Source organism: Panthera tigris, chromosome C2, assembly GCF_018350195.1.
Source record: "Panthera tigris isolate Pti1 chromosome C2, P.tigris_Pti1_mat1.1, whole genome shotgun sequence".
NCBI classification, from domain to species: Eukaryota; Metazoa; Chordata; class Mammalia; order Carnivora; family Felidae; genus Panthera; species Panthera tigris.
In genome coordinates this window covers 80,083,406-80,154,459 of record NC_056668.1, presented here as the reverse complement: position 1 = coordinate 80,154,459, position 71,054 = coordinate 80,083,406, and the positions used below count along the sequence as shown (strand labels likewise).

Here is a 71,054-nt window from a genome sequence, read left to right as displayed (position 1 = left end):
TGTTGCCAAACAGCAAAACATTTGCTCAATACTGAAACACACAAAATAGTTTCAGGAACTGCTACATCCATTCCGTTAAGGAAAACCAAACCTACTAAGTAAAGTTCAAGATTTGTCTGTGTTTCTTTTTTCTTTACACTAATGATATGTAATTAAAGAATTGTGTTCAAAAGTTACTTGGATTTCTCCACTTTTCCCCTTTCACTGTGTCTGGTATTCATTCGAAACACAGGCAGGGGCGCCTGGGTGGCGCAGTCGGCTAAGCATCTGACTTCAGCCAGGTCACGATCTCGCGGTCCGTGAGTTCGAGCCCCGCGTCAGGCTCTGGGCTGATGGCTCAGAGCCTGGAGCCTGTTTCCGATTCTGTGTCTCCCTCTCTCTCTGCCCCTCCCCCGTTCATGCTCTGTCTCTCTCTGTGCCAAAAATAAATAAAAAACGTTGAAAAAAAAATTAAAAAAAAAAAAAAAAAAAAGAAACACAGGCACATGTGTTTCAATTTGTACTCGTTTTTCGATTTTCGTTTTCTGCCCCCAGCTTTATTGAATTAATTTTATTGTTTGGAATAATTAAAACATTAGCATGATTCAAAAAGTCAAACTCTACAAAAAGGAATATTTAGAAAACGGTACTGGCAATTTTGAGTAATTTATTTTTTGCCTCATTATATTTAAAATTCTCTTTTAATTATTACCAGATATGTCTCTCTTCAATAGGATTTGGTGAACACCCTGGAACACCCCTCCTTCTTGTTCCACTCAACTTTAGCCACCCTATATCCCTTTTCTTTCCAACTTCATCGAGATATAATTGACATATAACCTTATAGTAACGTAAGGTATACAATCTGATGACTTGGTATTTGTGTATATTTAGAAATGATCACCACAATAAGGTTAGTTAGCACATCCATTGCCTCACATACTTACCTGTGGGTTTTTTTGTTTTTTCCTTTTGGTGGGCAGCATTGGGTTGGTGAGAACATTCAAGATCTACTCTCTTGGGGCGCCTGGGTGGCTCAGACAGTTAAGCGGCCAACTTCGGCTCAGGTCATGATCTCTCGGTCCGTGAGTTCGAGCCCTGTGTCAGGCTCTGTGCTGACAGCTCAGAGCCTGGAGCCTGTTTCAGATTCTGTGTCTCCCTCTCTCTGACCCTCCCCTGTTCATGCTCTGTCTCTCCCTGTCTCAAAAATAAATAAAACGTTAAAAAAAATTAAAAAAAAAAGATCTACTCTCTTAACTTTAAGCACATAATACGGTATCGTTGACTAGAGTCACCATGCTATACATTAGATCCTCAGAATTTATTCATCTTATAACTGGAAGTTCATACCCTTCGATCACCTTTGCTCGTTTTCGCCACCCTCAAACCCATATCCTTTTATTTCTTCATCAGAATCTCCTTAACCTCAACCATTCAAGCCAAATCCAGAAAACAAACAACTGAATCATAGCTGAGCTTCCACTGAAAGAAAATGTGCCAGAGCGGCCACCCCTCCATGAGAATGTGTCCTGTGGTCAAGTTCTGGTTCTGTTAATCTGGCAGGTGTTACCACACATGGGATATCGGAAAGGGCACATGATTTGGGGTGATACAGTCATCAGATAGGGATAGAAAGATCTTCCAACAGAGTCTGAGGATGGAGTGTAAGACCTGCCCCTCAACAGTGCTGGCATGAACCAAGCACTCAGCAGTATCAATGCCCCTTCCCTTCTTTGGTGAGAGTGTGAGTGGTCCTGGTCAGGGTGGAGTCTGCAATCAAGCCATCCATGGGGAGTGAGACCCATGAGAACCAGCACTTCTGGGTAAAGGAAGCCATCTGCAGAGTGGCCGCACCCTCCAAGCTGGCTTGTAAAGGTGTTGGTGAGGTAATTTGGGAAGTCCCAGGTCCGAGCAAGGTGCTGGGCAGCTCCTCAGAGAGAAACTGTGCCTAATTAAAGATGAGCCTTCTGCCCCCAGCTCTAATTCTGGAACCAGGGTGTGTGCTTGGCAGTGGAAGCCAGCTAATGAAGGCTGCGGCTCAGCCAAGTGTATGGTTGCCTAGCATTCTGAAGTGACAATGAAGTCTGTTCGCAGGATACAAAAGGGTGATCAGAGGGGAGAAACTTGTCAGTGTTGGTCCAGCCTGCTGGGGAGATGCTGGAAAGGCATCCCTCTCCAGTGTAAATTAACCAGTGGGCTTCTGATTTTTACATAAGCTGCTTGTGCGTAGGGTCAGTGTGGGTCAGCCCCTAGATCTCAGTGACTCTGGATCCTTAGGAAAGCCTGAATGTGTGATCTGCTCTGTTGACATGTGCTTGACATCTCTTCATAAACCAGCACTGCTCCCTCCAACCTCATTCACAACCGTGAGTAGGAGATGCGGGTTTGGAGATCCTACCTGTGTTTCCTGAGGGTGCCTTCTTACCTTTTAGAATCTCCTTGGTGAAGAGCGCCTGGGTGGCTCAGTTGGTTAAGCATCTGACTCTTAATTTCAGCTCAGATCGTGATCTCACACTTCATGAGATGGAACGCCAAGTTGGGCTCTGCAGTGTCAGTACAGAGCCTGCTTGGGACTCTCTCTCTCTTCCTCTCTCTCTGCCCACCCCCGGTCTCTCTAAATACATAAATAAATAAACTTAAAAAAAAATCTCTTTGTGAGGTGTTGAAGGAAAACTGTATGCCAGGCACTTTATTTGTGTGTTGGAACCCACCTGACCCTCTACATCCCTCCTGTGGATTAACTGTGTCCTCAATTTATCAGTGAGGAGGTTGAGATTCAGAGAGGGGGAGGAACCCCTCTTTGGCCACACATCTGATGAATGGTAGAGCTGGGATTCCAACCCAGGCTTGTTTGGGCCCAGATGTCCTCTTGGCTACAACACCATAGGGGTTCTTAGAAGACATCTCACTCATGACACTGTAAGGCAGATTTGCCCTAAGAATATTTTTGATACTGGGAAACGTACCCCAAACATTCTGAATTTTTTTCAAACATTACCTAAATATGATTGATAAAAGTAAGGGAGAGGAAGATGCTCCCGATGTAGGGTTCTTTGGGAGCTGGACTGCTAAAAGGTAGCTCGAGGCTATTGGGTGGGGTGGTGGGGCAAATACCATTCAGTCTATGGAGGAGACGGCTGAAAAGACAAGGAAGACAAACTATGTAACTCACATTTTATTTTTATTTATTTTTTCAATATATGAAGTTTATTGTCAAATTGGTTTCCATACAACACCCAGTGCTCGTCCCAAAAGGTGCCCTCCTCAGTACCCATCACCCACCCTCCCCTCCCTCCCACCCCCCATCAACCCTCAGTTTGTTCTCAGTTTTTAAGAGTCTCTTATGCTTTGGCTGTCTTCCACTCTAACCTCTTTTTTTTTTTTTTTCCCTTCCCCTCCCCCATGGGTGTCTGTTAAGTTTCTCAGGATCCACATAAGTGTGAAACCATATGGTATCTGTCTTTCTCTGTATGGCTTATTGTGGTTTATATACACAATGGAGTACTACGTGGCAATGTAACTCACATTTTAAAATTTTTACTGATTCCTGCTCCCACTTCCTGGGGCTCCCTTCATGCCTTGTCTATCAGGAGTACTTTTCTTCATTCTTCCCGCCCCAGACAGAATGTTACCTCCTCCGGGAAGCCTTTCTTGACTTCCCCAGCAGAGCTAGTCTCTCCCCCTGTTGCTTTCCTAGTATCCACTCAAGAGGGCTTTCCTTTCTGAAGCCATATTGGCTAGATGCAAACCCTAACCGCAAGGCTTTGGGCAACCCACTACATCTCTCTCTTCCTCAGTTTTCCTTGTCTGAATAATGAGAATAATAGTAGCACCTACCGCCCTGGGTTGGTCGTGGACTTTAAGTGACAGAAGGAATGCACACTGTTTAGCACAGGGCTGGGCACATACCGAGAACTCATTAGTGTCGTCTGTTATTTATAATGCTGGGCGTTGGCAGGATACGGAATATGCTGGAAGGATATTCCAGGCCCTCTCAAGCCAAGACTTGGTACCTGTCTAACTCCCCAGAGACCCAATCCCATGCACCACGCCTCTCCCAGCTCTGCAGCAAATAATGTCCTGCCTGTCTGACTGCTTCCTGCTCCAGAACAACAATCCTGAATCACACCTGTGTTGGGAGGCGGGCGGATGAGGAGGAGTCCTGGTACCGGCCCCTCCTGGCTCAAGGCAAAGCAGCCCTGTTTCCTCTAACCCGACTCACCTGTTTCTCCTACCCTAGCCTACTTGCTGGTGACTCTGTTCAGGTGGATCTGGAAAAGGCGGCCAGCAGAGTCGAGTGGGATCCGCACTGAATGAGACAAGGTGGGGACACAAGGAACTTCATGGCACTGCGAGCAGACGTTGTCCCCTGGCGCCCTATGTGCCAGTGCTTGACAGACACCTTGCTCACACTTCCCTGTCCCTTCCCAGTCCCGTCCTGAGGACAGCCTCAGGAGGTGGATGATCCAGCCGCCTTCCTTTGACAGGGAAGAGCCTGTATGGCCTCATCACGTGGCCACATCGGACCACTGGGCACCTTAAATGAGGTATGCTGCAGTGTGGAACCAAGAGGGAAATTTATCTCCTTGCTCACCGTTGTATTCATTTCAGATTCAAATGATAACGTCTGGACCACATTGGGTGAAGCAAAATATTAACATTAATTTTATCGGTTTCTTTTTACTTTTTAAACATGGCCATTAGAAAATTTAAACTGCCATGTGTGAGTGGGGTTGTGTCTGCGGAGAAGCACTGGATTAGGCGATTGCCCTAAACCAGAGCCGAGATGCAGAGCCAGGCCGAAGGTATGCTCAGCCTTGCCTTTCACTCTTAAGCTGCAACCAAACTTCTCCGCTGACACTAAACTCGTCCCCACACGCGATGGGGACCAAACACAAATATACCTGGGCGGGGGGGGAGGGGTGCTCCTGGGGACACCAAACACGTTCCCTTCTTTCTCCAAGTGGGTGCAACGTTGTGTGCGCGTGCGCACGTGTGCACTGGGCGTGGGGCTGTTTCGCGGAGAAAGGAACTAAATGCTACGCACACGCAGTGTCTGCGTGTCCCGGGCCCTCCACCGTGCAAAAGGCAGAGGTGGAACTGAAGCCCAGGTCTGTCTGACTCCAAAGACTGGCCTCTTCCCCGCTGTAAAATCCTAATCTGAAAGCCTCCCTCCAGTCTTGTTTTTTTTTTTCTCTTGCAACAAAGTACCTCTGATATGTGTATGGGTTTTTCTTAACAGAAAGTTTAAGATGATATTTATGTTTTGCAGTTTCGATCAGTAGTAACTTCCTGAACGCCAAGCAGAAGCTGAAAGAAACAAAGCAAGAGTGCTGACCAGGGTATTACTGACTTTCCAGCCCACCTCCCAATCATTAGCTGTGTTTTCTTTATTGTTTTATGCATGTGCACATAAGTTTATTCTTTTAATTCTTTTAAGTTTTTATTTTAATTCCAGTTAAAATACAGTGTAATATTAGTTTCAGGTGTACAATGTAGTAATTCAACACTTCCATACGTCACCTGTGCTGTCCTTAATCCCCATCACCTATTTCACCTCCCCCATTCTGTCTGGTAACCATCTCTGTAATTAACAGTCTGTTTCTCAGTTTGTCTCTATTTTTTTCTCTTTGCATGTTTGTTTCTTAAATTCCATATGTGAGTGTAATCATATGGCATTTGTCTTTCTCTGACTTATTTTGCTTAGCATTATATGCTTTAGCTGTATCCATGTTGTTGCAAATGGCAAGATTCCGTGCTTTTTTAAGGCTAATATTTCACATATATGTATCTGTGTGTGTGTGTGTGTGTGTGTGCCCCACAACTTTTTTATACATTCATCAGTTGATGGACACTTGGGCTATTGTATCTTGGCTATTGTAAATAATGCTACTATATACATAGGTAGGGGTACATGTATTCCTTTGAATTAGTGTTCCCGTATTCTTTGGGTAAATACCCAGTAGTGTGATTGCTGAATCACAAGGTAGTTCTATTATTAACTTTTTGAGGAACCTCCATACTGTTTTCCACAGTGGCTGTACCAGTTTGCATTCCCAACAACAGTGCATGAGGGTTCCTTTTTCTCCACATCCTTGCCAACACCTGTTGATTCTTGTGTTGTTGATTTTAGCCATTCTGACAGGTTTGAGGTGATTTTGATTTGCATTACCCTGATGATGGGTGATGTTGAGCATCTTGTCATGTGTCTTGTGGCCACCTGTATATTTTCTTTGGAGAAACGTCTATTCATGTCTTCTGCCCATTTTTTAATTGGATTATTTGTTTTGGGAGTGTTGAGTTTTTTTAAGTTCTTTGTATATTTTGGATACTAGGCCTTTATTGGATATGTCATTTGCAAATATATTCCCCCATTCTGTAAGTTGCCTTTTAGTTTTGTTGATTGTTTCCTTTGCTGTGCAGAAGCTTTTTATTTTGATGAAGTTTCAATAGTTTGTTTTTGCTTTTGTTTCCCTTGCCTCAGGAGACATATCTAAAAAGGAGCTGCTACAGCCGATGTCAAAGAGGTTACTGCCTGTGTTCTCTTCTAGGATTTTTATGGTTTCAAGTCTCACATTTAGTTCTTTAATCCACTTTGAATTTATTTTTGTGTATTGTATAAGACAGTGGCCCAGTTTCATTCTTTTGCACGTAGCTGTCCAGTTTTCCCAACACCATTTGTTGAAGAGACTGTCCTTTCCCCATTGGTTATTCTTTCCTGCTTTGTTGAAGATTAATTGACCATATAATTGTGAGTTTATTTCTGGGTTTTCCATTCTGTTCCATTGATCTCTGTATATTTTATGCCAGTACCATACTATTTCGATTACTACAGTTTTGTACTATAACTTGAAGTCCAGAATTGTGTTGCCTCCAGCTTTGCTTTTCTTTTTCAAGGTTGTTTTGGCTATGTAGGGTCTTTTGTGGTTCCATATGAATTTTAGGATTCTTTGTTATAGCTCTGTGAAGAATGCTTTTGGTATTTTCATTGGAATTGCATGAAATGTGTAGATTGCTTTGGGTGCTATAGCCATTTTAACAATATTTGTTCTTCCAACCCCCTGAGCATGAAATGTCTTTCCATTTTTCTGCGTCTTCTTCAGTTTCTTTCATCAATGCTTATAGTTTTCAGAGTATAGGTCTTTCAGCTCTTTGGTTAGGTTTATTCCTAGGTATCTTATTATTTTTGGTGCAACTGTAAATAAAATTGTTTTCTTAATTTCTCTTTCTACTGCTTCATTATTGGTATAGAAATGCAGCAGATTTCTGTACATTGATTTTGTATCCTGCAACTGTACTGAATTTAACAGTTCTAGCAGTTTTTTGGTCTTTTGGGGTTTTCTACATAGAGTATCATGTCATCTGCAAATAGTGAAAGTTTTACCTCTTCCTTACTGATTTGGATTCCTTTTATTTCTTTTTGTTGTCTGATTGCTGTGGCTGGGACTTCCAGTATTATGTTGAATAAAAGTGGTGAGAGTAGACATCCTTGTCTTGTTCCTGACCTTAGGGAAAGAGTTCTTAGTTTTCCCCATTGAGGATGATGTTAGCTGTGGGTTTTGTTGAAGTATGTTCCCTCGAAACTTACTTTCTTAAGGGTTTTTTTTTTTTTTTTTTTTTTTTTTTTATCATGAATGGATGTTGTACTTTGTCAAATGCTTTTTCTGGATCTATTGAAATGATCATATGGTTCTTCTCCTTTCCCTTATTAATGTGATGTATCATGTTGATTCATTTGGGAATACTGAACCACTTTTGCAACTTGGGGGAAAAAAATCCCATTTTATTGTGATGAATGATTTTTTAAAAATATATTGTTGAATTTAGTTTGCTAACATTTTGTTGAGGATTTTTGCAACTATGTTCATCAGGGATATTGGTTGTAGTTCTCTTTTTTTGTAGTGTCTTTATCTGGTTTTTGGCATCAGGGTAATACTGGCCTCATAGAATGAATTTGGAAGATTTCCTTCCTTTTCTATTTTTTGGAATAGTTTGGGAATGGATTTTAACTCTTCCTTAAATATGTGGTAGAATTTGCCTGTGAAGTTGTCTGGTCCTAGACTTCTGTTTGCTGAGTTTTGGTTGTTGATTCAATTTCTTTGCTACTAATCAGTCTGTTCAAATTTTCTATTTCTTCCTATTTCACTTTTTGTAGATTATATGTTTCTAGGAACTTATCTATTTCTTCAAGGTTGTCAAATTTGTTGGCATACAATTCTTCATAAAATTCTCTTATAATTGTTTGCATTTCTCTGATGTTGGTTGTTTCTTCTCACTCTCATCTGTGATTTTATTTCTTTGGGTCCTTTCTCTTTTCTTTTTTATAAGCCTGGCTGGAGGTTTATCAATTTTATTAATTTCTTTCAAAGAACCAGCTCCCAGTTTCATTGATCTCTTCTATTGTTTTCTGTGGTTTTTTTTTAATATTTATTTTTAAAAAATTTTTAAATGTTTATTTTTAAGAGAGAGAGAGAGAGGAGGAGGACAGAGGATCTGAAGTGGGCTCTGTATTGACAGTAGAGAGCCTGATGTGGGGCTCAAACTCACAAACCATGAGATTAGGACCTGAGATGAAGTCTGATACTTAACCGACTGAGCCACCCAGGCGCCCCGAACTGTTCTATTGTTTTTTTCGTTTCCACATCATTTATTTCTGCCCTAATTCTTTATTATATATTCCCTTCCTTCTGCTGTCTTTAGGCTTTATTTGCTGTTCCTTTTCTACATCGTTTAGGTGTAAGTTCAGGTTTTTTATTTGAGATTTTTCTTGCTTCTTGATGTAAGCCTGTATTGCTGTATGCTTCCCTTTTAGGACCACTTTTGCTGCATCACAGAGGTTTTGGACCATTGTTGTTTCATTTGTTTCCATCTACTTTTTATTTCTTCTTTTATTTCCTGGTTGACCCACTCATTGTTTAGCAGCATGTTCTTTAACCTCCATGTATTTGTGGTCTTTCCAGATTTTTTCTTGTGGTCGAATTGAAGTTTTATAGTGTTGTGGTCAGAAAATCCTTCTTGATTGTCTCCTTCTGTTTAGATGATCTGTCCATTGATGTAAGTGGGGTATTAAAGTCTTCTGCTATTATTGCATTGTTATTGATTAGTTACTTTCTATTTGTTGTTAACTGTTTTATATATTTGGGTGCTCCCATGTTACATGCATAAATATTTACAATTATTATATTTTCTTGTTGGGTTATCCCCTTTATTATTATATAGTGTCCTTCTTTGTCTCTTTGTTTTAAAGTCTTTGTTTTAAAGTCTATTTTGTCTGATGTAAGTATTGCCACTCTGGCCTCCTTTTGACACCCATCTGCATGATAGATGTTTCTCCATCCCCTCACTTCGAATCTGCAGGTGTCTTTAGGCCTAAAATAAGTTTCTTGTAGGCAGCTTACAGATGGGTCTGTTTTGTTTTGTTTTTTTTTATATCCATTCTGTCACCCCATGTCTTTTGATTGGAGCATTTAATCCATTTATGCTCAAAGTTATTATTGATAGATATGTATTTGTTGCCATTTTATTACTTGTTCGGTGGTTGTTTCTCTGATCCTTTCTTGTCTTTTTCTCGTGTCTTGCTGATTTTCTCTAGTAATATATTTGGATTTCATTCTCTTTATTCTTTGCATGTTTATTAGTGGTTTTTGGTATACGGTTACCATTATTTTGTACATAACCTCTTCTGCAAATAGCAGTCTATATTCAATTGCTAGTCATTCAAGTTTGAACCCCTTCTCTCCTCCTCACGTCTTAGGCATATGTTGTTATAGTTTATATCCTTTTTCTTGTGTGAGTCTCTTGACTGTTTTTTTTTTTTTTTGCAGGAATGTTCATTTTTACTGCTTCCATGTTTCCTATGTTTATACTGTCATTTTTGGTTTCTCCTTTTTACTCAAAGAGTCCCCTTTAATATTTCTTGCAGGGATGGTTTAATGGTCATGAACTCCTTTAGTTTTAGTTTGGGAAATTCTTTATCTCTCCTTCTATTCTGAATGATTACCTATCTCTTCTTAACCACAGTGTGTAACGAGTTTGCTTCCATACAGATCCATATCCAGAGAGGTGGGCTTGAAATATGATGCAAGAACTATTGATGTACCATTCACTTCTTTTTTTTTTCTTTGCTTAAATGCAGTATTTGTTTTAGAAAACTTAAATAAGGTTAAATAGAACACTTTCTAGCCACATCCCAAATTGCTTTAGGAATGTCACTGGTGCTTCATGTAGGTGATGTGATCTAACAAGAATGGTGAATATGGGAGGTCACGAAGGAAATCTGAACTCACTGAGTACCATTGAGATCAAACCCCGGGTTCCATACCGGGGATAACTATTAGTGTAGCCCAGAACATCAGCTGGAGGGCAGGTGCTAGGGGAGAAGGGGGAAGATGACAGTCCACATATTCTGATTCAGGTGGACCCTGGACACAAACCAGAATTCATTCATGACGTCCTACAAGCCTTGACCCAAGTATTTATTATGGCTTCTTAGGAAAAGGTTAGGAAACAAGTTTGTTTACATGACCCATGACTGTGAGGTTGCTCAGGAGTCCAAGGTTAGAAACATTGGTAAATCCCAGGCAAAGTACTGACTCAGGGAAGTCCACACTTAGAATTCAAGGAGATAAAATGGGACACTGTGTTTCAAATCTGATTACCGGTTCAAAGTGTGGTTACAAAGAGAGCACTATAAACAGCCCCGTCCCTGTAGCTCTACCCATACTGGGCCTTGTTCCCCACAGAATGGGTCTGCTCTTACCGGTGGTGCTCTGTGCACTGGCTGCATGCTGCGGGGCTAGATCTCCACCCCTGCCGCCCCTCAGATTCTGGCCTCCCATCGCCCGCAGCTGCAATGATTCAGGTATTCTGGAATTGGCAGGCTTTGCCCTGCAGGACATCAACAGGGACCGAAAGGATGGCTACGTGCTGAGCCTCAACCGAGTGAGCGACGTCCGAGAACACAGACAGGCAAGTGACAGTCCCCTGTCCAGGGCATGTGCTTGCACAAGCTGAGGAGAACAACCAGGGAGGGGGGACCCAGGGACACATATTGCCAGGTACTTTCCGAATTGGAAGCCCTGCTAAGAACGCTCCCCTCTCCTCTGCCAGGGTATGCTCCACACCCCTATTGTTATTGTGCTAATAGTTATCGTACTCTGACCCTTCTCTACTGTCCCATGGGTTGTCAAAAATCTTCACAAACATCACAGACTTTGGCTGTACCATAACAGAGACTCTTTGGCCAGTCTTTAGGGGTTTCTGCTTCACGTGGGACACAATGCATTTCTCAACCCCCTCCAACAGGTTAACAGCCTGGGATCTCTGTTCTATTTCACACTGGACGTGTTAGAGACTGACTGCCATGTACTCAGCAGGAAGGCATGGAAGGACTGTGGGGTGAGGACCCTTCATGAATCGGTAAGTGCTCGTGTCCAGGAGCTCTGGAGAAGCTAGGTGTCCTCTGAGCTGAATGAAGATTGCTCGCTATGTGCCACTCTTTAATGTTCTTCATTATAATCTCTTGGGCACAATGCCCATGTCATTATTCCCGCGCTGTAGATCAAAGAGCATCTAATTGAAGCAGTTTCTGTGAGTCCCAGTGGGAGCCATAGCCCCAGAATTGATGTTGCCATCAAATTGTTTCCTACCTCCAAGACCCTCCTGTAGTCTCTGAGCTAGTGTTCAAATTGTGAGAAAAAAGATCAGAGATACAGTGCTGTGGACGTGGATCTAAGGAAGACTGTAAAAACAATGGAGGGAGAGCTTCTTTGTTGGTTTTATTTTGCTTTTGTTTCAGTGAACACTGATATGAGACATGGGGCTGGGGAGAGGGAGGGTTTACAGTATGAGAGCTCCCAGAGGTGCCATGGAAGGATTTCCTGGATTCCTAGAACCTAAAGGGCCTCAGAATCCATCCTTTCAAAGGAGACTGTTGAAGAGGCTTGAAAATAACATAGCTTTCTTTTGATTCTCAATTATCCTGAGGTTATTTCCATTAACCGATATGAAACTATATTTTGAGGGCAGGACTGTGTTTGGAAGTAAAGTACTTTTCTAATCATTTAACCAAATTTGTCAAATTGCACCTATCTGATTTTGATGAGCAAAGTGTGTGTTTACCCTGTTATGAATTATATTTGTTAAGGTGACACTAGCTGCTGTAATACATGCCCTAAAATGGGTTACCTGGGTGGCTCAGTCGGTTAAACACCTGACTTCAGCTCAGGTTACAATCTCGCAGTTTGTGGGTTCGAGCCCTGCATTCGGGCTCTGTGCTGACCGCTCAGAGCCTGGAGCCTGCTTCTGATTCTGTGTCTCCCTCTCTCTCTGCCCCTCTCCCACTCATGCTCTGTCTCTCTCTCAAAAAAATGAATAAACGTTAAAAAAACTTTTTATAATACATACCCTAAAAAGTATATACCGATTCCAACGTGATAGCGGTTTATTTCTCACTCATGTAAAGTTCAAAATAGAAATTCCTGATGAAGAGAACACCCAAGTTCCTTCCACATTGTGGCTCCAGACTCTGCCACCTTCAACTTGTGGTTTCTGTGACTGCCATGGTCATCTGGATAAGGCTATGGAAAGAGAGCATGGTGGGCAGGCCACGCATGGCAGAGCTTCATGGGCCATGTGGAAATTGTTACAGCCACTTCTCACCTTCCTGTGGTTGCAACTCAATTATACACAGTCACACCTAATCTGGAAGGAGGCTGGGAGATGGGGTCCAGCTGCATCTCAGAAGAAGGTTAAACTGTTTGTTGATTTGCTGGTGATTTCTCATACTCAAAACTGCCAAAATTGATCTTTGTTTTTCATTATTGAGAAATAAAGCATCCAGTCTAATTTGGGGGCTATGTTTTTATTATTATTTATTTATATATATTTTATTTTACTTTTATCTTCAACTTAGTTAACACACAGTGTGGTCTTGACTTCAGGAGTAGAACCCAGTGATTCATCTCTTACATATCACACGCAGTGGTCATCCCAAAAAGTGCCCTCCTTAATGTCTGTCACCCATTTAAGCCACCCTCCCCACACACCGCCTCCAGCAACCCTCAGTTTGTTCTCTGTGTTTAAGAGTCTCTTACTGTTTGCCTTCCTCTCTGTTTTGATCTTATTTTTCCTTCCCTTCTGGGAAATATTTTTAAAAGTCAGTTTTTTCTACGACGTCATAAAATGTGTTTGTCTGTTGCAGGTTTATGGTCAATGCAAAGCATTATTTTACGTTAACAGGCCAGGAAGAGTTCTCTATGTACTTGCTTACAACTGTACTCTTCGCCCAGGTAAGAGAGCCCTCTGAATTTGTTCATTTTAATAAAATATGGAAAAAGAGCATGAAATAGGGCTATGCCTAGAGTATACAGGGTTCTCCCACCCTTACTTCCTATTCATACAAAGGCCACATTCTTCTATCCAGTATTTGCCTCTCCCGTGAAGTCCAACTTGCACTGCTCCTCTTCCCACGATGAATCTTCTTAAATCACCTGCAATCACTTATTAGTGAGGACTGCATTAAACCCTGAATTTTCAGTCTGATGTAAACGGCATAATCTCTGTGCAGGTCCCCAGGCTCCCTCTCTAGCTCTCTCTGCTATTATTTCCCTGACCACAACCACTCTGCACTTCTTGTAGCTGGATCCTTCACTATTTTCTGAACACACATTGCACTCTCCAATCTCCACATCTGCCTGTCCCTCCTCCTCCGCAGAGGATGCCCTTGCCTGATACCTTCTGCCCTTAGAACTTACACCCATTCTTTGCGGACCCCTGCCAATGCCACTTATTCTACCATGTTCTCTATTCAAGAAAAGAAAGCTTCTCTCCTGTTCTCATTCCTATAAAACTTGAGCCTAAGCGCTCCTGGAACACAACATACTGCCTTGATTTGAGTCTCCTATCTTACATCACATAGAACAGGTAATCCTTCTTCCTTCCTGCCAAAGCCCTCCCTGGGTTCCTATCAGGTGTAAGGAGTCCATAGTATTGTTGAATAAATGAACTGAGAATGGGGCTGAAACTAATGACATTTCAAATACGCATATGCATTTATTCTGGATCCTTCTTTGGAAAGCAAGCATCCAAGGTATGGGAAAATAGGATATGGCTACTTGTCAAACCACTATGCGCCTGTGACTCCCCGGGTGGGTCTTGTTCAAATGCAGATTCAGATTCTATAGATCTGGGGTATGACCTGAAAGTCTGCATTTCTAACAAGCTCTAGGAGATAACAATGTTGCTGGTTCCTTTGGGAGATAAGACAACAGAGCAAATAGTTTCTTAGCCATGGTTTAAGCTTCCTGGTTGTGAAGATGAGTCTTACGTAAATAAGAGAACAGCTAACAAGGCAGATGGGAACTGAAAATGGAAGTCATAGGTGCCAGAGGTATGGGAGGTCAGGAAGTGACACATGGGGGTGGTGCCAGGAGCAACAAACTGAGGAAACTGCCTCACAATATGCCCAGATGCATGCAAATGAACACGCAATTGATCAAAACAATGCGTTTGCTCTACAAAAATAACTCCCAGAAAAGTTCTCTTACCTGACATTCATATGAGTTTTGCCACCTCCAGGTCCTCCCAATCAGAAATTCTGGCTACACCTTTAGCCTGATTATTCTATCCAGTCCACAGTGATTTGACCAATATTTGTTTCTCGCTCATTTGTATTTTTTAAAAATTTTTTAATGTTCTTATTTATTTTTGAGAGAGACAGACAGAGCATGAGTGGGGAAAGGGCAGAGAGAGAGAGAGAGAGAGAGGGAGACACAGAATCCAAAGCAGATCCCAGGCTCTGAGCTGTTAGCACAGACCCCGACATGGGGCTTGAACTCACAGACTGTGAGACCATGACCTGAGCTGAAGCCGGACGCTTAACTGACTGAGCCACCCAGACTCCCCATCACTTGTATTTTCTCATCTGGGAGGGTGTGCTTCTACCTTCCATATGTCATTCACTCATCCGTTCATTCAACAAGCATTTGGTAATAAGCACTTACAATGCAATAGACCTTGTGTTAGGTGTTGGGGACTTAAAGGTGGATTAGACGTGACAGTGATGAAATCCTAACATTTTAAGACACTCAGTCTGCCTGACAGAGGCAACGATGGTGGAAGATACTAAACTAACTGGGAAAAAGGTTTTACATCAAAATAAACACATATATTATGTATTTTTGAACAAAATTCCTAGGGTAAAAACCTTTGAGGTGAAAAAAAATCTTGCTTTAATTTTTGTGAATAATGAAAGTAATACACACTCATGGCAGAAAACCCACAGTTGACAGCTTTCTTTCCAGATAATGCCTTTTCTAGTCTATCCTTGTCAAAACGATTATCTTTTTGTTTTTTTTTTTTTTTCAATCTCTGTCTCTTGCGGTCGTACGATTTGTGGGATTAAAACTCACTAAGAAATTTTATTTTTCAACTTCTCTCTTTGGCGTCAACAGTTTCTCGAAGAAGTATTCATATGATGTGCCCTGACTGCCCCAGCCCCTTTAAGTTGTCAAATCCCAAGGTTCTGGAAACTGCTGCCGAGTCCCTTGCAAAATACAACAAAGAGAGCGCGTCAAAGCAATACTCTCTCTTCCAAGTCACGCGGGCTTCTGGCCAGGTGAGGTTGAAGAGCTGTTATGCCAGCAATGTGTCTCATAGCACTTGCTGTCCATGCTTAAGCTGAGACGTGGATATCAAGGCACTCCTTTTAGTTCGCACTGGAAAGCCTTTTCTTCATTCTCTACCTCAGTAGGCCTGATGCACAATTCAATCATGTGTCAGTTTCTGAAACTGCCATGGGATTTCCACCAGAGTCGTGGGACTGCATGTCACCTCATTCGCCTTAAGGCTAGAAGGGAAATGGATTCCTAGTCTCCTTGGCAATTCTACGTAGGCTCACTATTGGCTGCTACGTGCGCATATTTGATTGACTGCTACGTGCGCGTATTTGATTGACCACGGACCGTTTAGCAAGTCAGTTTGTGCTGCATCTTAAGGCCCGGAGTGGATTATGAGCTCCACAGAGTAGGGAAAATGGCGGCTCATTTGTATTTGGATCATGTTGAATGAATTATATAGACAAAAAACTAAAAACAAATCTCCAGTGAGGAAAAATAAGCTCACCTAAGGGAAGGTTTTTAGAGCCCTTTCAAATCCTTAAGAAGGGAAGAAAGTATGTTATGTTCTTTAAGGAACAAAATCGCAGTACTTGCTTTGATCTTGATGGGGATACAGGGTCAACAGGAGGCCTGTGTTGACAATGGCGCTGAGGATGTACAGTTCCCATAAATAAAATGCTGCCAAACCCAAACCATTTCTCCATGTGGTAAGATTTGATTTTTATTTCCCAACTCTTGTCTCATACCAGTGGGTGTTTGGCTTTGCCTTCTTTGTGGAGTACTTAATCAAAGAGTCACCGTGTACCAAACAGGAGGCCAGCAGCTGTGCACTTCAGCCCCCTGACTCTGTGGTAAGTATTCCTGAACATCTTCAGAAATGATTTAGGATTTGCATTCACAAGTCATCTCTATATGTACTTATTGAGCATAAATTATTGCATGAGGTGTTACAATGCATAAGATGCTTTTCTTCCCCTCAAGGAACAATTGATAATGCTGTTTAATTCTTCTTATATGTTGCTGAATTCAGTTTACCAGTGTTTCTTACAGGATTATCCTTTTATAATCATAAGAGACATTAATTTATAGTTTTCTTGTATTGTCTCTGCCTGATTTCCTAAGAGTTTAATATTGGCTTCATAGAATGAGTTGGGCAATTTTCCCTCCTCTTTGATTTTATTTTGGAACAGTTTGTGAAGGATTGGTGTTCATTCTTCTTTAAACGTTCATTAGAATTCACCAGTGAAGCCATCTGGGCCTGAGCTTTTCTCTGTGAGAACTTCTTGTTTTTGTTTGATTAATAACTCAGTCTCTTTACTTGTTATAGGTCTATTCAGATTTTCTGTTTCTTCTTGAGTAAGTTTTGGTAGTCTGTGTCTTCCTAGGAATTTGTACATTTCCTCTATGTTACTTCCTTTCTCAGCATACAGGATGATGTTCATAGTATTCGCTTCTTATTTCTGAAATATTAGATTTAATATCCCCTATTTAATCCCAATTTTAGTAATTTGAGTCATTTTTTTTTCTTGGTCAGTCTAGCTAAAGTTTTGTCAATTTTGTTTATCTTTTCAAAGAATCAACTTTCAGTTTCAGTTTTTGGTTTTTTTTAATCATCTAGTTCATTTATTTCCTTCCTGCTCTTTATTATGGCCTTCTTATTGCTTACTTTGGGATTAGTTCTTTTTTTTTTCTAGTTTCTTAAGATGGAAAGTTATGTAAATGATTTGCTATCAATTTTTTTCTTTAAAAAATTTTTTTTCATGTTTATTCATTTTTGAGAGAGAGAGAAAGAGAGAGAGAGAGAGAGAGAGAGAGAGAGAACGAACATGAACAGGGGAGGGGCAGAGAGAGAAGGAGACATAGAATTGGAAGCGGGTTCCAGACCCTGAGCTGTTGGCACAGTCCGACATGGGGCTTGAATCCACAAACCATGAGATCATGACCTAAGCAGAAGTCGGATGCATAACTGAACCAACCAGGTGCCCCTCATTTTTTTCTTTTTTAAAAATAACATTTACATCTGCAAATTTTCTTCTACGCAATGTTTTAGCTGCATCTAAGTTGCGTATGTTTTGTTTTGGTTTCCATTCATCTTAAACTATTTTCTAATTTTCTTTGTGATCTCTTCTTTGACCAATTGGTTATATAGGATTATGTTGTCTAATATTTGCAAAACTCCTCAGTTTTTTCTGTTATCTACTTCTAATTTTATTCCATTGTATTTTGAGAATATACTTGATTTGATTTCAATTCTTTTAAGCTTATCGAAGTTTGTTTTATAATTTAACATAAGGTATATCCTGGAAAATGTTCCTTGCACACTTGAAGAGAGTGTATACTTTGTGCTTGTTATTAGGTGGAGCATTCTGTAATGGTTGGTTTATAGTGTTTTTCAAGTCTTCTATTTCCTCGTTGATGGTCTGCATAGTTGTTCTATCCATTATTGAAAGTGAGGTTTCCAGCCATTATTGTTGACTTGTCTTTATCTCCCTCAAATTCTGTCAGTTTTTGCTTATGTTCTTTGGGGCTTTGTTGTTAGGTACATAAATATTTATAGTTGTGTCTTCCTAATAAATTGAACTTTTTACCATTATAAAGTGTTTTTCCTTGTCTCTAACAATTTTTGTCTTAAAATCAATTTTGTCTGATATTTGTATAGCCATCCCAGCTCTCTTTTGGTTATTGTTTGCATTATTTTTATTTTTTTCTATCTTTTAACTTTCAACCTATGTGTGTCTTTGAATCTAAAGTGTATGTCTCAAAAGCCTCGTGTAATCAGCCAGGTGAATTTTCTCAAGGAATAATTGGGAAAACATCTTCATCCTATTCTGTAGGGTCTGTCTTTCTCACTTGTCAATAACATCTGGGGCAGATCGCATAATTTTCTGTTCATTTTCTGTAATAAGAACACTTTCACTTAGGTAATTGAGATTCACTCTGGGGTATGAATAAAATCTGTTCAATCAGTTCTGAACTAAAACTTCTATCTTCTACCCAATGCAAAGCTTTTTTTTCTCTCTCTGTAGCTTCAGCCTGACTTAGAGCTTAGGACCTGATGTGAGAAAGGGGTCAGGTCTATTCTCTCAACTTTTCTTCCCCTTTCATAATCTTTTGTTTAATTCTGGCTCATCCAACTTCCAAGAAGAATGAGAGACAATAAGAGAAAAAAGTACAAAGTCTTTTTTATATAGCTGAAGTTGTAGTTTTCTCTTGATCTCCATAAAGCAAGTTCCAGACCTGCTTCTCTCAGGCGATACAGGTGTGGGTTTGTACAGAGGTCCTTTCTTGGCAGGATGATGTATTCTCTAGCTGACCCCTTGGAACCACCCCTTCTCAGATTCAGCCCCCACAGGTTTTTACTATTAAATGCCCCTTCTCTGGAAGATTGTCCCTTGAGTAGGTACTTTCAAAAGAGCCCTACCTATGACATTTGCTTAGCCCATGGAACCCTCACACATTTTTACTGTTCCAAACAGTGTGAACATCCTTCTCTTTTCTCTCTGTCTCCTTACCCTACCATAGTAGGATCTTGCTTTAGCCAAGATCCTGCCTTCAGAATGCTCTGAGAGAGAAGCAGATACCAATATTCATAGCCCATATGTCCCCAAACTCTAGGGTTCACAGGTTAAGCATGCCCACAAACTCCCTCTTAGTGGTCCACTCTAGTTAGAGCACCAGGTAGGACTATGAATTAGAGTAACTCAGCAAATCTTAGAGTGGGAGTGACCAGGCTCTGCTTGGTACAGGTAACTGCAGTTTCTCCAGAAGGTTCTCATAGAGCCCATCCCCTATATGGTTTGGTGATGAATTGGAGAAGGAAGAAGCTGAAGTACCATTCTCCAAGGACTTCCTACATTAATAAATTTTTCCATCTTAAGGAATTTCAAATCTTCTCTTTGCGTATTCTGGAAATGAGTGATAGAGTAATATTCAGGCAAGCCATTTAGACACATTTTAGTAAATTCCATGTGAATATTCTTAAAAGTTCTTTAGAAATCGAGGCAACATTTTATTAAAATATTCTATTTGTGCTCGAATATATGTACACTGTATGACTCTAAAATTCCTCTTCTAGGAATTTACCCAAAGGGAGTAACTAAGAATTTGTTAAGTAATGCAGAGGAATATTAGGTAGCGATTATAAAGAAAATCACAGAAGACTATTCAGTGCCATGAAAGGATTTTCACAATATATTATTAAATGACAAAAGAGAGTTATAAAATAAAATATGTAACATAATTCTGTTTATCTAGAAGAAAATATGTATGCAAAGGAAAAAAGGTCAGAAGAAACCAAATCATTGTAGGAAACAGTTAACTTCCATGCAGTCACAGGTCCTTTAATTTTCTTTTTGTTTATCCATATTCTAAATAACTATTATTACATTTATATTAAGGAAATGAAATTATTTTATTTCTAAATTTTAAAAAAGTCAAAGGAACTAAGAGGAAGTTTGTGTGAGAAGAGAAAACTCGGGTGGAACATACATAAAAGGCTACCATTACGTGAGAGATGAAAACAGGTTTTCAAAATGACTCAAGGGTAGAAGTAAGGCCAAGAGGTAGATGTTCTATAGACACAGATTTCTGCTCAATACAAAGAATTTTCTAATTGGGTTTGTTCCTCAAGAAATCCTTAGTTTCACATCACTGGAGGCGATTTAGCCTAGTTTGGGTGATTATTTGGTAAAAATGATCTAGTGAGAACTGGCTCAGAGTCTGCCCATAACATGATAAGAACATAAAACTGTTGATTGCCTGTGTGTCTACACAAGCAGAAAGCTAATGGATTTCCATTTATAGTCATTGATAATCATAATACTCACAGGACATTGTGTTTTCTCTGTCTTTAGCCTGTTGGTCTTTGCAAAGGTACACTGACTGAAAGAGAATTACAAAAGTTTGTCTCCGTGACTTGTGACTTCTTTGAACCACAGGTATTTTTCAGTCTAATTGTTTGTCTTCCTGTGAAGAGAGCAGATCATCTAAATCCTATGGGCCCCTACCCCACCCTCTCCTTTTCATTTCCTAAAATCTGTGATCACCACTGTATTCAGGCTGCCCCAAGGCCACACCCTGAGGGTGGCTAAAGACCTATCACACTATTTTTTTTAGTCACAAAGAGGTCCTATACAATAAGTAAGACTCCTTCAGAAACAGGAACATCCCAGCTCAGATGGCTCAGGCTTCTGAACACTGAAATCCAGTGGATTTCTGACACTGAAATCCAGTGTCCTGAAGAGCCTTACCCTGAACTGCAGGTAGAAGTTGTTTCACTGGAAATATCCAGTCCCTTTCCAAAAGTATTTATTGAGTGTTTACTATAAGGCAGCCAGCTGTAGTTGAGAGGATGATGGACACAGGACACCTGGTCCCTGTCCTTTCTGCCACCTGCGAGCTGTGTGACCCTGGGCAAGTTCTTACCTGTCTGAGTCTTGGTTGCTTTGTGTGTAGAATGGGGTTGCAACACCCACCTCATTCAGATCCCTATGGGAAACCCTAAGAGGAATTGGAGGAACGGCCCTGTACATGGCCTGGCAATGAATAAGCAATCAATAAGATGGCTGGGGCTGTACTTACTACTGAGAGCAGAGTGGTGGCTCACCAGGGACTTGGAAGAGACCATTTAACCTCCCTGAACCACTGTTCAGCTCTGAATTTGTGAGGCTTGCAGTCAAGCTTCTGTTATCTGGTTTTGCTTTTTAATCCTGAAGTTCATCCCTCTAGCTGGTCTCCCTTTGTTTTTGTTTTTCTTAATTTTTTATTTTATTTTAGAGAGCTGTGGGGAGTAGGTGAGGGAGGGGCCAAGGGAGAGAGAGAGACAGATGCAGAGAAAGAGAATTTCAAGCAGGCTCCACTCTCAGCACTGAGCCCAATGCAGGGCTGATTCCATGACCCTGGGATCATGACCTGAGCCGAAATCAAGAGTTTGACACTCAACCAACTGAGCCACCCAGTACCCCTAGCCAGTATCTCTTTGAAACGTTCCATCAGAAAGTCCCAGAACAGCTTAGTTCCGTACCAGGTATGGCAGGAGGTTTTCCAGGGAATGTTCCCTTATTTGAAAATGTTCTTATTTCAGGTTCCCGCCCCTGGAGGAGAAAACCCTGCAGCTAACCAGGGACCTGCGGACCTCCCCACAGTGGAAGAGTCCCAGCAGAAAATCATAGCCCCTACTAACTCGCCCTCCAAAGCCGTGCCTAAAGGATCTGTCCAGTACCTCCCTGACTTGGATGATGAGAAGAAGCCTGAGGATACTCAGGAAAACAGCCCTGTTGAGGCCTTCCCTGTGCAGTTGGAGCTCACCACAGATCCCCTGGGAGAAAGTCTGGATGTTTCCTTCCTCTTCTTGGGCCCTGAGGAGAAGAAGGTGGTTGTCCTGCCATTCCCCAAGAAGGAACAACGCTCTGCTGAGTGCCCAGGACCAGCCCAGCAGGCCAACCCTCTTGTTCTCCCACCTTGAGAACCACGTAGAGTTCTCATGCCTCAGGTGAAGGCATGGTCCCCTGTAGGAGAAGTCAGATGTACAGAGTGACTCATAAAGTATATCTTTTTGACTCTTCTCGGTTTCATAATGTTATCTGGAAGTGGGAATTATGAGGCTACACTCTACTTGTACACTGGGCTGCATCCCTTCTGAACCATCCAAGGCCTCATATCATGTTCAGATGCCACTGTGCCTCTCATGTCTTCAGCCTCTCCTTCTGCAATCTTACTGACTTTTACCTAAATCTCTGATACAGGGCCTGCTATACTTAGGTATGCCCTCTTCCATCTGGGCAAGAGCACACTGATTCTTTTGATCAAAATGAGATAAAAATTGAAGGGTATCAAGAAACTGGGATTCATCAGAGTTTCATTCTCCCTTTATTCCATAATTATTTCAGCAGCAAGTATTGGTCAGATATTGTCTGCATAGCCTTCGGCCTGAGGGTGGAATCTTGTTTCTTTCTTACCTGTTTGAATAGTCTCCACTCCCCAGAACTTGATAGACTCACTTACCTTCACTGTTGGAATACAGAGTCTGTGGCCTATGGCTGAGCCTGGAGGGAAGCAAACACTGCTCCAAAGATGGGAAGCTTTCTGATTCCATTAATAGTTTTGCTCAGAGTGGAAATCAAGGGCCCAACAACATTCATTCTCAATTTTTTCACTTAAAAAATAATACATGTAGGGTAGGGGTGCCTGGGTGGTTCAGTCGGTTAAGCGTCCAACTTTTGACTTCAGCTCAGGTCATGATCTCACAGTTGATGAGATCAAGTCTTGCATCAGTTTCTGCACCGACAGCACCAAGCCTGCTTGGGATTCTCTCTCTCCCTCTCTGTCTGCCCCTCCCCAGCTCATTCTCTCTCTCTCAAAATAAATAAACTTAAAAATATGTATATAAAATATACACATATATGTATATTATGTGTGTATATACGTTTACACAAATATATGTAACACCTGCATATACATATACACACATATCTTTTGAAGTTTGACAGGCGTTAATGGGTTGAATTGTTTCCCCAGTATTCACATACTGAAGTCCTAACCCCCAGTACCTCAGAACGTGATTATATTTGGATATAGATCTTTAAAAAGGTAACTTTGTTAAAATGAAATCATTAGGGCGGGCCCCAGTCCAACATGACAGGTATCCTTGTAGGAAGAGATCAGGACACAGATGAGCATACAAGCAAAACCATGTGGGGACACAGAGAAAATGTGACCAAGGAGAGCTAGGCCTCAGAAGAGACTAACCTTGACCTTGGACTTCTAGGCTCCAGGATTGTGAGAAGATCAATTTCTGTCATTTAAACCACTCAGTTTATGGTACTTTTTAATGGAAGCCCTAGCAAAGCTAACACAACAAAGAATTTGCAGAGTAACAGTTGTCTTCCATCCTGGCAGGTGTTTCTTGGAGAGTTACCTCTGTGCCTTGACAGCATTTGTTTAAGAGCAGTAGACAATATTCACATGCTGTTACTCTTAGCTGCATCCTTTAGGAAGGAAAAACGATTAAGTAGAGGCATCATTTGGAGTCTTAGACCCTGTCTCAATCAGGGTCTAGCAAGAAATACAATGTATCACCAGCATTGGATAACTCTTTAAAGTTCAGTGAAGGTGGGGGGAAAGGATGTCCGCTGCTTTCGTGAGCATGCCTTAATCTCAGCAAAACTACTGTAGGAAAAGCTTATCCTCATTGTGGGGGCCTTTCCACGTCCTGCCTTTCCCTCCACCAGCATTTAGCTCCCTGAGGGCACTCCATACTGGGGGTGGCCAGTACAGCAAGAATAGAAGCCTTAATGAAGGAGCTCGGCTCATTGAAACATACGTTTTTGTGTTCATCGATAGACTTCCCCCAGCCCCACCATAGGTTAGAGCCCCTTAGTAACACGTTGGCCAGATTCCAGACTATTTCTGTCATTCTACATTTCATTGAAGAGGTCCTGTTTCGGTATTCAAAAGCTAGGGTCGCTAACATTAAAAGTTCAATGTCAAGCATAACTCACAACGGGTTTTTGGTATCTTGCTGAACCAACCTGGGACTCTGGGAAGTGAGGCCTTGCTTTTCACATACCCTCTCCCTTCCCTCTCTCTCTCTTTCAACTCTTTCTCTCTATTCAGAATCTGTTTAGAGCCCAGTGGTTCTCAACCGTGAATGCACATTGGAATCACCTGGAAGTTTTCAAAGCACCAGTACCTGGGTCCGTTCCAAGAGATCCTGATTTAATTGCTCCGGGGAGAGGCCTGAACACAAGGATTTTTAAAAGCCCCTCAGGTGATTCAAGTATGAGAACTATTACTATGGCCTTTATGGACATTCCCTGCAGAGGGAGCAGAGTGTGGGGAGCTTCTGTTTAAGGGACTAGTCTCAGGAGGGAACCTCAGCTAAGTCCCTCTGGTCCTTTCTGAAGTTGGTCAGCTGCTGGTAAGAAGAGTGCATACAGCTACATTGTTTCTCTGGAGGGATGGGGGCGCGATATCAGTTTAAGGCCATTCTGAGTCCCTCCCAGGTACAGCCCACCCAACCCCTTCTCAGAGATGGGCATCCAATTGCTTGACTACTACCCTCACGACCATTCTCTTCCACATGAACCAGTTCTCTTTAGCACGCTTAGGGGGCCACTGAGAACCGTGAATGACAAGTTGGGGCGTCCCCAACTTCTTCTCAGACACACCAGTGGTAATAATAACAAGACTACGTAGCATCATGCATTCAGTACCTGAATCTGTGCCAAGACGTGTCGTGGTTCCTTTATCTGTGTTTTCTATTTAAGTATCACACGATCCAGCCAAAAGGGATGAATCCCCATTTTGTAAATGAGAAAATTAAGAATCAGAGAGATTTTATAGCTTACCCAGCATCACACACTAAGAGTAACAGGGCAAGTTTGAACTTCAGATCTGACTCCAAAGTAACAGCTGTCTAATCCTTCCATCTTATTCAGAATTCAGTTCCTTTTATGGTATTAGGAGTTTAACGTGTTACCTCCCTTAAATAATGCAGCTGCATTCTACTGAGGACGTTGGGGACATAATCCGAACAGGGGAGCGATGGGGAGATTTCTGGCGGCGATCGGCAGGCAGAGGAAGGAAACCTGCTTTACTTCCAATCCCACCCACACACCAAGGTAAACAGTGCCTATGCACCAAAACACACTCTGCCTCCATTACTACTAGAAAAATCCAGATTTTGTGCAGATCACAAGTCCACCCGCCCACCAGTGGCGTGTCTCGACTTTCTGTCCCCAGGACCCACTAATCATTTACAGCCTGTTGGCAGGTATTTTAACCAGGGGTCAAGGTGACTCTCCCCGGTTACACAACAGAAATACATAAACACTTTGTTTAATCAATTGTGTGTGCATGTGTGTGTATCTTCAGAAAGTCTGTATAAAATTCTCTGCTGGGACATACTGTAGCAAGGGATGGTTTCCACGTTTTAACAAGATGAGAGCCTTCACCGCAGCCCTGCTTCTCATCCCCTTCTTCACGCTGCAGAATTCCTGCGCTCTGCGTCCCACAGACTGCGACGCTACTGAGCCCTTGGCCAGGAAAGTGCTAGACCTGATCAATAAAGGACGGTGGAAAGGCTACCTTTTCCAGTTGCTGCGGGTCGCTGATGCCCATTTGGACAAAGTGGTGAGGAACTGCCTGTGGTAGAGCTGAGTTGGGAGACCAGGCCCCAGGGGCAAATGTGGTGTCGGGCCCCACGCTTACTGCCTTGCACAATGAAATGGCTCTGGGTAGGGTTTCTGGTTTCGTTTCTGCTGCTCCTCCACACTGTTGGGGTTTTTTTTTTTGGGGGGGGGGGTGCCTTCAAACTAACATTTGCTATCAATATCTCCTTAATTATGAATCAGTCTGTAAGTACTTATAAGCATGTATGCTGAGCCAACTCAAACAGTAAGTACCAGGAGAGAAGAATTAGAATAAGGTGTTGGCAGGACCCTCAAGGAAATAATCATCAGCTCACGTACACACACAGGCAAACTGCGTTAAGACGGGACACATTCTAGCAATCAAGTGGTATAGACGCAGAAGTAACCTAATGGAAGGAGAGCTTTTAAAATTGATTGGGAGAAGGATGTAGACAGGGAATCAGGAAGGAGAGTGTCAGGGAATAATTGAATGCAGCGGGAATGGAGTGTTCTGGAAGTTTTTTGTGGGCTTTGGAGCAGTTAGCAGGTCGGAAGACTGACTGTAGGCTTATCGTGAAGCAAAGAGAGCCTACTGTTTTCACTTAATAAGATTATATGCTTGTTTGGAGTGGATCTGAGGCCTTGAAAGAGATTAACGGAAGAAGGGCTCTCTCCCCACCCCACCCCACCCCCAAAAAACCTACCCTTTGGTGAAACCACTGAAATCTAGGAGGACAGACTATGGGGCCCCACAGAAGCAGAGAAATTTCCACTTGTTGCTGGTATGAGAGGCACCACAGGTTGCAGAGAACAAGAGGGGTTTCAGGAATTTAGGGTCCAACCGGCAATTTAGTGACCATGAGTCCCGTTCCAGGCTCTCTGTGACACATGCAGGCACAGGACAAATTGGCACAGTGCTGCCTCTGAGTGACAGCAGGAGGGTGCGTGGGTGGGTGAGGAAGGGGGGGCGGTGTGCCTGCGGAGATGGACACAGGAGACATGAACTAGGAAGCCATTTGTGCTCAGGAAAGAGGCAATGAGGACCAGCCCCAGGCAATGGAAATCAGAGCAGGGAGAATGAAGAAAAGACATGAGACATTTCAAAGAAAGGCCGTTGAACACCTGGCTCCTGGAAAGTAAAAGCAAAGGAAAGAAATCAAGGTCACCCTCACATTTCTAAGCCAGAGACTACGGCAATGTCATTAATGACGCCTCGGACAACAGGCAGGGGAAGTTGAGAGAGAGAGACAGCTTGTAGGAGAAGACAGTGTGTTTAAGCTTTGGGCAGGTTGAAATCAAGGCAAAACAATCCAAGTTCAGGAATAGAGCTGGGCAAGAGGACACAACTGCACATACAGATCGGAGGCTGTCATCACTTATAATTCTGGGCCTGCACCTTCAACACCTCCACCCAAACCCACACTGCTGCTCAGTGGTTGCTTTTTAAAGCTCGTGGGCAGAAGCAACATCATGACCAGTGAAAAAGAACATTTGGAAGTAACTCTTTGAAGCTATTTATTCAAAAGAAGTAGATCAAATGACACAAAGGTAGGACATCTGTGATGATTTGGAGAGAAGCAGGAATTCTCTTTAAGAAATAAAGAGATTGCGGGTCGCCTGGGTGGCTCAGTCGGTTGAGCGTCCGACTTCAGCTCAGGTCATGATTTCGCGGTTCGTGAGTTCGAGCCCCGCATCGGGCTCTGTGCTGACAGCTCAGAGCCTGGAACCTGCTTCGGATTCTGTGTCTCCCTCTCTCTCTGCCCCTTCCCCGCTCATGCTCTGTCTCTCTCTGTCTCTCAAAGATGAATAAATGTTAAAAAATAAAAAGAAATAAAGAGATTGCTTTTATTGAAAAAGCACTAGGCTCCCACATGCTACTCACATGTTGTTCTTCTGGTATTCCTCAGGAATCTGCAGCTGTCTATTATTTAGTCTTAGATGTGAAAGAATCAGACTGCCCAGTCCTATCCAGGAAACACTGGGATGACTGTGACCCAGCTCTTTCTAAGCGTTTATCTGAGATTGTAAGTAAACAGGGTACTTTGAACTTGTATCATTCTAGACTTCTGTCTATTTTGTTTACTCAGGGCAGCAGCATGCCTGCGCTAACAGAGTGAACAAGGAAGGGCAGATCCTGCCTCTTGACTCGTGAAGACTATGTTGACCTTGAGTAAAGTCTCTTGGGAGTCATTCCTGGGATTCCCAGTTCAGGCTGAGTCACTGGGGATTGTGGTGCCTTGGGATAACATGCCCAGCTGTGAGACCTTGGGAAAATCACCTCAAGTGTCTAGACTTTTGCCTCCTCAGCTGTAAAATAACAGGAGGGGTTTGGGGTACCTGGACTTTAAGGGTTCAGGCCCTGAGAGTCCGTGTGTCTGAGAACATATGAACCTGTGACTGTGCCCTATGAAGACTGGCCTCGTTGGCAGGAATAGCCATGGGGAGTAAGTGTAGTTGCCTTGAGGAACAGGGTCTCATTCTCCATATTGCACGTGGGTACTCAGATGCCAGGTTCTCCACCACAGGAAGAGAGCAAGAAGACGAATAAGCACGTATATCAAATTTCAGTTCTAGAAAATAAGACGTTTACCTACCAAGGAGTTTTAGCACTGTTTTCCCTTGAAAATGTTTGGGATATGGCCATGATCTGTTTAAACAGTTTCTCCCTGGCTCTCGTGAGGGTTTTAGATGTATATAGCACCCAGCCCACAGAAACAGACTAAGAAAATACAGGTTTTGAGAGAGGACTTGGTGAGAGAAAACTAAGGTGGATTCTCAGTGGATAGTAGGAGTATGTGACATCACTTTTTGTCCCCTCACATTCAACCCGACAAAGGCAGTGTGCGATGACATAATTCCCTCTTTCTTACAGGTGATCGGACAGTGTAAGGTAATAGCTACATATTTGAATGAATCTCAGGATCTTAGACTGAATGATTTTAACTGCACCACAAGTTCTGGTATGGTCATATGTTCAAATGCTAATTAATTCTAAATTAATGTAGAATTCAATCATACTGTGGTATTCACAATATAATACTAAGATGCACATATCAGGAATGGCCCCCGCCCTCAGAAAATCAATTATTATTTGCTCTCTGTGGAAGGAAAAGCAGAGGGTTTTCTTCTGTTATTGGTATACCTTCCTTTAAAGAAATTCAATATATAAGATTTTCAATATGATTCAATATACAAAAATTCAACAGTCAAGCAACCCCTTTAAGAGGTCACCTTGAAGAAAGGGTGATCTGTATCTTCTCTCTCTGGGCACAAACTATGTTAATGATGCCTCTCCCTCCTGGGTGAGACAGGAGGAGTTTAGTGAAATATGAACACTTTGTGAGTGATGGGAGAGGTGTCTGAATGGAGTCACAACAGAGACATAAGCATCAGAAGGATCTGGTTTTAAGTTCAGCCCTGCTGTTGATGGGCTGATTTGATCTTGAGCAAATTACTTTGCTTCTCCAACCCTCAATGTACCCATCTGTAAAACGGAAGCTATTGTTTTTCTTGCCAACGTGCTTATACATATGAAGTCCCAGTATTGACATTGCTATTTCCGACCCTCTGGTAATGGAAGGTTGCCATCTTCTTTCTCCAGTCTCTTCGGCACTGGCCAATACCAAAGACAGCCCTGTACTCTTTGACTTCTTTGAGGACACTCAGTCTTATAGAGACCAAGCCAACAAAGCCTTTGAGAAGTACAAAAGAGAGAATGGAGATTTTGCCTTTTTCAGAGTGGACCGAGTGGAGAGAGTTGCCAGAGCGGTGAGTGTCCCCTCACGTCAGCTGGCATCTGAGGGCCCAGCTCCGGCCTGGCAGGCGCAGACCCAGGGGCCCTGGCCCTCTCCACTGGCCTCACGTGTCGCGCTACTTTCAAACTGAGGTCTCTGTTGCAGCTTTCCTGCAATTTTTTTAATTTTTGGAGTTGTGGGGAGTATGAATAGCTACTGAATGGAATGGAAGGAATGGAAGGAATATAGCACAATTACTAAAGGGAATGTCTTGGATCCGTATGCATCGGGAAGAGTTTCTAAGGGGAAAAGCAAGTTAGAGACAACACTTAGACTCTGAGCCCATTTATGTTAATTAGATATATGGGTACATGGGTGACATATTTAGGAAAAGGCTACGAGAAACCCATCAAACAGGTGGTAGTGGTACCTTTGGGAAGAAGAGATCGGGTACAGGAAAGGTGATTTTTAACTATGCTTGATTGTGTCTATATTATTTGCCCTTTTCAATGAAACAGTATTTTTTTTGAGAGAGAGAGAGAGAGAGAGAGACTGAGAGAAAGAGAGAGAGAGAGAGAGAAAGCAAACCCATGCTTGCTCACACTTTAGCAGGGAAGGGGCAGGCTCCACACCCAGCTTGGCGCTCAATCTCATGAGATCATGACCTGAGCCTGAAATCAAGAGTTGGATGCCCAACCAACTGAGCCACCCAGGCACCCCTTTAAAAATATATTTTATTGGGGCGCCTGGGTGGCTCAGTCGGTTAAGTGTCCGACTTCGTCTCAGGTCATGATCTCACAGTTTGTGAGTTCGAGCCCCGCGTCGGGCTCTGTGCTGACAGCTCAGAGCCTGGAGCCTGCTTCACATTCTGTGTCTCCCTCTCTCTCTGCCCCTTCCCTGCTCATGCTGTGTCTCTCTCTATCTCAAAAATAAATAAACATTAAAAAAAATTTTTTTTAATAAAAATATATTTTATTTCTGATAAATTTTTTTAAAGGCAGTGGTCATAAGAAAAATAGCACATGTTGGTGATTTTGAATCCCCACGGTGCTTTATAGCATATTGGAGAGCAGGTATCTACTGCTTTTTTTTTCTTTTTTAAGTTTTATGTTCCTGAAACTGCTTTGATCCAATTTGTTCTAGAGAGGAGGGGAAAGAACCAATTATTACGTGGACTTCTCTGTGAGGAACTGCTCCAGTAGCCACCATTTTCCAAGGCACTATAATGTGAGTATAATACATGTCTGTGAAATACTAGGTAACATTTAGAGACCACCTACTATGTGCCAGGAACCTGTCCAAGTGCTTTACACATACGTTATTAACCCCCCAACCACTCAATAAGGTAGATCTTATTTTTATCTCTGACTTAGAGATGGAGAAACTGAGGCACAGAGGAGTTGAGTGAATCATGAGACTGTGATTTTACAATATACACCACACTTAAACTTAACACTGAGGTCTTTTCTAACCCGTTAGGATTAAAGACTTAGCTAAAACTAATAACTGGCTTATATTAAGAGCCTACACATCAGTGGGTGCCTGTGTTCTCTTCATCTCATTTATTCCTCACAGTGGCCCCATGTGACAAATGTGGAGGTAACTGAGGATCAGCAAAGTGTCTTTCCCAGTGTTCATAACCAAGCTGAGATTAGAATCCAGTTCTCCTAAGGCTCAATGCAGTGGGCTTTTTTCTCCTGATCACTTATAAATGGATACTCCTGTATCTGCTGAAATATCTTATTAATAATACTCAGCATTTGTGTGTAGTTTACATGCATACTATTGCTTCATTGGATCCCTGTAACAACCCTGCTGAGGAGAAGCAAATGCCTGACTCCATTTCCCTGGGACAGAACAGCCTAGAAGTTTAACCACTTTTTTTTTAATTTTTTTTAAAGTTTTTATTTATTTTTGACAGAGAGAGAGAGACAGACAGAGTATGAGTGGGGGAGGGGCAGAGAGAGAGGGAGACACAGAATCCAAAGCAGGCTCCAGGCTCCAAGCTGTCAGCACAGAGCCTGATGTGGGGCTCGAACTCACGAACCGTGAGATCATGACTTGAGCCGAAGTCGGACGCTCAATGGACTGAGCCACCCAGGCACCCCTAGAAGGTTAACCACTTAACCTCAGGGCACTTAGCTAGAAAATGTTAGGACACAGAATTTTAACAATGGCCTTCTGATTTCAAGGCCAGGATAATCCTGAGGTTTAACAACAGGCTCTCTAGGGTCAAAAGCAAGGAAGCATTCATTCATTAGTTCCTTTTCTGGCTGTTCAACATTCCTGCCTGAAGCAGTTCTAGAATCTTGCTTAGTGGCCACCAGAAAAGACACCTCCCTCTCCCACTCCCTTCTTAACAAATTCTTAACAATCTTGTTGTGGGTGATGCCATGCAGAAACATGGCAGCTGGAAAAGAGGGGTCTCAATGTTAAGTGTTTTGCAGCATAATCTCATTTAATGAAGCCCTCCCACATCCTGAAGATAGTATTGTGCCCATTTTACAAAGACTGGATTTTAGAAATTTTAAGTAATTTGCCTAAACTCACACAACTAATAAATGGTGAAGCCAGAATTAACATAGGTCTGTCTGACTGCAAAACTATTCTCAGACCTCAGTGATTATCTGTCTCTTCTAGAAAAGCATTTCTTCTTGTCCTAGTCTACCTTTGACAGCTGGGTTTAGGAGACTCTAGGGCATAGGGGTGCAAGCCAGCGGTAGCCTCTGTACTCCCAGTAAGGCCAGCGGATGGTTACTTTGACAGGGTCCCGCAAGCCATTTTCATACTGGTTCCTTCCTTTCCAATACTTTCCTTCAAGGGGCTGGATAAAGTTGTACACAAATCCCTCTTCTACACCACTCTTAATTCTCTCTAGGCACAGGCAATTTGGGTCTTCGGTGCAGAAGGGTTGGCCTAAGGCAGGGCATCAATGATGTGGTTTCCTCACTGACCCCCGTGGGAAAGCTCAGTACTGGTCACCACTCAGGGAAGAAAACCACAGCTACTTGAAGTGAGACACTTTGGAACCTGCACTTTCTTCTAGGAAATAATTAGTGGAGAAATTTGATAATAGTACCCTGATTATTCTAAAGCTCTTTTTCTTTCCCAAATGTCTGAAAGTTTACAACTATAGCTGGGAACCTTCATACCAGCTGCACAGAAATAGACACTCACACGAATACACACATACACACCCTAACAGGCTTCTCTCTTCTTTATAGGCCTTTGGATTCTGCAGAGCAGATTTGTCCTATGATGTAGGAGTCTCAGACTTGGAAACCCCAAATGACATTGCCATAAACTGTGAAGTCTTCAACTTGGAGGTGGGTTGCCTAAGGAGTCCTTATCAGAAGCAGGCCAGACTAAGAAATATTTTCAGACACAGAGTGTATTTTGTTGTTATAGCTCTGGGGGTGGAGGGGAGAAAGAGAAAGAGAGAAGCAGAGAGGTGAGAGGTGGCTGAAAAGAAATACAGAGAGAATAGGTCCCTGGGGAAGGGGTACTATTGCTGGTATGACACAAAAAGCATAAAAAAATTCCAAGAACTGGGGAGAGGTAAGATTCGTAAAGTAAAAATCATAACCAATTCAGTCACCCTTTAATGAATATGAAAATAGCCCTTATGGTTAAGGCACCAGTGCTGAGACTTAATAATTTCTTGGGGCGCCTGGGTGGCTCAGTCAGTTAAGCGGCTGACTTCGGCTCAGGTCATGATCTCGCGGTCCGTGAGTTCGAGCCCCGCGTCGGGCTCTGTGCTGACAGCTCGGAGCCTGGAGCCAGTTTCAGATTCTGTGTCTCCTTCTCTCTGACCCTCCCCCATTCATGCTCTGTCTCTCTCTGTCTCAAAAATAAATAAATGTAAAAAAAAAAAACTTAAAAAAATAAATAAATAAAAGTAATTTCTAACTTTTATTATTAAGCATAGAGCCTAAGGGGACTGAATTAGCCTCAAACATATTATATAAAGATACATAAACTGAGGCACAAAGCAATATTTCACATCTGTCCCAGAAGGCTTTGTTCTATACCAAGGCATTCATTACAGTGCTTTTCACATCAGCAAAAAACCTGAAAATAATCCAAATATCCATATGCCAGACCAAAAAACAATATGGGGGAGGGGCGTGACAGTTTTGTCACCATGAACATGGGTCCACAGCTTTAAAACAATTTTTTTTTAATGTTTATTCTTTGAGAGAAAGAGCACGAGCAGGGGAGGGGAAGAGAGAGGGAGACACAGAATCTGAAGCAGGCTCCAGGCTCCGAGCTGTCAGCACAGAGCCTGACGTGGGGCTCGACCTCATGAACTGTGAGATCATGACCTGAGCTGAAGTCAGATGCTTAACTGACTGAGCCATCCAGGCATCGCATCCACAGATTTTTTTTAAATTAAAATCTGAAGAAGGAAGAGAGGGAAGAGGTGAAGTACTCATCCTTTAAGACTAAGAGATGCTTATACCATAAAGCCTCAGAACTCTGTTGAGGATATTAAGTATAAGGCACTAGTTTTCCAGATGTTGATCTACAGATGAATACCATCTAGAATATAATTTCACCATTTTATGCTGAAATGAGAAAAATGGGGATAATAAATACTGTTTCCTAATACAGCATTTATTCCATCTGAAGAACCACTCTTTACTCTGAGATTATCTTTCTGACTCTTGTGTTATCAAAATATTACTATTGTGAAATAATGATGACGGTAGATGATAGTCTTTGTATTTCAAGTGTCAACTTGGGGGGATAAAAGCTTGAGAATACTGTTTTGCTATCCTATTTTTAAAAGTGGATTTGTGGAATACAAAAGTCTGCAGAGGTGCCTGGGTGGCTCGGTCGGTTGAGTGTCCAACTTCGGCTCAGGTCATGATCTCACAGTCCGTGAGTTTGAGCCCCGCGTCTGGCTCTGTGCTGAGAGCTCAGAGCCTGGAGCCTGTTTCAGATTCTGTGTCTCCCTCTCTCTGTGACCCTCCCCCGTTCATGCTCTGTCTCTCTCTGTCTCAAAAATAAATAAAAACGTTAAAAAAAAAAAACAACAAAAGTCTGCAGGCCCTAGACCTAAATCAAGTTGTGCATCTAACTTCTTTTGTGTTCTGTAATAATATTCACTTTTCTGTATCCTTTAATAGGATGGTAGAAACATCAGTGGCATACAACAGCATTTCGGCCATCCCCTCCACTCTGGGGGGCATGAGCATTCTCTTGCTGGCAAGCCTCCATTTAAGCCTGATGAATTTAGAGATCATGACCATCCCCACAAGCCACATGAACTTGGATGTCTTCCTCCTCTAGAAGACAAAAATCAATCAGACAGACCACCATTTCAGGCAGAAGCCCCCCAAGTTTCGCCCGTTCCAGAGTTAAAATGTCATCATCCCCATTTTGGCACCAATAGGATCCACGGACACCCTCATAATCATAGTTCCAGTAAGCACCATCCCCATGGACCCCCTCCTCATGGGCATCACCCCCATGGACACCATCCTCATGGACCCCCTCCTCATGGGCATCACCCCCATGGACACCATCCCCATGGACCCCCTCCTCATGGGCATCACCCCCATGGACACCATCCTCATGGACCTCCTCCTCATGGGCATCACCCCCATAGACATCACCCCCATGGACACCATCCCCATGGACACCATCCCCATGGCCATGATTTCCTTGACCATGGACCTTGTGACCCACCACCGCATAGTGAGGATCCCCAAGATCACCATCACCACCATCATGGCCCACCATCTAGGCACTCAGAAAAAAGAAGTCCAGGTAAGAGACACTTTCCCTTCCACTGGAGACAAATTGGATATATTTACCGACTCTCTCCACTAAAGAAAGGTGAAGTTCTTCCTCTTCCGGAAGCCAATTTTCCTAGCTTCTCATTGCCAGACCACAGCAATGCTCTAAACCCAAAGATTCAGCCCTTCCCTCAGTCAGCCTCTGAATCATGCCCAGGGATATTCCAGAGTGAGTTTTCACACGTCTTGAAGTTTTTTGCATATACGCTTCCAAAGTCTGATTTCCTCGACGGGGAAAAATTAATGTTCTGAATTAGAACCATAAATAAAAAAAATATGACCAACAATGAATGTGAAATTCAAGTTATTTTAATCTCACTTTCATACTCAGGGTGGGGCAAAATGTGGGTAGGGGAGGAGATAGCATGAGAAGAGAGAGACAAATGGAAAGGAAAGATCTCAGTGCTATAAGTCACTGGCTCCCAAATCCTTGTAACAAATCTCCGATCCTCTTTCTTCCCTGGACTTAATTCTTTTAATTCTAGAGTCTTTCCTCTATGAGTACTTATGCTATAGCTGGCGTTACCATAAATTCAGGTGCACAAGAAACATCACTTTATTTTCAGAACAAAGTAATTTTCATTTCATGCCACCATCCTAGTAGGCTAATTAGGAAATTTTAAAAAATGTTTATTTACTTTTGAGAGGGATGGGGGGGGAGAGAGAGAGAGAGAGAGAGAGAGAGAGAGAGAGAGAGAGAACACAGTGGGGGAGGGGCAGAGAGAGGGAGATACAGAATTTGAAACAGGCTCCAGGCTCTGAGCTGTCAGTGGAGAGCCTGACACGGGGCTTGAACTCACAAACCATGAGATCATGACCTGAGCCGAAGTCAGATACTTAACCAACAAAGCCACCCAGGCACCCCAAAATATCACCTTATTTTCAGAACAAATTAATTTCCGTTTCAGTCTGCCATCCTAGTAGGCTAATAGGAAACTTAACCTCAGTCCTTCTTGGACTCCCCTGACCCCACTACTCTCCACACAAAGTCGTGCCACAGTTCTCGAATTTCATGTAGTGCTCAGGTGTTTGGGTGGCGGGCACAAGAAGGAGGTCTGATTCTTCATCATTGGTTCACCAGTTCTCTCCTGCTGAGGAATTCCTCCAAGCCTGTTCCCATCCCTCTCTGGGTCTAGTTTATCTCATACTGCTGTATCGAACTGAGGATATAAGGGTCTCTGTAAGACTGCTAATGAACATGACTGCCAAGAGATACTGTATGGCTGTTCTCTCCCTGGAATCTTGCTGCCTTCCAGGTTGCATGCTCAGAAAGCAGGACAGAGGTGTTCTCTGCTTCAGGAATTCCAGGGCCCTCTGTTTTTCTCCTATCTTCTCCCTGGGCTAGGGAGGCTTTTCTCTTTATTCATTTCGGATAACTTCTCTTTATTCATTTTGGTGCCGGAGGACTCTTGTTTTCCGCACTCAAGTCCTCTTTCTTTTCCTTTCTTCCCAACTCAGGGCTCAAGCATTTAGATACAGGCTAGTAAGACTTCAGGCTTGGGGTGCCTGGGTGGCTCAGTTGGTTAAGCGTCCAACGCTTGATTTCAGCTCAGGTCATGATCTCATGGTTCGTGAGATCCAGCCAGCATCTGGCTCTGTGCTGACAGCATGGAGCCTGCTTGGGATTCTCTCTCTCCCTCTCTCTTTGCCCCTCTCCCCCTTAAAATAAATAAATAAACATTTAAAAAATAAATAAACATATTTTTTTAAAGGGCTCTCTTCCTGACTTACTGAAGCAGTTTCAGCTGTGTAGTAATGGCAGAAGGTAGATTGGTGTGTGTGTGTTGGGGCAGGACGTGTATAGTAAAAAAACAAACTAAGGCTGAAAGAAACATGGGTAAGTTCTTAGGTTGAGAAGAAGGAGGGGCCCACAAAGATGCTGAGGCTGGGAAAGTGAGGACATTTCTAATGGTGCACAATCCAGGAGTAGTTGGAATCAGAATTTGGAGTTGATCGGAAAGTTTCCTTAGGCTTGATGAGTAGACATCCATATCCACCACATCAGAAACAAGAAGCAAGGTGGCCACCTAGGTGCCTCAGTCAGTTGAGTGACCAACTCTTGATATTGGCTCAGGTCATGATTTCACAGTTTGTGGGATCGAGCCCCATGTTGTCCCCTTATCCAGCTGTGTGTTGGGCTATGCTCTGCCAGTGTGGAGCCTACTTGGGATTCTCTCCCTCCCTCTCTCTGCCCCTTTTCTGCCCATGCACTTGCTCTCTCTCAAAATAAATAAACTTTAAAAAAAGAAATAGTGGGGCGTCTGGGTGGCACGGTCCGTTGTGTGTCCTACTTCGTCTCAGTTCATGATCTCGCAGTCCCTGAGTTCGAGCCCCGTGTCGGGTTCTGTGCTAAGAGCTCAGAGCCTGGAGCCTGCTTCAGATCCTGTGTCTCCCTCTCTCTCTGCCCCTCCCCTGCTTGCACTCTGTCTCCCTCTCTCTCTCAAAAATAAACATTAAAATTTTTTTAAAAAACAAGCCAGGATAGGGGACACAGGACTTCACTCAATTCATCTCTTCTTGTGCTTCTCTCCTGTCTCCTCCACCCTTGGGAGCATTCTTCTTTCTGAAACCAATGCAACTGAGTGGAGACCTGACCAGAAACCAGATAGGATACACATATTTTATTTTAAGTTTTGCCAGTGTGCTGGTATGAGACTTATCCCCATGTGCATGGACTCCTCAGACATGCCATGTGATTGGTAGCAACATGCTTTTTGGCAGCTAGAAATCTTGCAAAGGAACTATTGAAAGGTATCTGTGCATTGTACTCATTGTTGCATTGTTGTCCTATGTAGTGACCTTCAGAAACAGCTTTGGGAAAGTCATTTGGGGCAGGGAATAACAGATGTGGTTGGTGTTTTCTCCTCCTCCTTCATTGCTTTCTGTTCTGCTTTGGAATACAACATTGTGCAATCACCTGGAAATGTGTTCTGTGCTCCCACGTGCTTCCTGAATGCAAACAAGCGGGCCAATAACCTCAGTGTTGCAATGTTTTAGCCTGAAATCTGCTTGGATAACCAACCCAACAGAGCCATTTGTCCTTTGGAAATAGGGCAGATAGTATAGGAAAGCAGGAGTTCACCAGGACCCAGAGTGCTGAGGCAGAGAGAGGAAAGCACAGGGGAGATAAAGGGTTGAGAATAGCTAAAATCACCATTCAAGTTGGCGCCCGGATCTTGGTGAAACCATCCCTCAGCTCCTGGAGGGAGACTGCTAAATCATGAAATTAATTGCTGTGCTTTTCCTTTGCTCTAGGCTGCTACCAAGCTTAACCGAGGAGTCCTTCTCACAAGATATCGATTGCAATGATGAAGACCTATTCAAGGCTGTGGACACTGCTCTGAAGAAATATAACAGTAGAAACCAAAGTGGCAACCAGTTTGTGTTGTACCGTGTAACCGAGGTCACCAGGACGGTGAGTAAGCTGTGCCTTACCTTGAGATCATTTGAGATTTGTGCTGTCACTTGGAGCCCAGCCCCCTTCCCCCACACCACACACACACACACACACACACACACACACACACACCAACAATCGCCAAAGAACTGACAAGCAGAGGTAGAAGCTTACGACTCTTTGGCCCGGGAGTGCAGGGCAGGGTATGACTCATCCTGGGCCACCAAGCTTGGGTTCCTGGGTGATCAGAGAAGCAGCATCCTCAGGTGAAAGGAAACAAAGGTAAATGGAGTCATTTGAAAGAAACTATGCAGACTAGGAGAATCCAGGAACTCAGTCAGATTGCAGCAAAAGAACTTCCTAAATGACTAGCTCTAGATTAAAATATAAAGACCTCCAGGGACACCAGGGTGGCTCAGTCGGTTAAGTGTCCAACTTCAGCTCAGGTCATGATCTCACCATTTGTGGGTTCGAGCCCCGCATTGGGTTCTGTGCCGACGGCTCAGAGCCTGAAGCCTGCTTCAGATTCTGTGTCTCCCCTCTCTGCCTCTCTGCCTCTCACACTCTGTTTCTCTCTCTCTCAAAAAAAAAAAAAACATTAAAAAACAACTTTTTTAAAGATTTAAATAAAGACCTCCAGATCTCAGGTGGGGAGGGGGTGCTTAAGGGGAGATGTATAACAAATACCATATGATCTCATTATACGTGGAATCTAAAAAGGTCTAACTGACCAAAGCAGAAAGCAGAAGGGTGGTTACCAGAGGCTGCGAGGTGAGCACAATGGAGGATGCTGGTCAGAGGGTAGAAGTTTTCGGTTATAAGATGAACAAGTCCTGGGGATCTAATGTACATCATGGTGCTTATAGTTAATAATACTGTATTGCATACTTGAAATTTGCTAGAAGACTATATTTTAACTGTTCTCACCATACGTATATACACACAAAAGGTGAACTACATCAGATGATGTATATGTTAATCAGCTTGTTTGTAGCACTTTACAACATGTGTGTATATGTGTGTATGTGTGTGTATATATATATATATATATATATACATATAAAATCACATTGCACACTTGAAATATATGTAATTTTTATTTGTCAACTATACCTCAATAAAGCTAGAGGAAAGGGGAGTTATACCTAAGAGGAGGCAGAAATGAGATTAACATGCATTAGGCCAAATATCTACCATGAAGTCTGTATGGCTGAATGCGTCAAGGGTAACAGCAATGTTCTAGGTGTTTTCTAATATTTTTTATAACAAATTGGTGCACTCAGGTTGAAGACGAATCTTGACAGTGTTGTGATTTAAAAAAATACAGATCTTTCAATAATTTGTCTAAATGAATTTCACTATAAAACTCTGTGCCTGTGATAGTTATGTAACTGTTTACTTTGGCAGAGGGGGGAAAGCTAGTCATTTGACATGATCAGGATAAAGAAAAAAGCCCAGTGGACAGAATTTCTTTTTTTTCCTGAAAGTAAATTTGAGCCCTTCTGGTTCACAAACTAGTGTAATGCTGTAGATATGTGGTCCTGGCACTCTCAAGCAGCAGTTGATTAGTGTGATCTTCATTGGCTGACATCCACGGCAAATGTGGGTTTTTTCGTTCTAAAATGTCCATAGAGGGACACCTGGGTGGCTCATTCACTTGAGACTTCCACTCTTGATTTCAGCTCAGGTCATGATCCCAGGGTGTGACTGAGCCCTGCATTGGGATCTGTGCTGAGTGTGGAGCTTGCTTAAGATTCTTTCTCTCAAAGACAGATACCATATGGTTTCACTCTTATGTGGATCCTGAGAAACGTAACAGAAACCCATGGGGGAGGGGAAGGAAAAAGAAAAAAAAAAAAAAAAAAGAGGTTAGAGTGGGAGAGAGCCAAAGCATAAGAGACTGTTAAAAACTGAGAACAAACTGAGGGTTGATGGGGGGTGGGAGGGAGGGCAGGGTGGGTGATGGGTATTGAGGAGGGCACCTTTTGGGATGAACACTGGGTGTTGTATGGAAACCAATTTGACAGTAAATTTCATATATTAAAAAATAAAAATTAAAAAAAAATAAAAATTAAAAAAAATAAAAAAAATAAAAAAAGATTCTTTCTCTCTCCCTCTGCCCTTCCCCCCTTCTCTCTCATAAATAAATAAATAAATAAGCAGCCTATAGAATCCTGCTTTACTTTGCCATGTGAGCACTATCTATATACCACCACAGCCGACATCTTTTTTTTTAAATTTTTGCTTAATGTTTATTTATTTTTGAGAGAGAGAGAAAGTGCAAGCTAGAGAGGCGCAGAGAGAGAGGGAGACACAGAATCTGAAGCAGGCTTCAGGCTCCGAGCTATCAGCACAGAGCCCGACGCGGGGCTCGAACTCACAAACCACAAGATCATGACCTGAGCCTAAGTCTCGGTCACTTAACCAACTGAGCCACCCAGGTGCCCCCCACCTACTTCTTTATCAAAATCTGAGATCTGGAAGGAACTTTGGAGACTATCCTCTTTGACTTAGTCATCCCAGATGCACCTAACACGACTCCAGCAGGCTCTGAGAGTCAGGAGACTTGGGATCTGGGGCTGGCTCTGCCTTTCCAAGGTGTGGGGACTGCTTCGGCCATGCCCATCTACTCAGGGCCTCCTTTCTCTCACCTGCAAAGTGTAGGGTTGGACAAAATCACCTCTCCGGTCCCTTGCCGCCTGAGATGTCAGGACTTTACATCTGGAAAGCTCTCATCTAACTCAACACCTTTGCACTTTTTTCTTTTCTTTTCTCTTCTTTTTTTTCTTTTTTCTTTTCTTTTCTTTTCTTTTCTTTTCTTTTCTTTTCTTTTCTTTTTTTATTGAAGTATAGTTGACACAACATTACACTAGTTTCAGGTATACAATATAGTGATAAGTCTACACATTATGCCGTCCATGTTACACATTATTATGTATGACTACCATCTGTCACCATACAATGCTATGACAATATCATTGACTGTATTCCCTATGCTGTGCCTTTCATCCCTGTGACTTATTCATTCCATAATGGGAAGCCCGTATCTTCCATCCCGTTCACCTGTATTGCACAACCTCCTCAGCTCCTCCCCTATAGCAGCCATTGGTTTGTTCTCTGTATTTATGATCTGTTTCTGCTTTATGTTTGTTTATTTGTCTCAGTTTTTAAATTCCACATTTAAGTGAAATCATATGGTATTGTCTTTCCCTATCTGACTTATTTCACTTAGCATATTACCCTCTAGCTCCATCCATGATCTCAATCTTTTGTATGGCTGAGTAATATTCCATTATATATATGCCAAATCTTTATCCAGTCATCTATCAATGGATGCTTGAGTTGTTTCCATACCTTGGCTATTGTAAATAATGCTGTATGAAACATATAGATGTGTATATCTTTTCACATTAGTGTTTTGGGATTTTTTGGCTAAATACCTGGTAGTGAATTGCTGGATCATATGGTATTTCTATTTTTACTTTTTTAAGGAAACTCCATACTGTTGTCTAGAGTGGTTGCACCAATCGACATTCCCACTGACAGTGCAAGGGATTCCTTTTTCTCTACATTCTCATCAACACTTATGATTTCTTATCTTTTTGATTCTATCTGTTCTGACCGGTGTAAAATAATATATCTCATTGTGGTTTTGACTTGGATTTCCCTGATGATGAGTGATGTTGAGCACCTTTTCATGTGTCCTTTGGCCATCCATTATATTGTCTCCAGAAAAATGTCTATTCAGGTCCTCTGCTCATTTTTTAATTGGGTTATTTCTTTTTTGTTTTTTCTTGTAGTGTTGGGTTGTATCAGTTCTTTATATATTTTGTATACTGACCCTTTATCGGATATGTCGTTTGCAAATATCTTCTCCCATTCAGGAGGTTGCCTTTCCATTTTGATGATGACTTCCTTCACTGTGCAGAAGCTTCTTAGTTTGGTGTTTCCCCAGCAGTTTACTTCTGCTTTTGTTGCCCTTGCCTGAGAATGTCAGAGAAAGGGCAATGTCAGAGGAATTACTGCCTATGTTTTCTTCTAGGAGTTTTATGTTTTCAGGCCTCACAGGTCTTTAAAGCACCTTCACTTTAAAGGTTTTATCTATTGTGGTGCCTGGGTGGCTCAGTTGATTAAGCGTCCCACTTGGGCTCATGTCATGTTCTCACGGTCCGTGAGTTCAAGCCCCACGTCAGGCTCTGTGCTGACAGCTCGGAGCCTGGAGCCTGCTTCAGATTCTGTGTCTCCCTCTCTCTCTGACCCTCCCCCATTCATGCTCTGTCTCTCTCTGTCTCAAAAATAAATAAACATTAAAAATAAATAAATAAATAAATAAATAAATAAATAAATAAAGGGTTTATCTATTATCTCATGACATACCAGAAAAAAAATAAAGCAAATAAAAATACTAAAGTTACCAAAAATTAACGCACCACTCAGAGATAACCATTAACATTTTTTTTGAAAATGAAAAAAAGGCCTCTTGTTTTCTTGGTGTAAAAGAAATATATGTTTACTTTTTAACAAGACAACTCATAAACGTTTGTTTAGAAAACAAAGTGAGACAGGGGTACCTGGGTGGCTCAGTTGGTTAAGCATCCGACTTCAACTCAGGTCATGATCTCCTGGTTTGTGAGTTTGAGCCCCGCATTGGGCTCTGTGCTGACAGCTCAGAGCCTGGAGTCTGCTTCAGATTCTGTGTCTACTCCTCTCTCTGTCCCTCTTATGCTTGTGCTCTGTCTCTCTCTGTCTCTCAATAATAAATAAATGTTTTAAAAAAGTTAAAAAAAAAAAAAGAAAACAAAGTGAGACAGCTGTACCTGCACCACTGAAAGACAAGCATTTTAACAGCTTTGCTTTATAACTTTCCAGACTTCTAAAAGTCCTATGTATACCTATAAATTGGTTTCCACAAAAATGGGCTAATACTATGGATAATCTTGTAACTTACAAATACATATTTGTAAATATATTATGAACATTCTTCCAAGTAAATATTTATAACTTTCAGTGTTTTTAATAAATGTTTTGTTCTTGTTAAATCAAGATCGAATATTCATATCTGCATTGGGTCCCACACAAAGTATTTGTTGGAGCATTTGGATGAACCCTATGTGTCTTTGGTTGCTTTTTTTCAGGATGACCCTGAGACATTTTATTCCTTCAAGTACCAAATCAGGGAGGGAGACTGTTCTGTTCAAAGTGACAAAACATGGCAGGATTGTGACTACAAAGAATCTGCACAAGCTGTAAGTAGGTTGGTTGATGGTTCCCGAGCCCCCAGTTTTCTCCACCAAGACTGTCAGATTTTTCTTTTTTTAGAGCTAGAGATGTTAGTATTGTTAGGCCTCTTTGTAAGGAATGCATGTAAACCCTCCAATGTGTACAAAAGTCAGATGCTTGGTGTCTGTGTTCCCGTTCTCTGTATCAGAGCATGGAGACGCCAGCAGTTAAACAAAGAGAAAGCCCTCCATGAGAAGGGCACTCTAATGACCAGTTAGGACAGCGGGCCAGTCCCCAAAGACACAACAGATCAACACTTGGGCCAAGATCGAGGGCTGGTGAGGGGAGATCACGGGTGCTTTACTTGCATCTGCCTGAGTGTAAATCCTCCTCTGCGTCCAACTAGCTGACCGCTCAGAACTGGTGTGCTGCCTCGTAAAGGGCAGCTAGCATTGCCTGCATCAGGTTGTTGGAGCATGAAATGAGATACAGTATGCAAAGAACCTTCTTTAATAGCCATGGCTATCTTCACCAAATGCCGAAGTGCCTGGCACAGCACGGCTTGATCGCTTGACCTTAATGATGGGGGAGTACGGACAGTGCCCAGAAGCAAGCCGTTCTCTCCACAGTCCCAGGATTCACCCCTTCATGTCACAACACTGGCGTCCTGCACATCATTTCAACGCTGAAATTGAAAGGGAAATCAAGAGGAGAGCTTAGGCTGGTTCTAAGGCACTGCATACATTTTGGTGAAAAGGAAACGTACTTCAAAACCTTGCCTTTATCCTGCCTCTCCTCCAACGTCTCGTGATTTCAGTGGCTTGTAAAAATAAATAAATAAATAATCGTTAGGCTACAAAAGCTCTCCTTCTGGTGCCTCAAAACTCGTTAGAAAATTTTTGGGGGCAAGTTTCAAAAAAAAGGGAAAGTCATATTGAGCCATAGTACTAGGTGTACTTCTCCATTTGAAAGATGAAGATAAATGGTCTCTCTCTCTCTCTCTCTTTCTTTTTCTTTTCTTTTTAGGCCACAGGAGAATGCTCCGCAACCGTCGGGAAGAGAGGGAATACAAAATTCTCCGTGGCTACGCAGACCTGCCAGATTACTCCAGGTAGCTGGCTCTACCTGGGGGGTGCTAGCCGGGGAGGAAATGAACCCTGTCAGTGTGGTGCCAGGAGCACAGCCTAGAAGAAGCCCCCTCCTGGTGGATGGTGGCAGCCTTGGGGGTGGGGCGGGGCCAGGGAGCTGCAGAGTCCAAGGTCAGGGCCAGGATCAGGCCAGTCATCCCCTCAGCACATCCCGACTCCCCTCCCGACTGCAGCATTGTATCCTCTGTGCGCAAAGGCTCTGAGAAGGGCTGAGAAGGCACAAGGGCTGCCTTCAATTATGGGCAAAGAGGGAGGGAGAAAAACATGGGCTTTGAGGTCAAACTTGGCCAGGAATCTTTCTGAGTTCTTCACCTTCTTGGCTTTCCTCTTCCATATCCAGTTCTTACAAGAAGTTGCTTTCAAAGAAAACCAGTCCAAAAGCAGAAAAGAACATACAAGTAATTAAAATCTTTTTTTGCTTGTTTGTTTGGAGTAGGTTTTGATTACGCAGTTTAAGGACTTTATCTCGGAGCATCTGGTTGGCTCAGTAAGTTGAGCGGCCAATTCTTGATTTTGACTCAGGTCATGATCCCAGGGTTGTGAGATCGAGCCCCCTGTTGGGCTCTGCACTGAGCAGGGAACCTGTTTCAAAATTCTCTATCTCTGTCTCTCGCCCTCCCCTGCTCTTTCTCTCTCTCCCTCTCACTCTCTCAAAAAACAAAAAAAAAAAAACCAAAAAACCAAAAAACAAAAAAACACTTTCTCTTGTAAGCAAACTTTATCATCCAGTACACGGCAATTGTATATAGTGAGCGGCAAAGCTTAGCCAAACATTCAGAATGTACTTCTCGGTCCACATCCCTTATCTGAAACCTTTGTAACCAGATGTGTTTCAGAATCAAAAGTCACAATCTTTCTTTTAATTTTAAAAACCTCTCTCTAGAAATGTTGGGGCAGGGTGGAAAATCACTGGGACACAGAAGAGACTCCACCTCTCTCCAGCCCCCCATTAGTCTCCCCTCCCCACCCCCAGTCACAGCTGCCTCAGAGGAGGCTGACCCGCCTCCTCTCTTCTCCATCTCCTTCTGCCTCTTGTTCATTGTTCTTTCTTCTTCCATCACTAGTTCTCTCTCCTTTCCCCTGTATTCCAGTTTTCTAACTTGCCCACCACTGTCACCATAACTGGGGGTCGCCATGACTACTCAGCGGGGAAGTCTTTATTGGGACACACACACTTCCAGAGAGACCAAGAAACAGTTGCAGGGACGGTTGTGTCCACCTGCTAACGATGGAGGACGGGCTGTAGAACACCGCCCACCCGGCCTCCTGATTCTGTTCTGATGGCACTCGCTTGGGCAGGGAGAGCCCACTGGGCGAAGGGGCCTAGGACAGCCCCATGGCTCTTCCCCTTTCTACAGTGGGAGCTTCTACTAACCCATGGGTTAGGGCTATCTGTTAGGAACACTACTTTGTAATTTAATACAAAAGTACTTCTTTTTTAACATGTTACATTGGTTTATTACAATCCCCTCAGTGGTTCCCCATTCTCACAGCAGACCATGCTTAACCAAATTTAGAGGGTCTGTGAATACCCTGAAATTACGTGGAGAGCATTGTGAGTATGCGCATTTTCCTGCGGAGGGGCCGGGTTTTTCATCAGGCTCACGAGGGAGCCCAGGGGACTGGGAATATGGTTAGTAACCCTTGGCCTCCAAGGTGGGGCTTGGGCCCAGTAGCAGAGGACTCTCCACTGACTGTTCTGACCTCCATAGGCCCCCACTCCCCCACCCTCCTGCTTTAAGCCCTGGCAAAATGTATATACACCATGTCCCACTCTGCTGTCCCTGACTCAACTTGCTTTCTTGGGAGCTATCCTTCCTTCTCAGGCTTTATTGCTCATGTTGCCTGGTTGATCTTTTTTTTTTTTTTTTTTTTTTTTTTAGTTTATTTATTTATTTTGAGAGAGAGAATGTGCACAAGCAGGGAAGAGGCAGAGAGAGAGGGAGAGAGAATCCCAAGGAGGCTCTGCACTGTCAGTGTGGAGGCTGATGTGGGGGCTCGATCCAACAAACCACAAGATCATGACCTGAGCTGAAATCGAGAGTTGGACGCTTAACCGATTGAGCCGCCCAGGCGCCCCTACCTGGTTGACCTTGGCCCCTCTTGGCTCGGGCCTGTTCTCCTCAGGAAAGTTTTACTTGAGCTCAGTCTGGGCTCCTGACTTTCCAAGTTGTTGCCAAATTATATTGACATGGCCCATCTGCAGTTCTGACTCTCTCACTCAACTTTGCCCAACTCCTTCACAGCAGTGACCATTACTAACGAATCAACGTACTCACGGTGCCTAGCTCCACACCTGGCACTTGACAACAGGTGCAAAACACCTTTTTTGCATTGAGTTGTACAAAATGTATTATATACCCTGAGCCAGGCTTCAAGGAGTTGTGATTAATTCTAAAAAAATAAATAAATAAGATGTATCTGTAATGTTTTACTTTTTATAAGAGTATAAATTCATGTCACTCTTTTATTTTATTATTATTTTTTTTACATTTATGTATTTTTTGAGAGACATAGAGAGACAGAGCACAAGTTGCGGAGGGGCAGAGAGATAGGGAGACACAGAATCCGAAGCAGGCTCCAGGCTCCGAGCTGTCAGCACAGAGCCCGACACAGGGCTCGAACTCACAAACCGTGAGATCATGACCTGAGCTGAAGTCGGACGCTTAACCGACTGAGCCACCCAGGCGCCCCTCATGTCACCCTTTTAAAAAATGTTTATTTATTTATTTTTGAGAGAGAGGGAGAGGGAGAGAGAGATGGAGATGGAGAGGGGGAGGGGCAGAGAGCAAGGGCGAATCCCAAGCAGGCTCTGCACAAGCAGAAGCCTGATGTGGGGCTCAAACCCACAAACTGATATCATTATCTGAGCCCTTAACTAAGAGTCAGATGCTCAAATGACTGAGCCATCCAGACGCCACTAAATTCATGTTACTTCTATGATTTAAAATTACTTTTAAATAGGGGCACCTGGGTGGCTCAGTCGGTTAAGCGTCCGACTTCGGCTCAGGTCACAATCTCACAGTCTGTGAGTTCGAGCCCTGAGTTGGGCTCTGGGCTGATGGCTCAGAGCCTGGAGCCTGCTTCCGATTCTGTGTCTCCCTCTCTCTCTGCCCCTCCCCCGTTCATGCTTTGTCTCTCTGTGTCTCAAAAATAAATAAAAAACGTTAAAAAAATTAAAAAAATTTACTTTTAAATAAATTTAAAATAAGTGCACAATAGTATGCATGTAAGATGTTCCTAAGTAAATAATATAGGTTTATCTCTCTGGCTAAAAAGTGGTCTTGCATTCTCACTTGGTTTTTTTAACATTTATTTATTTATTTAATTTTTTTTTTGAGAGACAGAGAGAGGCAGAGCATGAGTGAGGGAGGAACAGAGAGAGAGACGGAGACACAGAATCTGAAGCAGGCTCTAGGCTCTGAGCTGTCAGCACAGAGCCCGACCCGGGTCTTGAACCCACGAACTGTAAGATCATGACCTGAGCCAAAGTCAGATGCTTAACTGACTGAGCCACCCAGGAGCCCCTCACTTTTTTTTTTTAACTTTATTTATTTATTTTGAGAGAGAGACAGGAAGAGAGAGCAGGGGAAGGGCAGAGAGAAAGAATACCAAACAGGGCCTCTGCTGCCAGCACAGAGCCCAACTCGAGGCTCAGTCCTATGAACTGTGAGATCGTGACCTGAGCTGAAATCGAAAACCAGTTGCTTAACCAACTAAGCCACCCAGGCACCCCTCGCCTTGTCTTTCTTTAATGTATACTAGGATTTACTGGAAAGTTTACCAGGGCCTTCTAAGTTATCTTATTTAGGGCAGCATATGTGAACGAAGGCTTCAGTCATTAATGCTGCCCTTTTGCCTGCTCTTTGTCAAGCCGAGGGTCCTGTGGTGACAAGCCAGTATGACTGCCTTGGCTGTGTGCACCCCATATCGACTGCGAGCCTTGACCTGGAGCCCGTTCTCAGACACGCCATTCAACATTTTAACAACCACACCGGTCGTTCCCACCTCTTTGCTCTTAGAGAAGTCAAGAGGGCCCACAGACAGGTTTGTTCTTTAATTTTTCATTCCGCACGGTAGTCAGTATTACATGTTCTTTGTAGAGACAGTGCAGTGGAAAAGCCATTCTGTCCTTAGGGTCTTAAGAAAACCTTATTAATACCTCACTACCATGAGGCATACTTGGCTCCAAAAATTAAATTGTATCTAAAAAGATGGCCCAGCTTTCTGGGTACCCTCTAAATCATAGGTTCCATACCATCAGGAAAAAAAGTAAATACTTGTAACTCTGGTCTTTTCGTTGCCTCCATTTGTTAAGCCTTTAGTGACGGTCGACTGGCTCCCTTGCATTTCAGCCTCTAATTACGAAGGACTCACTTTGGTCGGTAACATTCCCTGCTTTTAATCGACCTTCCAATTTGCTTTCATGCAATACATGTGTTTTGCTCAGTTATGTCCATAGCCAGCTATCAGGGTGCAACGGGGCCCAGATAAAGCAGGAGAAATCTCATTGCCTGGCAGTCTGGGAACCTGAGGACCTACTGGTCAAAGTCACCCAAGTTCCAGAGTTTTCTTCATCCATCTAGAACAGCATTATGCATATTTCACAAATTCAGTGGAAGACTTTCTTCCTGCCGCCTAGCTGAGGAAATACTGCTAGGTCTTACTTAAGGAAATACGGTACCTCTGCGTGTAGATTGCATTTGGTTGTTTGATGTGTAGGAGTGTGGTGCGTGCGTGTGCATATGTGCGTGCGTGCACGTGGGGAGGGAGTGAGAGTCATAAAGCACTCAATATTTATTCAGAAATGCCTTCTGCCTGGTAATAATCATCGTTCATATTTTTGAGCCAGGCAGAGCCTACACTCGTCATAACACTGTGAGTGATGTTTAAAGTGCCCTTTAAATATTCAGTCCAAAACTGTTTCAGGTGGTGGCTGGATGGAATTATGAAATTACTTACTCAATTGTGCAGACGAATTGCTCCAAGGAACATTTTCTGTTCTTAACTCCAGACTGCAAGTCCCTTTTGAATGGTGTAAGTAGGCAAAAATCTAATTATAAAGTTCTTAGCATTTTGTGTCCAGTATTTCCAAGCGTGGAAAGTCTCAGCTGTGTGGGAAGACTTAGTCACTAAAATGTTAGGTGACATTCACCGTTCACATTCCCTTGGGGATTCCGAAGCTCTCAGCACTGGTCAGGCTGCCTTACCTACCCAGTCAGAGAATCTGCACATCTAGCAATAGCCCTTACAGATATAAGTGGGGAGTAGGAAGAGCCTGAGACAAAATAATGCCATGATCAAGTTTGTCTTTTCACGCCTTCACTTTCCTATCTTCTTTTCTTCCCCATGTGCTCAATGTCCTGACTCCAAGCTCTACCCAGAACAGTCCCTCATTTTCAACTTGTCTCTGCTTGTTTTCTCACCCTTTCTCCCCTGCTCTGATCTCTAACAAACACATCCCGAGTCTCCATCCCTTATGGACCCTTTCTGAGATGATATCTTTTGGTCTGAACCAAAATTATGTTGAAAGAGAGCATCTCAAGGTAATCGTCATTAGCACATGTTGAGATAGCTAAGTCTGCTTCCGATTCTGTGTCTCCCTCTCTCTCTGCCCCTCCCCCGTTCATGCTCTGTCTCTCTCTGTCTCAAAAATAAACGTTAAAAATATATATATATATTTAAAAAAAGAGATAGCTAAGGCATGAAGACCTCCCCAAGGATATTGGCATTTTAGCCAAAGACTGCTTTAAGCAATGGATGACTTAAATCCAGTAACTTGACTTTTAGGCTTCTAAACTATGGGAAGAAAATGAGGAATCCAGACAGCAAGGTGTTAATTTCAGCCTTATTATTAATAGAAAAACATTGGAAGTAACATATCTTCAGCAGTAGGGAATGGTTAAGTAAATTATAGTAGTATATCCATATAGTGGAATATGTGTGGACATTAAGATTCTGTTTCAAGTTTTTAGTGACTTAGTGAAATGGCTATAATATGTTAAGTAAAAAAAATAAGGTAAAGAACTATATAGACAGATTCATTCAAACGTGTAAAGTAAACATAAGTATCAATAGTGATGAGAAACAAATATGCCAAAATATAAAATATCATTAACCTTCAGGTGGGAATATAGGTGTTTTTTTCTGATTCTTCATACTTTTTGGAACTCTTCAGTCCTTCTCAATGTTTCTGTTGAAGCATATACTAATTTCATAATTGGAAAATTCCCAGAGTGGGAGAAAAAATTTGCAAATCACTTATCTGATAAGGGGTTAGGATGAAGACTATATTAAAAACCCCTACAATGTAACAACAAAAAGACAACCCAATTTAAAAACAGGCAAAGGGATTAAAAAGATATTACTCGGGGCACCTGGGTGGCTCAGTCGATTGAGTGTCTGACTTCGGCTCAGGTCACGATTTCACAGTTCGTGGGTTTGAGCCCCACGTCGGGCTCTGTGCTGACAGTTTGGAGACTGGAGCCTGCTTCGGATTCTGTGTCTTCCTCTCTCTCTGCCCCTAACCCACTCGCATTCTGTCTCTGTCTCTCTCAAATATAAATAAACATTAAAAAAATTTTTTTAAGATATTTCTCTAAAAAAAAACTATAAATGGCCAATAAGCACCATCAGAAGAATGTGAATACAAACCACAGTGAGATGCCACTTCAGATCCAGAGGATGGTTATAATTTTTAATCATTGGAAAATAGCAAGTAATGAGGCAGCTGTGGAGAAATTAGAACTTTCGCATATTCCTGCTGGGAATGCAAAATGATGCAGCCACTGTGGAAAACAGTTTAGCAGTCCCTCGAAAAGAAAAACATAGAGTTACCATATGACCCAGCAGCTGCACGCCTAGGCGTATACCCCAAAAGAATTGAAAACGGGGACTCAAACAGTTAGTTGGATGTCAATATTCATTGTAGCATTATTCCCAATAGCCAAAAGGTGGAAATAACCCAAAGGTCCGTCAACAGATGAATGGGTAAACAAAATGTCATCTATGGATAAGACAATGGAAAATGTTTAGCCATAGAAAGGAAAGAAGATCTGATACATGCTACAAGGTGGATGAACCTTGAAATCATGCTAAGTGAAATAAGCTAGACACAAAAGGACAAATGTATGATTCCACTTATATGAAATACCTAGCATAAGCACATTCATAGAGACAAAAAGTAGATTAGAGTTTATCAGAGGCTGGAGGAGGGAGAATGGGGATTTATTGTTTAATAATTGTTTATTGAGGTGATGAAAATTTTTGGAAACAGTGGTGATGGCAGCACACGACTGAATGCAATTAATGCCACTGAATTGTACATTTAAAAAAAATTTTTTTTAACGTTGATTTATTATTGAGAGACAGAGAGACACGGAGCGTGAGTAGGGGAGGGGCAGAGAGAGTGGGAGACACAGAATCCGAAGCAGGCTCCAGGCTCTGAGCTGTCGGCACAGAGCCCGACGCGAGGCTCGAACGCACAAAACGCAGGATCATGACCTAGGCCGAAGTTGGACGCTCAACCGACTGAGCCACCCAGGCGCCCCTGAATTGTACATTTTTAAATGGTTAAAATAGCAAATTTTACACTGTATCTATTTTACCATAATAAAAAAAAACAGTAAAAAGAGAGGAATCTTCTAAAAAGATATGTTCTCACTACTATTTAACTTTGCCAGTTTGATTCAAGTCTGACGTTCAAGCATCCATTAACACCTCCTGCTGTTACATTTAGTTAACGGCTTGAGGTTACATAAGCCTACATCCTTTCTAGCTTTAATCTATTTGTAAGGCCTCAATTTAGTTTTCTATTTGCAACACAGAGAGACACTCTAAGGCCAGTTGGAGCCACAAAGCCAATCAGATTTTTGGTTCAGCCTCTCTGGGCCTCCACTTCCTCATTTATAAAAGCGTGAAGAACACAGTTGGTTAAGCGTCCAACTTCGGCTCAGGTCATAATCTCGCAGTTTGTGGGTTCAAGCCCCAAGTCAGGTTCTGTGCTGACAGCTCGAGCCTGGAGCCTGATTCAGATTCTGTCACTCTCTCTTTCTCTCACTCTCTCTCTCTGTCTCTGCCCCTCCCTCATTGCACTCTCTTTCTCTCTCTCTCAAAAACAAACATTAAAATAAAAATTTTAAAAGAGTGAAGAAAAACACCTGTCTCACAGAGGTGTTAGTATAGCTCAAGGGCATGAAATAGAAATGAAGTGTTCTGCCCACATTGGTATAGTTTAAGGCCTTGCTGTTCAAAGTGTGTTACAATGACCAGCAGCATCAGCATCACCAGGGAAGCTGTTAGAAAAGTAGAATCTCAACCACCCCCATGCCTTCTAAATCAGAATCTGCATATTAACAAGATCCTCAGGTGATTTGTTTGCATACTAAGGCTTGAAAAGCACCACATAAGAGGTTTCATAAGTAGTTCTCAGGCTATGCTGCATATTAGAATCACTCAGCTAGCTTTAAAAAATGCCTATTCCCAGGCCATTCCCCCAGACGTTCTGATGTAATTGGCCTGGGTGTGTCCCTGGAATCAGAATGATCTAAAATCTTCTCATGTAAACTAAATATGCCGATAGAATTGAGAACCTTTGGGCTACTTCCAGCTTCCTCACCCCATCCAAAATTAAGATATCGTAAATGTGGGGGCGCCTGGGTGGCTCAGTCGGTTAAGCGGCCGACTTCAGCTCAGGTCATGATCTCGCGGTCCATGAGTTCAAGCCCCGCGTCCGGCTCTGTGCTGACAGCTCAGAGCCTGGAGCCTGTTTCAGATTCTGTGTCTCCCTCTCTCTGACCCTCCCCCGTTCACGCTCTGTCTCTCTCTGTCTCAAAAATAAATAAACGTTAAAAAAAAATTAAAAAAAAAAAAGATATCGTAAATGTGGTGTTCGCTGTATCTTTAAAAAATATGACATTATATATATGTTCCTTTATTGGAAATATACATATATAAAAAACTTTAAGAAAATGCAGAAACATAGAAAAAAATAACACTGAATCACACATTCCCAAATATCCAAAGATATCTTAGTATATTTCCCTCTTGTCTTTTTTGTAGGGGACATGGACAATTTTTAGTGATTTTTTTTTGTCTGTATATATATCTAGAATATTTCTCACTAATGATAATCCTAGATTCATTTTGTTTTTTGTTGTTGGTTATTGCTATTAGGAATTAAATCCTTATGTTTGTATTTTTTCTCTTTTAAATAAGTTATTAATATACAACTGTATCAATTTTTATTTATTTTTCTTATATCCAGCAATTCACTGAATTCTTATTAGCTCTAACAGCTTCTCATTGATTCTTTTCATCCAGGCATACAATAATATCTTATGCAAAAAATACCTTTATTTTCTTCTTTCTGATGCTTATTTTTTTGTTCTATATCTCAATGAATTGACCCAAATAGCCAGAGATAATTTTTGAAACAATGGTGATTACACACTGTCATGTTTTAGGCCTGATTTTATTTGGAAAGCCTCTAGAATTTTGTCATTATTTTGCTGTGGGTTCCAGGCAGACATTCATTGTCATGTTAAGGAAGCATCCTTACATTCCTGTTCTTTAAAGAGTTTTGTTCTGTTTTGGTTTGGTTTTAAATAAGGAATTGGTATTGAATTTAGCTTTAGAATAGATGTTAAAATATGATATTAAATTTTTCTAATTTAATCTGTTATGTTGTTTTGACAGCTTTCCTAACAGCGATCTTTAGATTCTTAAACTGAACTCACTATGTGTTTAGTGTTAATTATTATTTAAATATGCTTCTGGATCCTATTTCTAGTTTAGAAATTCTACATCTATATCTACAAATGAAAGTGGCTTAACAGTTTCTGGGTGTGTGTTTGTATGTGTGTTCTATTTTTTTAGGTTTTAATATCTTGATTACAGTTTTACAGAATGAAAATAGTTTGCCACTGTTTTCTTTTCTTTTTTTTTTTTAAGTTTATTTATGTTATTCTAGTAATCTCTATGCCCATTGTGGGGCTTGAACCCATGACCCTGAGATCAAAAGTCATCTGCTCCACCAACTGAGCCAGGCAAGCACCTCTGCCACTATTTTCTGTATTCAGAGACAGTTTATATAACATGGGAATATATATACCTTAATTTTTGAAATTATTCATCCATAAAACATCTCTGTTATTTGGAGGTGGAAAGTAGAATGGAAGTTTAGACTAGGAATAGCATTCTCTCCTTCTTCTCCAGTCATTGGTCTATTCAAGTTTTCTTCTTGTTTTTAAGTCAATATTGGTTATTTATAGTTTTTGAGGAAAGTATTTCTTTGGCATTTAAATGATCATATACTTGTTTATAATATTCTCTTCTATTTTTATACTCCTCTGTATACTTTGCTATGTTGCCTTTCATATACATTTGATTTTTTTCCTTACCTCAAGAGTGATCTTTTGGATTTTTTTTTAATGTTTATTTATTTATTTTGAGAGACAGAGGGAAAGAGAGCAAGCAAGTGGGCAGGGAGTGACAGAGAGAGAGAGAGAGGGAGAGAGAGAATCCTAAGCAGCTTCCTAGTTATCAGCAGGGAGCCCTGTGCGGGCTCAGTCTCACAAATCATGAGGTCATGACCTGAGCCAAAATCAAGAGGGATGTTTAACTGACTGAGCCACTTAGGTGCCCTGGATTTATTTTTTAATGCTAGTGCTTTCTGTTTCCTAACTTATCAGTTTTGAAAAGTTTATAATCTGGCTTTATCTTGTTTTCTCCTTCTTATTTTCCTTGAGCCTATTTATTATTGTTTCCTTTTTGAATTTTTTGAGAGAAACACCTACATTTGGAGTTGTTTTGTTTGTTTCTCATCTCCCTTTTTAAATTACAAAAGCATATAAAGCCACAAGGTAATTCTAAATGGTGCTCTGGCAATATGATGTGGAATTCTCATTTTTCTTCTTTCGTCTCTCACTTTTTTCCTTATCCAAGGAACCCTGCCTATTTAGGCAAATGTGTTTATATTTCCAAGTTGTTTATTTGTTTCAATTTACGTCATTAATTTTCAGGGAGTTTTTTTTTTTTTCTTTTTGGTGCTGAGGCCAAAGAACATGGCCTGTATTGTTTTTGATTTGCTAAATTTATTGAGCCGTTTTTGTGACCTAGAATGGAAGCGATTAAAAATTTTGCATCATACTTATGAAAGTGTCACTTTAAATCATGTGTATTGTGTGAAATTATGATTTAAATAAATCTTTATTATGTTACTCAAGTCTTCTGTGACCTTATTTATTTATTTATTCCATTTGGCCTGTCTTAGGTTTATACTTGTACATTAAATTTTCCCACCACAATGATTTTTTTTATCCATTTCTATTCCTATACATTTTCTGCTTTATGTGTCTTGATCCCATGCTTCCAGACTGTATCTTTTACAAAAATAAAATAATCTTTTTTACTACGTTTGTGAGGTTTTTTGTTACCTTGAATTTTACTTTTTCCAATATTAATTATATTTTAGCTCCTTTTTTTGTCATACTTGCCTCCTATAGCTTTGCTCATTCATTATATTTAACCTTTCTTTTTTTATGATCAGAAATTATACTTGAAGATGCAATACATTAATTTTGTTTTTAACTTAATCTAAAAACCTTTGCCTTTCTAAAAGAAAATTTTATCCATTCATTTATATGGTTATTATTTCTATACTAGGTATTCTTATCATCTCAGAAACCCATCATGTTTCTGTGGGTTTGTGTCTACTGTTCATTGTTGATGCTGTTAACTAATTGTTTTTTATTCTCCCTTTGCGATCAGACTGTGTTTTCTTTTGGTTCTCTATGTGATGATTTGTAAAGTCAATATACTATTTTTAGTATACTAGTTGTTTATTTAAAGCTTCTTAAACATGTGTTAACTTTATGTACCTATGTCCTTTTTAAAAACCAGGATATCGGTGAATGTACAGATCACGCACACGTGGATCTGCAGCTAAGAATTGCTTCTTTGTCACAGAAGTGTGAACTCTATCCAGGTAGGAGCTGATGCGTGCTTGTGCTCTATGCTGCATGTTGGTCCCGGACAACTAGCTAGGTCTTTTCACAGAACTCGTGCTTTGGTGTCTGTCATTTGCCGCAAAGTCTATATGACCAGCAGGTTTACTGAGAACAACTTAGCCCATCTCTGCCCAGCAGTATGGCGGTAGGCATAAGGGAGACTGCTCTGGAAGTAGCCGGAAGGGAATGTGGTGGCAAAAGGGGAAATTGCTGGCCTCTGGGTACAACACCAGCCAGTTTCCTTGTACAAGATGTCCCTAAAATCAGGTGCTGTAAATGGGGAAAGCTGCATCTCATTTTTGACCACTCAGAGTAAAAATAAGCCTTTCAATGAAAGATTTTTTCCCCTACATGTTATAATGGAGGGAAAGGGAAATACTGCAAGATTATGGCCAAGTCCTTATTTCTTATGTCAAGCGTCAGTTTTTCTCATCCTCGGAAGATAGTTGTATACATTTCCTGATGAGAAGCATGACTGAAGCTGCCTGCTCCCCGGAAAAATAGGACTTACATTTTTCCCATAGAGAATCTTTCCTTTAAGTTAAGCATTGCTTTTTGCAGTTTCCATGACAAATGCAAAAACTTAGGAAAAGTACAGCATATCAATTGAGCCACTAGTGTCTCCTGATTGAATGTTTCCCCTAAACACACTTGGCTCTGAGAAGAGGAAAAGAGGAGAGGCAGTAAGGTGAAGGTCAGACAGACAACCTCCACCCACTCACTCCTGGGCCTTGGGCTGTCATGTGATCCTCTGTAAATGACCCTGCAGGTCATGTGCAGGGGAGGTAGTAGGATACACTTCTCCTTCAGTGACACGCTGACTTAAAAGCTGATTTTTTTCAGGAGAGGATTTTATAGAACCGCCTCCCAGTATTTGCCCTGGCTGTCCCAAAGAGATACCTGTCAACAGCCCAGAGCTGGAGGTGGCTCTGAATCATTCCACTGCAAAGCTTAATGCAGAGAATAATGGAACGTTCTATTTCAAGATTGACCACGTGAAAAGTGCAACAGTACAGGTCTGTAAATTATGCTACAAAAATAGTGATCTTATAGCCGATGTGTGACTGGCTTACTAATTTTACCACTGTCCTTGGCTCTGCCTTGAGAACCAGTGTCACGGTGAACAGGATTTGGGAGATTTGAATTTTAAGTCCCAACCTCGCTGCATTCTTTGTGAGTGATCTTGGAAGAGTCACTTAGAACATTTTCTCCATTTTCTCTCTGTAAACGATAGGGGTGAAGATCAAATAAGAACATATATGTCAGTCACTTTTCAGACTCTCAATCGCTCTCTAAATACTAGCAACTATTCTATAATTAACAAAATTCAGTGCTAGGAAAAGCAAGAGTCATTCTTTGCCTTTCTGGACTCATCTCTCTCTGTGGCATCACTTTGTGCCTTGGGCTCAGCCCCATCATCTGTCACTGCCCAGGCTGTCTTCACCCTCTCACCTCCAAGTCGTTTCTCCCCTACCTGGGGGACCCTTCCCTCCTACAAATGTACCCTCTGGGGATTCATCTCTCTTTCCATGCCCTGTCAATAAAGGCAAAGGAGTGTCCTGGTCCAGGGGTTAAGAGACCCAGCTTTACCACAGCACCACCAATGTCCTCAGCAACCCCACAGCCAGCCACTCAGACTCACTCAGCCCTTGTGGCCCCATCTGAAAATTGAGTGCCTGGATTAATGGATCCCAAATTCCTTCCACTCCAGCAACCTATGACCAATGTATTCATGAACAGAGTCCTATGGTAGACCTCAAAACTGGCTTCTGTAAATACCAGCTAAAGAAAAGTCATCAAAATAAAACCAAACTGTTACAGCAAGCCAACATGATCTTTATAATCTGGTGAAAGAAATATCACTAAAAACGAGCTCATACTTTTGACTTAATAATTGAATTTCTAGAAATAGAAACTAGAAGTCGTCTTTATGTACAGTGATATTCGCTGCAGCTTTAACAATAAAAGCCAAAAAGAAAAGGTAAACTGTCAAAATGATCAATAATACAGAGGTGATGAAATATGTCTGGCATGCCCTTCAAATGGAAATAAGCAAATAAGCAGCAGCTTAAAGTATCTTTCTGAGGCGCTCTTGGCGTGTGGGCAATGACCCGTGTTAAAATATGCAGTGGAAAACAAGAAGCCATAAAACTGAACACACATTCATCTTTGAAAAAGTACAGAAAACAGGGGCGCCTGGGTGGCTCAGTTGATAATGCGTCCGACTTCGGCTCAGGTCATGATCTCACGGTCTGTGAGTTTGAGCCCCGCATCAGGCTCTGTGCTGACAGCTTGGAGCCTGGAGCCTGCTTCGGATTCTGTGTCTCCCTCTCTCTCTGCTCCTCCCCTGCTCATACTCTGTCTCTCTCTCTCTCTCTCTCTCTCTCAAAAATAAACATTAAAAAAAAATTTTTTTAAAGTACAGAAAACAATGCTGAAAAGAAACAGGTGCCTCACACTATTCACAGTGGTGGTTTTTAGGTGACAGCCCAATGGGCTATTTATTTCCATCCTTCTAATTTCCTGTTTTAGTTTTTTTTTATAACCGGAAGAAAACCCCTAAATGAATGGTATTAAAGTGAATCAAACCTGACCCTTTGATCTGTCTCCTACTCAGGCACTTATTCCTGCCCCCCCACCCCCCGCCCCCATGTCATTACCCTCTCCCTGGTCTCACTGGCACGTGACCCACACCGAATTCACTTGGGGAAGATATCAATCTGTGCTACTCCTGTTTGTCACCTTTCCTTTGCAATTTACATCTCCGCTTCCCTGTGAATGTCCCTTATTCGTAATGTTGTCGTAGTAGCACCGTCCTCTGCCCTTTATTACATGCCAGAGGTCTGCTGTCAGGGAGAGAACCACTAATTCCCAAGCACAAATATATAGCCGTCTTAGTTGTTACAATTCTCTCTGTAAATTAGCACATCAACGTTCTAGCGTGTATGCGCTAGATGTATGCAAGGATGCCAGGGAACACCACCAGGTAATGCTGTGAATTGAAGGGATCCCACATCCCTTCTTTTGCCAGATCAATTGGGAATGTTGTGAAAATTTCAAACTTAGTTGTAAGAAATTAATCTTTGTTGCTGTTTGCCTTGAAAGAGAAGAATTTGCTCGTAGATCTTCGAGGCACAGCCTTGATGGAAGCAGCCAATTTACTAAAACCCAGTTTATCATTAAGATGACGTTGCTAAGAGCCAACCTCCAAATGACCAACCTGCCAAGTTGCTAGAGATTTATTTTATGGTTTTAGTCTTGCCTTGGCTTTGCATGTTTAGTCCTGTTTGAATGCATGTCCATTTCAAGCTGGTGTCATATTTCAGAAACTGAGAACTTCTTAAATCCTCTATTTTTCACATGTGAATGGCTGTGGTTTCTGTCACATGCTGTTTGTTTTGCCTCACCCCTGCTGCCGCTGCCATCAGTGTTCTTCCCTGCCTCTGCTCAAACGAATATACGTCAAGGATCTGTGTGTGCACATTAAGGAACTTCTCCTTTGACAAAGTCCTAGAAATGTCAAGGGATATGTATATGTCTAAGACGAATCAAATTGCCAAATTACAAAAACATTGGCAATTTTGCCAATTTACATTCGCATCAACTGGATATTTAGACACTGATTAATGGTCTTGAATTCTACTCCTACCAGCAGTAATTGAGGCTGCATGTTCCCCACACCTGGCCAACACCAGGCATCATCGCTGGTTTTCATCTTTGCCAACATGGGAGATTAAAAACGATGTTGCATTGCTTTTTTAAGGTGCATATCCTTGGTTACTAATGAAGTAAATGTTTTTTTTCCAGGACAAATGACCATTTTAACTTCTTTTCTGAAATATCTATTCACGTCCTTTGCACATTGGTTTTGGCGCTGGGCTTTATATTGATCCTACATCATATTTTTCCCAGTTTGCCTTGCTACTTTGCTTACTGTGATTTTTGAGAATCAGTTTTCATTTCTGTATAGTCAAATTTAGACAGTTTTTTCCTTCCTTTAGGTTTCCTTCCTCTGCTTTTCACCTAGGAAAGACCTTCCTCATCCTGAGATCTGATGAATATTTACTTATATCTTTCTAGCTTGTTAATTTAATTTTTAAAATGCATATGGAACTTATATTGCTATATAGCGTTCTCCACTTTAAGAGCAAAACTTGGGCAGGATGGATTTAAGCAGGAAGACTTCTGATAAGAATGATACTTGATGATGATGGCAATATGGATGTGACCTTGAGGCCCTCAAACAGAAGGTCCTCCCCTCTGGACCCTGAATAAAGTTGGGTCTACAACTGTGGTTTGCATTATATGTTGTCAGCTTTCTAAGGCAACATCACATTGATCAACCCTAAGGCTAAAAAATTGGATCAAAGTATACTCTGAAATGAGCAAGAAAATTAATGACCACCAAAGCATAGACTCTAACACTCTCTTAGAACCTTCTTCACCACTTACACATACACTTGGAGTTTTAGAAGTTAAATATTATATTCGTCTTAAGATTTTAACCATGCTTACCCAACAAGACCATGGCAGGAAAGAGGGAGGAGGAGCTTTAGTTCTTCCTACAATTCTGCTTTCCTCACCTGCCTCCCATCATGCTTTCCCCATGTTTTTACAAAGTGTAAGGAGACAGGGAAGCTGTTGACATTTGCTTTTATAAAAATTGGATTCTACTATCACTCCATAACTTCATTTTTTTCACTAAGGGTCATCCCTCCAGGTCAACAGATATGCATGATGTATTCTCTTAATGGCTACATAATCTCTCTCTCTCTCTCTCTCTCTCTCTCTCTCTCACACACACACACACACACACACACACACACACACTTAAATACTAGAATTAAATACCAAATACCTTGGTCTAGAAACCACACCAACTTTTCAATACCTAATAAAAACATTTTTATGCCGTGTATTTTTCAAGGATAGAATAAGTATAGGATATGACATTTTAAAATGACTTAAAAAGCCACACTTGGGACTTGGTTAAAGTCAGAGTGGTTTAAAAACATGATTTTATTTTGTAAATAAATTGTGCTTCTCCTAGACTGAAAAAAAATTGGGGCCATAAATTGCTTAATGGAAGACAGCATTGTGTAATGACTAATGCTGTTGATAGAGATTAAAACAAATTCTTGGGGGTGCCTGGGTGGCCTCAGGCGGTTGAACATCTGTCTCTTGGTTTTGGGTCAGGTCATGTTCTCATGGTTCGTGGATTCAAGCCCTGCATTGGGCTCAACACTGACAGCGTGGAGCCTGCTTGGGATTCTCTCTCTCTCCCTTTCACTGCCTCTCTCTCAACATAAATAAATAAACAAAAAAAAAAAACCAAATTCTTAATATCAAAAAGAAAGAGAAGGAAGCTCAAAAATGCAAATAATTTTTCTAATTCCATAATTTCTATGGTGGTACTAACTCAGTATTTCTCAGTATTTTCAAAGAAAATGTTTAAGTTTTTCTTCCTACTTTTCTTAGATTCCATTACAACTTGCACCCTTGAGTCATTCATGAATTTTGCAGCGGTTGAACAATAAAGCTCAGAAAAATATAAAAATAGAAATTACAGTTTGATTCCACCCCCCATCAGAAAAGGAAATGAGACTAGCCATTAGCCAAATATTTTTCACATGCATACAGATTGAAAGTTTTGTTGTCAAACATTTGTACTTTTCTGTGCAACTCTCATTTGGTCAGTATATAATTCAAATGGCAATATTCTTCCCTAAAAGTCCTTAGGGTAAAAACATATGATTTATTAAACAATATTAATCAGGCTCCTCCTTTGTGCTAATCTTCCAGGTGGTGGCTGGAAAGAAATTTTCTATTGAGTTCACAGCCAGGGAAACCACGTGCTCCAAGGAAAGTAATGAAGAGTTGACAGAAAGTTGCAATACCAATAAATTTGGAGTGAGTAGTAACACAACTGTATACTTGTTCCTTGGAAACCTTTTTGATGTGTTATACTTGTTTAAGCATCTCATGAATAACACTGTTCTCTCTTTTGACTTCTGTTTTCATGGATAGAAAATTCTAGACTGTAAAGCTGAAGTTTATGTGATACCTTGGGAGAAGAAAATTTACCCTACTGTCCACTGTCAATCACGGGGAGAGGTATGATTCTCATTACAGTCAGCTTGGGTCAATGTTGCTCATTCTGACGTCCTATTTGGGGGTTGGAAATAAACCATTATTTAAGTGAATTGGGAAACTATCTTCTTAAATTGGGGAGAACTCTCACATTTCTGTGCTGATCTCTTTATGGCTAGAAATGAGAGCAGCAGCCCTCTTAACTACTTGTCACGCATTGTCAGCATCCCATTGTCAGTGCGTACTCTCTTGGCAAAGTGCACACCCTGCTGGGAGAGTTGACACAAGCTGTGTACCTTCGAGGAGAGCCTGAGACGAGGCACAGCTCTCCAGTGCCCACTGCTAATGTCCAAGGAGCTCTGGAGAAATGCAGATCTCAGCCCCACTCCACATCTACTGACTCAAAATCTGCATTTAACATGATCGCTATAGGATTCATACCCATGTTCAAGTTTGGGAAGCACTGGTTTGCATCGTTTTTTTAATTTGTAAAAGATCCCTGGGAGGTAAGTGAGACTTTCCCCATTGTCAATGTTATGATACTAAATATTACAAAGATGTTGAGGTCCTAAGGTGAATAATAACAGTATGAAGTGCATCTCTGTCCCAGACTCTGTAGTGAGAGCCTCACACATATTTTCCTCCTGACACCTCTATGAGGCAAGTGCTATTATTATCCTATTTACAGATGGGAGAAGTGAAGCCAGCGATGCTTGGATTCAAATCTAGATCAAATAAGAACCCACCCTATTCACTGTCATGCTGATAACTAGTAGGGTCTGACTGGTGTGACGCCCAAAACCATGCTCTTTGCACCGCCAGACATTGCTTCCAACCATCACATTCTCACAGGTAGTGAAATTGTAGGTAGAAATAACCCACAAGTCCGTATCTTCAATGCATTCGGCCTCTTCTCACTCTTTTTCTGACTTAGGTTTTTGCCATGTGTATGTACGTATATAGCCTAACACAAACATTATACAAAGACTGCATTTCAAGCTTGTGAACATGTCCTAATGTGTTTCAGTCCAACAAAGTCATTGTGGATATACACTCCCTAGATATTCAGCTCATAAAAGCCCACATAGGACCTTTTAGGATAAAGACAGTAATTGTGCTAAAAGAAACAGTATCGATGAATAAATAATGTGTTGTGGCGTATATAATCATAGACTTAGAAGGTACGCTAGAGATCATGTAGTTCAACCACCAACTTTCCAGATGAAGAAAAAACTCTCCAGCTTAGATTATTAAGAACAATACCCACAAATTATAAAATCAATCAAAAGAGGAAAAAATACTCATTTCATCCTCTTTTCAATATTAATATAGTGTTTAAAGTCTGGTAGACTTGCCCCATTGTAAACCAAGATAGCGTTGCCGAGATTCAGTCCCTTCTGTCTTCATTGATAGTATGGTTTTCACAGTAATGCATTCATCTTAATATTTCCTGTTTAGACCACATTGATGAAAAGGCCTCCAGGTTTTTCACCTTTCCGATCAGTACAAGTGGAGAAAACAAAAGAAGGAACAACTGTAAGTCCACCCCACACTTCCATGGCATCTGTACAAGATGAAGAGCAGGATTCAGGAAAAGAACAAGGACCCACTCGTGGGCATGGCTGGGGTCATGGAAAGCAAATAAAACATGGCTTTGGCCATGGCCATAAACATGAGCATGACCAAGGCCATAGGCACAATAGGGGACGTGGCCTTGGCCATGGACATCAAAAACAACATGGCTTTGCCCATGGACATCAAAAGCAACATGGCTTTGGCCATGGACATCAACAGCAACATGGCCTTGGTCATGGACATCAACAGGAACTTGACTATGATCTTGAACACCAAGGGAGACATGGCCTTGGCCATGGACATCAAAGGGGACGTGGCCTAGCCCATGGACATACCCATGAGCATGGTCATGGCCATGGAAAATATAAAAATAAAAGAAAAGACAATGAAAAGGACAATGGTTGGAGAATAGAGCATTTGGCAAGTTCTTCTGAAGATAGTACTACCTCTTCTGCACAGACACAAGAGAAGACAGAAGGGCCAACACCCCTCCCTCCCCTAGCCCAGCCAGGTATAGCAGTTACCTTGCCTGACTTTCAGGACTCAGATCTCATTGCAGCTGTGATGTCTAACACACCACCAACTCCCACAGAGATTGATGATGATTGGATCCCTGACATCCAGATAGAAAAAAATAGCCTTTCATTTAACCTGATACCTGACTTTCCAGAAAAAACCTCCCCCAAATGTCCCGGACGCCCCTGGAAGCCAGTTAATGGAATGAATCCAACTGTGGAAATCAAAGAATTTCATGATTTTGATCTCTCTGATGCTTTGTATTAATTTATGCAGCCATGAGTCTTTCTTTAGCATGTCAGCATTCCTTCCCTCCACTGTCTAAATATCTTGATACAATGCACTGAGAGCCATGAAGCTTCAGAACAGCCTAGAAAGAAGGGGTGAGACTCCCAGTGGGGACACCGCCAATCTCTGGATGACATAAAATTGTGTGCAGAACCCTAAATCCTCTCTGGGACTTCCTCAGAAGTTTTCTTAACTAGCACAGAAAATGGACAAACTGATGTGCCTTATGGCCTGTGGCAATTTGCTTTTCTGATGACGAGTGTGTACCTTAAAATGCATGCCATCGATTTTCGTACAAAGATTTGTGACATTCTGAATAAAGTGTGGCATCTGATCCCTGAGCACAAGTGCAAATAAGGGAAGTCAAGAGACTGAATGCTGAATTTCTTAATGGGAAAAAAATAAAAATAATAAAACCTCCAGAGGTTATAAAGAGGGACAAGAAAGAAAGCCAGCGTGGCCAAAGAGAGGATAGGGCGGAAGTAGATGAACTGATTTTCTGTTTCCAAAAGGGCTAGTTACACTACTCCCACATGAAAAAGCTGTCCTGAAAAGTCTCTTTCTGGGTGACAGTGTTTCCTGTAAGCCCATAATCTCCGTTTAGTCATTAAGGAGCCTTTGCAACAAGGCTTTCAAATAGGAGTTTTCTGCCTGTTTATTTGTTGTCCAGACCACATCAAGTAATCCTTAGTTTTTAGCAGCTCTGAGTTTAATGATAAGGATGGAAAGCAGAAGAAGGAATATAGAGGCAGGCTTGCCAAGGAAAACCTTTTTTTAATCATTGACAAGGGAATATCATAAGATGTGATGCAAATTTCATTCAGAAATTTTATGAGGAAATTCCTCTCTGGCCTCCCTTTATGATCAGATCATCTTTTTGCTGTGACATTGAAGGTACTGATTTTTGCAGAGGAGAACAGTATGATCAATGTGATTGTCTCCAAGTGCCTTATACCACGAGGAGGCATTTATTTTCTAAGCCTTGCTATGCTTTTGCCTAGGGAGACAAGATAGGGGTTTAAATGGCTGTGCTTACTGCGGATGAATGTGTCCCTGCTACTTCGATTCATTGGATGCATTTGAACCTCCGAGTTCTTATTTCATTTCAAATATCATCTGTACTTTTAAATAAAGAACCGATGATGTCAGGAAAAAGTCTCGTCTTGTCAACTGGTGGCTTCACCTTTCTTTTACCGAATGATAGCAGATTAACAGAGTTTTACTATACTTACAGAGGCATCTAAGGCCCTGCGAATACATGGGCCGACCTCGGGAGGCAGGGGCCGAGCCAGCAGCTGGGAGTGAGGTCTCTTGACCAGTGGGCAGAACCTTCACGCCTGGCCCAGTAGCCCCAACAACCCCTATCACCAGCCCTGCGTGGAAGGACAAGAAGATGGGATACAATTTACAGAGAAGAATGCCATTTTACTGTTCTGTTGCTGGGTGAAATAAAGTTCAGTCTTGATGCTCTCGTTCCTGGTGGTCTTCTTTTGGCCACACCATCCTCAGCAAAACCCAGTGGGTGGGAGAGCCAGTGCTACGGCTCTGCCATGGAAACTCATAGCCCAACTCTAGAGCGTCCTTGCTAACCAGGGCAGGAATCCTTTAAGTGAGGCTTTGCTAACCAAGACCTCCAGATGGGTGCTCAATACAGGGTTAGCGGGTCAGGTTTCTACCAGCAATCTGAGGGCTCTCTCTCAGCCTTCCCTTCCTCCTCCTCCTGATTCCCAGCCTAAACCTAAAGGTAATTTCATTTTATTATTGGTTTTTATGATCCAGATAATTATCAAAAAAGAAAGAAAAATCTTTTGTTAATATGCTACCAACTTCTTATCAGAAAATACCTAATTTCAAACACCTTTTGAAGAAAGGTAAAATTATCATTTTGATCTGAGGAAAGGAGAAAATAGGAAGCCAGTAGAATAAAAAGTGATAAAGGGGCACCTGGGTGGCTCAGTCGGTTACGCGTCTGACTCTTGATTTTGGCTCGGGTCACGATCTCATGGTTTGTGGGATCGAGACCTGCATCGGGCTCTGTACTGACATTGAGGAGCCTGCTTGGGATTCCCTCTCTCTCCCCTCCCTTTCCTGCCCCTCCCCCACTCATGTGCGCATGCTCTCTCTCTCTCAAAATAAACATCTTTTTAAAAAGCAATAGAGATTTTAAATTTTCTGTACTGAATGGATTGAATGCCTGTTATAGCCATTTACTGTGCTAGACCATTTCCTTTTGGTGTGTGACTTAATCCTCATGACCACTCTGAGGTCCCCGTGATCACCTTTCTTTCACAAGGAGGAAACTGTAGCTCTCAGTGCCCTGCCCAGGGTCACACAGTCAATATGTGACGGAACTGGCATTCAAACTCGGAGCTTTTGAACTGTGCTACACCATGTTATCAGGAGGCCTTATTATCAACATTGTCATTATAAAAAACCACACGAAGATAACTGCTGATTCCAGGATGATCACTATCTCAATTCCAAACCCCTTTTTAACTACTTCACTGTGGCAGGTGCTGTTTGGAGTCAGGTGGCAGGCCTTGGCCGTTTTCCACATGTTTATCATGAGGTCCCAAGAAGAGAAGTTTTAAAAGACAAATCCTTTCCCTCAGAGAGCGTACAATCACATTGGGCAGTCAAGACTAATGCACATAGAACAGACATTTAATCCAAGCCACGACAACTTGGGGAGCAAGGCAGGAGCTTGACTAATGTGATAGGAAGCCGTGCGGAGGTGGAGAGGCCAACGTGGACAGAGAAAATGAAGCCCGGGTGGGAGTTTCAGCGAGGTCAGCCATGGAGTGCCTTTTACATCTCTTGAGCTGAGATAGGCCAAAGAGTGTTTAAGACCCATTATTGGGAAGATTCTGGAGTGCACAGATCAGAGCGAGACCAGCTGGACTCAAGGCAGTCCCCCAGCCATCTCTAGTCTGCCATGCCGTAATGCAAGAATGACCACTCGGGGCTGTCACGTAATGCCTACAGTTCTCACTTTACTCAGCAACATCAAGTAGGTCCACTTTGGACATTTTTAAAGATAAAATATTCATGAGTTTCCTGTGACCCAGCACCGACCTTTTACGCTTCTTGAAATTTCTGCGCCTTCCTCCCACTCCTGAGCCAAAGGCACACCCACGTTTTTGACTTCGGCTCTGGAACCACATGCTCTTTGGCGTGGGAACTTCCTCTTGCCCAGTCCACCTTCCGCACGTTGTCTAGGCCTAGCAGCTCAGGCAGGATGCCCTTGTTGGCTTTTTACGCCATCGCCCATTTCCTGCTTCTCAGCCTCGTTCCAAAAGACTTAAGGCTGGCTGGTCTCATCCCGGGATGTCCTGCACACATGCTCCAGCCCCTGTGCTGCTGCTCTGTGCCCTCGCCTCGTGGGGAAGGCCAGACCTCCCCAAGGCCCCTGCGAGGAAACGTGAGAGGATCCAGTAGACATGATACCAACCCACCCTTTGAAAAGTCCCGGTGTCTTTCCCTGGAGTAAGTCCCTCCAAAAGCAAAATAGTATGTCAACACCTTCTGTTAGGTTATCTTCCTTCAGCCTTCATTTTCCAAGAATCTCCATTTGAGCACCATTCTGTCTTTTGCAAAAGTTTAACTGGAGGGATTGCCCAGTGTATTCACATGGGAGACAGTATGCAAAGCGGTTAAGGATCAGAGTCACGCAGTTAGACGGCCTAAGTCCAAAAGCTGCAATGTATTCTATTTCTCAAGACCCCAGTTTCCTTATCTGAAATATGATGTTAATAATACCCTCACATCATAGATGTGTGGTGAGACTTAAAGCAGCTCATTCCTTTAATTGGCATAATGCTCAGCACTTGGCAAGCACTCAATAATGGGCAGCTCTCAGGGGCACCTGGCTGGCTCAGTCGGCAGAGCCCACTGCTCTTGATCTCAGGGTTGTGAGTTCGAAACCCACGTTGGGTACAGAGATTACTATAAAAATAAAGGGTAACTATTATTGCATTACTAGGGCATACACAATATATTATTTTTAGAGCTTCACTATGGGGGAAAATGTTTTGTCAGACAATGAGGGGTGTTGAACACAGCATACATCCGTTTCTACTTTTGGAGCCATAGCCAGGATGCCAAAGTTGTAATCGACTCATATCAGGTGCCTGGTAATATCTGGTCTTTCATGTCAGATTCCCCAGGTTCTGAGCCTCGGCTTCATGTTAGAATCACCTGGGGAGCTCTAGACAATATAAGCCCAAATCTCCTGAGTATCACCATTTTTTCATAAGTTTTCCATTGATTGTAATGCATCCAATGGTAAGGACAATTGATTTAGGCCCTCTCTGTTCTCTTTTTAATCTTAATTATCCAGTTTTACATTGTTCTACTTTATTAAGTCTTTTAAATCTTTTTGAAAACAGGAGGGTTATGAAACCTACAAGGGATGGATGGATGGATGGATGGACTGATAGATGACTGTAAGTATTATATACATTAGGATTGTCACAATAAGAACAGACAGTTCAAGATGGGTATAAGTGGCATCTCAAAAACTGACAAACAAACTACTTACTAAGTATGAAGAATGAAGGACAAGAATAACTAAAAATGACAAAAAGTTTTCCAGTCTAGCATGCCTAAGGGGATGGTAATGTCACTGAGGGAAGTAAGGAAATGGGGAACTGGTCTGTGGTTTCCAGTAACTCACAAAGAAATGGACTGACCCAAAAGGCACATAATTTAAGATATTTCAATCGCTGAATAAAGATATGAAATCAAGGGGTGCCTGGGTGGCTCAGTCAGTTGAGCGTCTGACTTCCGCTCAGGTCATGATCTCACCGTTCGTGAGTTCAAGCCCCGCGTCGGGCTCTGTGCTGACAGCTCGGAGCCTGGAGCCTGCTTCGGATTCTGTGTCTCCCTTTCTCTGCCCCTTCCCCATTCATGCTCTGTCTCTGTCTCTCAAAGATGAGTAAATGTTAAAAAATTTTTTTAATAAAAAATAAAAAGGATATGAAATCAATACACAAGTGGAATGTAGAACACTACTAAGTCCCACCTCAGATTACCTCATTTACTCTGATATCTGTGGCCCCTGCCATATACACAGGGGAGTATCATTAGCTACTCCTGGACGAAGCTTGTGGAGACTGTAATCACAGGACTCCTTCTAGCAAAAAGAAATAAAGAAATTATTCTCTGAAAGCAATCTTAGCTTCTATTTCTACTAGTGAACCGGAAGCCCAAATCTAGCAAAAGCCCTTTGATACAACAGCTTTCCTGTCTTTTATCTGGCATGTGAGGATGGTATCATATTGAGTGTGTGGAAATCACACTATTTTATCATGGCTATTAAAAAATAGATAAGGGACGCCTGGGTGGCTCAGTCGGTTGAGCGTCTGACCCTTGATTTCGGCTCAGGTCATGATTTCATGGTTTGTGAAATCCATGATTTCAGCGCTGACCCTGTGGAGCCTGCTTGGGATTCTGTCTCCCTCTCTGCACGCCCCCCGCCTGCCCCCCCGCCCCCCCGCTCAAGCGTGTGCACTCTCTCTCTCTTTCAAAATAAATAAATAAACTTCAA

The 71,054-nt window shown here is 42.1% G+C and overlaps 3 protein-coding genes across 4 annotated transcripts; all 3 read left to right on the top strand.

Annotated features, from left to right (window-relative positions):
- Positions 1–10,707: 10,707 nt before the first annotated feature.
- FETUB (fetuin B) lies at positions 10,708–22,157 on the top strand. The gene is made up of 7 exons (XM_015538115.2): positions 10,708–10,947; positions 11,284–11,397; positions 13,181–13,268; positions 15,432–15,595; positions 16,346–16,447; positions 20,450–20,533; positions 21,679–22,157. Exons 1-7 carry the CDS (start codon positions 10,723–10,725, stop codon positions 22,057–22,059), a joined length of 1,158 nt encoding a protein of 385 aa, XP_015393601.1. The 5' UTR covers positions 10,708–10,722; the 3' UTR covers positions 22,060–22,157.
- A 3,378-nt stretch (positions 22,158–25,535) lies between these two features.
- On the top strand, positions 25,536–35,544 carry HRG (histidine rich glycoprotein). Its single transcript, XM_007083643.3, has 7 exons — positions 25,536–25,727; positions 27,634–27,750; positions 28,599–28,686; positions 29,328–29,494; positions 30,604–30,687; positions 32,685–32,786; positions 34,593–35,544. Exons 1-7 carry the CDS (start codon positions 25,536–25,538, stop codon positions 35,514–35,516), a joined length of 1,674 nt encoding a protein of 557 aa, XP_007083705.1. The 3' UTR covers positions 35,517–35,544.
- A 2,724-nt stretch (positions 35,545–38,268) lies between these two features.
- KNG1 (kininogen 1) lies at positions 38,269–66,978 on the top strand. 2 transcript variants are annotated; one of them, XM_007083592.3, is made up of 11 exons: positions 38,269–38,679; positions 43,797–43,907; positions 44,908–44,992; positions 48,904–49,076; positions 49,959–50,066; positions 56,931–57,015; positions 57,881–58,053; positions 62,840–62,947; positions 63,065–63,151; positions 64,586–64,663; positions 66,741–66,978. In XM_007083592.3, the coding sequence occupies exons 1-11, from the start codon at positions 38,485–38,487 to the stop codon at positions 66,819–66,821; spliced, it is 1,284 nt and encodes a 427-aa protein (XP_007083654.1). In that variant the 5' UTR covers positions 38,269–38,484; the 3' UTR covers positions 66,822–66,978. The 2 variants fall into 2 exon arrangements, with proteins under 2 accessions (XP_007083654.1, XP_015393599.1); XM_015538113.2 differs by lacking the exon at positions 64,586–64,663.
- Positions 66,979–71,054: the final 4,076 nt, after the last annotated feature.

Coding starts and splice junctions, on each gene's coding strand:
- FETUB (XM_015538115.2), top strand. CDS start 10,723: ATGGGTCTGCTCTTACCGGTGGTGCTCTGTGCACTGGCTGCATGCTGC. Junction 16,448..20,449: donor TTCAGCCCCCTGACTCTGTG/GTAAGTATTCCT, acceptor CTCTGTCTTTAG/CCTGTTGGTCTTTGCAAAGG. Junction 20,534..21,678: donor GTGACTTCTTTGAACCACAG/GTATTTTTCAGT, acceptor TTCTTATTTCAG/GTTCCCGCCCCTGGAGGAGA.
- HRG (XM_007083643.3), top strand. CDS start 25,536: ATGAGAGCCTTCACCGCAGCCCTGCTTCTCATCCCCTTCTTCACGCTG. Junction 27,751..28,598: donor CTAAGCGTTTATCTGAGATT/GTAAGTAAACAG, acceptor TCTTTCTTACAG/GTGATCGGACAGTGTAAGGT. Junction 32,787..34,592: donor GTGAAGTCTTCAACTTGGAG/GTGGGTTGCCTA, acceptor ATCCTTTAATAG/GATGGTAGAAACATCAGTGG.
- KNG1 (XM_007083592.3), top strand. CDS start 38,485: ATGAAATTAATTGCTGTGCTTTTCCTTTGCTCTAGGCTGCTACCAAGC. Junction 38,680..43,796: donor TAACCGAGGTCACCAGGACG/GTGAGTAAGCTG, acceptor GCTTTTTTTCAG/GATGACCCTGAGACATTTTA. Junction 63,152..64,585: donor ACTGTCAATCACGGGGAGAG/GTATGATTCTCA, acceptor TTTCCTGTTTAG/ACCACATTGATGAAAAGGCC.